The sequence below is a fragment of the Zootoca vivipara genome, chromosome 3 (genome assembly GCF_963506605.1).
Source record: "Zootoca vivipara chromosome 3, rZooViv1.1, whole genome shotgun sequence".
Lineage (NCBI taxonomy): Eukaryota > Metazoa > Chordata > Lepidosauria > Squamata > Lacertidae > Zootoca > Zootoca vivipara.
In genome coordinates this window covers 72,097,583-72,169,671 of record NC_083278.1, presented here as the reverse complement: position 1 = coordinate 72,169,671, position 72,089 = coordinate 72,097,583, and the positions used below count along the sequence as shown (strand labels likewise).

The 72,089-nt window shown below is 43.2% G+C and overlaps 1 protein-coding gene across 8 annotated transcripts; it reads right to left on the bottom strand.

Moving 5' to 3' along the window:
- Nucleotides 1-25,860: 25,860 nt before the first annotated feature.
- Nucleotides 25,861-68,334, bottom strand: FAM120B (family with sequence similarity 120 member B). Of its 8 annotated transcripts, XM_060272836.1 has the most exons (11): nucleotides 68,103-68,334; nucleotides 63,926-64,982; nucleotides 63,473-63,653; nucleotides 61,201-61,296; nucleotides 56,532-56,704; nucleotides 54,475-54,567; nucleotides 37,924-38,130; nucleotides 36,996-37,104; nucleotides 36,313-36,453; nucleotides 28,985-29,034; nucleotides 25,861-28,297 (listed from the first exon to the last, which is right to left on the bottom strand). In XM_060272836.1, the coding sequence occupies exons 2-10, from the start codon at nucleotides 64,943-64,945 to the stop codon at nucleotides 28,985-28,987; spliced, it is 2,070 nt and encodes a 689-aa protein (XP_060128819.1). In that variant the 5' UTR covers nucleotides 64,946-64,982; nucleotides 68,103-68,334; the 3' UTR covers nucleotides 25,861-28,297. The 8 variants fall into 8 exon arrangements, 1 of the variants encoding a protein (XP_060128819.1); XR_009557361.1 differs by lacking the exon at nucleotides 25,861-28,297 and having other exon boundaries at nucleotides 28,768-29,034; nucleotides 36,996-37,057; XR_009557362.1 differs by lacking the exons at nucleotides 25,861-28,297; nucleotides 28,985-29,034 and adding an exon at nucleotides 34,612-34,729 and having other exon boundaries at nucleotides 36,996-37,057.
- Between the last annotated feature and the right edge of the window lie 3,755 nt (nucleotides 68,335-72,089).

Sequence of the window (72,089 nt, the reverse complement as noted above, 5' to 3'; positions counted from 1 at the left end):
GTCATGGATGCTTTAGTTGAGATTCCTCCACTGCAGGGCTTGGACTGGGTGACCCTCAGAACTCTCCAATTCTATGATTCTATGATCATAATTCCAAATTCTTCTTCTGGATTGTAAGGAGATTGGCTAACCATTTTCATGTGGAGAGCTACCAATCCAAATGTAATGATGATTTTCACAACCCCATTTTTCCCTCCTTATAGTGCTTATAATTCTTGTAGTATGTCTACTCAGAAGTAAGTCCCACTATGTTCACCGGGGCTTAATTGCAGGTAGGTGTTGGCAGGATTGCAACCTTCATTACCTGTTGAGAAGGCAAGGCCTCAGACGTTCAACAGAGATCTCAGTAGAGTAGATCCGAGGGAAGGTGGCCTTTAAGGTGTTCAAACTTCATTTAGGGCTTTAAAACAAGACGTAGTACTTTGAACTGAGACCAGAGATGGACAGCATGTGGGCAGCCAGTTCAAATCATGAAAAATACAAATGACATGCTCTACTCATCCTGTGCCAAGCAGGAACCTGCAACCAGCATTTTATAACTGCTGGTGTTTCCAAGAGTAGTTCTAATTCCTCATGGTAAGAGTTGTTCTCACTTTATGCTCTGCTGGCTTGCTTCCCACTCATTTTTTTCTGTTCCACTTGCCATGTTTTAGGCCTAGGCTGTGACAAGTCTTGTTACTACTACCGGTATTAGATTATTTGGAAGTGTGACATCCAGAACTCTGCCCTCAATTTTGCATTTGCTCTTTCCACTCCTAATAATCTACTTGCCATGTGTGTGACAGGAGGAGAGGAGAAGCATTTCAAAGCCCTGGAAGTTCCCCACTCCATTGAAGGGATTCTCGAGGAGAGAGAAAAGCCATCAGCACAAGAATGTTACCCTAACACCTTCAACAATGGTGGTCAGATTTTAGTTGGGGACTGAGGACTTGCCTGCCTTTTTGTGCGTTTTATTTTAACTCCTCCAAGTGTGAAAGGAGGGCAGCAGACAGCATTTACAACCTAAGCATCTCCTGATTTGAACCCAGAAAGATGTACCCAAAGTAGCGGAAGAAGGCAATGAAGCTATTTATGTTGGCTGTGAGCAAGTGGCAGGAACATATTTTAACAGTGCTGGAGTCATATATTTCAAATCCTTGTGTTGATTACATTTGGCTGGGGGAACCCGGCCAGATGGGCGGGGTATAAATAATAAATTATTATTATTATTATTGCACCCTATGATTCCCTAAAGGAGCTCAAAATGGCATTTTAGACTTGTCTAATCCTACCGTTAGAACTTTATAACTTAGCACCATGGTGATTTGTATATGAGCTTCCCACATCTAGCTATCGTACCATCCTGGGTTTCTGCACCCTAGTTATGCTTCAACTCATGATGGAAGTGCACTCAAATTATTTTCTAGTTGCATTCTGAAGTGCTACAGTCCCATGGTTTTTCTAAACATAGAGACTAGCCCATACTTATGGGAACAAAAACCGAAACACGTAATTTAAATCCTAAACTAGTACAGCTGGGCAGGGAGGACCAAAGGGTGATGTTTAAAGCAGAATCTCTTGCACTCAAAACAAAAAATGGATCTAAACACACACACATGTGTAGCGAAAGTATCTTAGAAGACAGGATAATAGTAAGATAGGCCTTTGCGTGTTGAGACCCAGAGACCTCCCCCCTAAATAAATAAATTTTGGTTTTGTTTTTGGCAGAATCTAGGCCACAACTTTATTGATTACATCAGGTAAGGGTTGCATAGGCTCTGGTTCAACTAGCTCCTGCACCGTTGCAGGTAGCACTGACCCAGGGCACCAGCATAGGTCAGCCAAGGGTGAACACCTGGAACGGTGGAAAGCTGGGAACAGGCTATGTCAGCCACCAAGATGTCTCCCTGGACTCGGGCACAGGCTCAACCGCCTCTCAGGGGTTGACCAAACCATTTGAGTCCCTGGATCCCTTTAACGGACTACCCTTCACATAGGGATGGTGAGAGCATTCCCCCATCCCTATCACCTGAACCAGTGCCTAACCGCAACCTTACAATCTGTGACGATTTGCTACACGGCATGCGAAACCCAAATGGCACCAGCCAATCAGCCAAGTGGGGAAAATTCCTGCTGTGTCCCTGTCCCACCGCCAGATGACACACAATGGCATAGCAAGCTCAACAAGTCCTAAAAGTAGGGAGAGGTGGGCGGGTGTTCTGAATGCACGCACCGAAAGAGGAAGCTGTGGGTCACGTGCATGCGAATATATAGGTCCCTCGATCCATTTGGACTGCGTCCCATTGGCCAGATTGAACCCCCAAATCGAGGAACCTACCAATCAGGTGTTTTGGCTGACCAATCTTACCCACCCACAACACAGGTGGTTGGTCTCCAGGTCTCACCGCAACCCGTGCCCTCTTTGAGGGAGGACCCAATTTCCCAGCCTTGGTGAGCAATACAGAAGTGCTTGAACTGTGGTGTGTTGAAACTCCTGGGTTATGTACTCTTTGCTTAGTTCAGATGATATAAACTTCAAAAGTACAGAATACAGCTGCCTGATTATTGGCAGGAGGAAGCCACCACCACCTTTTTCCAGTTTTCAAATAACTTAATAGGTTAGTAATTATATAAGAGGCTGATTTTCCTCCATGTTAACCCCATAGCTGTCAAGTTTTCCCTTTTCTCGCGAGGAAGCCTATTCAGCATAAGGGAATTTCCCTTAAACAAAGGGGAGAACTTGACAGCTATGCTTAACCCCCCTATCTATGTATACATAAATGTAAACTGGGTATATTCCTTCGTCTCCAATGTTCAACACAACCGCTTGACCGATTGAGGTGAAATTTTGACACAACATCACATGCGAATGTCCGAAGGCTATAGGAAAGTCTGCTAAGATAGATGTCAAAACTGTGCCAGGTAAAAAAACCCAAACCCCGTGTTTCAAAACACACCACTCAGACGAAAATGCATGCTGGGAAAAGAACCAGGTTGCAAACCAGCACCCTCTAGCGGCGGCTACACTGGTACTACACCTATAAAACCTTCCCTGTTTACATACTAGGCCGAAGCCTTTACAGACTGGGTGGGGGTTGGGGGGAGGAGGGGACGTGATACATCATGGGTCGGGACAGGGTGGGGGGAATCACACAGATGAGCCACAGGAACGTGTGGCAGGGCCAGCTAGTCCCCAATAAAAATCAGTCCAGCCTGTGCCAAGCATAATTCTGCATGGATGTTCAAGTGTAATTTCTCAGGAGCATGGTCTTCACCAGGGGTCCCCAGACTTACCTGGCTTTGGGCCGGAGGGCAGGGGAGTGTGCGCACGGCTGGCCGGAGGGCGGGGGAGTGTGCACCCGTGCGCATGCACACACACACTTACTGGTGCGGTGGCACGCTTCTAGGTCGGAAAAATCGCCGAAAATTGTTAGTGCGCATGCGTATGGGCCTCCCCCGACCCTGAAGTGCACCGGAAATGACCTCTTCTGGGTCGGGAGAGGCCCATACGCATGCGCACAAACGATTTTTGGTGCTTTTTTCCGATCTGGAAGCGCGCCACCACGCTGCGCACTGTAAGAGAGGGCGGCAGCAGCAGGCGCCGGGGGTCGTCGCGGGCCGGATTGGGAGGCCAATTGGGCCGCGTCTGGCCCACAGGCCGTAGTCTGGGGATCCTGGTCTTCACTGAGGTGGCTCTCAAAATGCTCTCCTTGGGGGTGGAGCTTTTCCTTTCCTTTCCCTTATTTCATTTTGGAAACAACATTAAACATCATAATTGTCAAGATTTGGGAGCTGGTTGTGGGTTTTTTTAGTTGTGTGCGCGCGTATTCGTGTTTGAAGCTGCTTTTAGGTTTTCAGTTATGTTTTTTGTTGTTTTATTCTACAAACAGCATTGATAACTCTCGTTGAAAGATGATACGCAAACGTTGCTAATAAATATAATAAAATAAATGACCCTTCCATATACCTTTTCTAGGAGTCTCCACAGTTGTCCTCAGAAAGGACATTACCTATTCATGAAGAGGCCCGAGATTTCCATTTAAAACACGACTTCCCCATTGCACATGCTATTAAAAATAACAGTATGGGGCGAAGTTGAAAGAATGGCACATTTGATGATTTCACAAAAATGACCCTCCAAAGCCAACATGGTAGACGGTTCACTCAGCTGGCTGCTTGTCAGTGTGAAGAACTCTGCAATTACATTTTCTAATGCCATGTAAATTAGGCCGTCGTGTTGTGATACATCAATTAAGCTCTTTGAATAAATTAATCAGGAAAATTCTATGAGGATGTTTCTTTGCTTTGGGATTAGGGGAAAAAAAACCCAAAACAAAGCAAAACAAACCACAACCCAGCCTCTTTTTGGGGGTCTATTTTCTCTGGAGCTAATTCGTGGGTTGAAAATCTTCCATGCATATACATTGTCACATGTAAATAAGGAATCAAAAGCTTCACCATTTTGTTTGAAAGGCCTCAAAACACTTCTCATAATTTGACTTAATAGACTTCAGCCATGTGCCAGCAAAACAAAGTGCCATGTGCATATTGGGACCAGGCAGCAGTTTGCAGCTGACTGGCTATTGCTTTCATTATTTCTACTGATTACATATTCATCCCGCCTCGCGGAGCAGCTCTGCCGCCGATTCCAGTGAAAACTATTTGCACTGTGCCAAGTAGAACGGCTCTTCTGCTGCCTTCAGATCCCAGACTTAAGCATGAATGTAGGACCATACTGAGACGCAGAATAAAAATGGGCAGTGACCCCCCCTCCTTCCCCAAAGTGTATTGGAGCTGAACGTATGTCATGTTATGAGATTAACTCAATAGGAGATAGGCAAATCTAGACCTGCTACCTTTAACACTGAATATCAAATATGGAACCTAACATGACAGTGGGCCACTTGCTATTAAGTCCTTTTCTACCAAAAAACTGTTTCTCAATTATACGCTCTCCTTCCCTGCAAACATCACGTCATTTTATGAATCAGAGGAACGAGTGATAGAGCAATGTGCTCACTGGGTATCAAAGGTTATCAACATGCTCTATCTATTGTTGTAAGTAATGTTGCCTATATGGTACCTCAAAGATCAAAAGGAACACACCTCTGGATTCCAGTTACTGAGGCAGGACAGCTGTCTCTTGCTCTCATGTCCTGCTTGTTGGTCAACATGATGTTGGGCTAGACCAGGCACAGGCAACCTTGGCTCTCCAGATGTTTTGGAACTACAACTCCCATGATCCCTAGCTAACAGTGCCCAGTGGTCAGGGATCATGGGCGTTGTAATTCCAAAACATCTGGAGAGCCAAGGTTGCCTATGCCTGGGCTAGACAGACCTTTGGTCTGATCCAGGAAGGTTTCTATGTTCTTAGCAGATACACTTTGTATGCAGAAGTTCCCAAGATGGATCCCCGACTACTCCAGTTAAAAAGATCAAGTGACAACTGTGGTAGATAAGGCATTGAGCTGGATCCTTACTCATGCGGGTACCCCGTTAAAGGGGTCCAGGAGGGGGTGACTCTGTCTGGGAGTCTGATAGGCCAAAATACCTCTCCCAATGACAGGACTGTGGGGGGTCATGGCACCCGATCCATGTTGGGGGTGCCGCCCCAGCACAGGGTCGACTTGCTGGGTTCCTCTCAGCCAGCATGCGGGCTGTTTGATGCCAGATGCATGCCCAATGCCTTAGCCAAACCTACTCTTTCCTGGCTTAATTCGACCCAACAAGAGTCTCCTGTGTTCATTTCCTCAGTCTTCCCCACATCAATTGCGGACATCATGGCAGGAAAGACAATTCTACTACAAACCACAGAAAGGTGCTGTCATCTATAGACCTTGAAGTTCTGAGAGTTGCTGACAGTCAGTCAAGACAATACTGAGCTACATGGACAAATGGCCTGGCCCAGATCCAATTTTTTCGTTTGCCCTTCTGCCCACATTTGTCCACACACGGCACTCTCAGCTGAACTCGGTCTCAACATTCCCCATCTACACTGGTGGGTGGTGCTTCATGGAATGTATCTGCACAGTTTGTTGTCAATTCCTCTCGTCACTTGGCTGAGGTCCACTGTGGGCAGGAATTTATCTGTGCGTGCAACCATTAAAATTATATATACAAGTTTTCTGATATACCAGACTTGCACAAAGCATAGGTAACAACACAACCACCAGCAGCCCTTCAAGGAGTTCCTCTGCAATGGATACAGAGTGTGTGGCGATGATAGATGGCACCCAGCCAAACATCGCAACACACCTTTTTAAAACAAATGCCTATCTACAAGTAATGTGATTTTATATTGTATTTCCTCGTCACCTCCACATTGCTGCATTCTCTGTCGATTGAGAAAATCTAAATTAAGGGAGCAGGAGTGTGAGCTGCCAGTTGGGTGAAGACTACATCGAGCGGACGATGCAACAAACATGCCACATGGGGCACATCAAATCCTATTTAAACCGCTTGTGTGTACACACACAGGCAGTTTCCTACATTCCTAAGTAATCAATTTAATTTTAAAAAGTGTCCCTGTTAAAAGATAGGCGCTTTTTGTGATATTGGGCAAATGAGATCTCAAGAAACAAAAACTGCCGATCACCGTTAGCCAAACAGGCTAACTGTCTTATTCCCTGTTTATGTTGTTCCCTAATAACACAGCAGACGAAATCAAAATAGCTTCATAAACTAGACAATATTGGAGCCAAGGCTCCACTGTGTAGAGATTAAACATGGATGGCTCCAGGTGAGACTTCTTGTATTCAACCCGTGACCTTGAACATGCGCATCCTCCTCCCTCTACATCAGACCTCTCCACCAAGGTTAGTGGGAAGTGACAGAGCACTGCAGTGCGTATTTGCATCAGCTGTGTGCATGTGGATCTCAACCACAGAACCAAGGTCTTTATATATGGAGTATTGTCAGTGCATTCCGACCACAATGGAACATAGTCAATCTTTGGTGGCGAAATCACTGCAAAGATTAATTGCCAAGAAACCTCTAACACACGAGACGTTTCCCCCGGTTTTGTGCCTCTATAACCACATTCTGGCAAAATAATAAGCATGAAGATTCAGAAACAATGCATGCTTTGGAGGAAAGGGTGGTGGCAGCAAAAGGGAGCTTGGTAAATATTGCAGACCAATTATTCAAATACCTCATTCACAGTTCCTTATTAAAGCCAGACTAAATTAGCAGGTCACCTCCCCACTCAAGTCATGTCTGTTTACTCTCAGTAATGACAAAACGCAGACAACTGTCTGCTAGGGCCGTAGCAACGTTGGCACACGCATCCCAGACAAGCAGAATGTTGTGGGAAACAGAGATAGAAGCATCTTGATATACGAGAAACTATTGTCATGGGAATTGTTGTTTCTCAATGCAACAGCTATAATAAATAGTTGCCATATGCTAAGCACAGATGCCTCTTTGAAAAGCATCTCGGTGACAGCACAGCCCATGTTCTCTGGAGTCTGGGGCCTTTTATCAACGGGTTGGCTCATTGCAATATGAGCTAGCACACCCCGAGGAAAGGTATCTTGCGCTCTTTAAAAAGGCTTCCGCTGCAGAAGAGTCCGCAACAGCTTTGTGCTATAACATTCTGTGGGTTTTGTGAGGGAATTTGAAACCCAAACCCTTTGGCGTGGTAAGGGAGTTGAGAAAATTGTTCTCGGATTTCCAACTGTTTCTTAGGATATTATGAGAGACTGGGGGGGGGCAACAGCTCTCACCTGCACACTTAAAAAAGGGGGGGGGAGCAAACTACCTGCTGGTGCCAACACATTTCTGGAAACTTGCAGTCACCTTGAGAACATGGAGGATAGACTATGGTAGGGGAAGCGGGGAGAGGTGGTGGTGGAGAAATAAAGTTTATCTGGTGAACACCCAATGCCATGGCATTTTTGAAGCTAAGAGGATGCAGAGGTTTGTAGCAGAGAACATGCTTTCCACACAGAAGGGTCCAATCCCCAGCATCTCAGGTTAAATGCAAAGCTAGGACAGGCTTTGCTGGAGACCTTGGTGAGCATCTGTCAATCAGCACAGACAATACTGAGCTAGCCCAATAATCTGTCTCAGCATATCTATGTCCATTTGATCAGTGAGCACATGCATAGGATATGGCAGTGAGCCCCTGAATAATACATTCTGAGTTTCCCTAAAGGAAGTGTGGGGCAGAAGCATAGTAAATAATAGTATCATATGGAGTGATGAAGGAAATGTAGAGATGGAAAAAAAATGTAGCCCAGTCCTATGGGCTGTAAGAGATACAGAAGCTAATGCAGTTGTACCTTGGAAGTCGAACGGAATTTCCGGAAGTTCGTTCAACTTCCAAAGTGTTTGAAAACCAAAGCGCGACTTCTGATCAGAACATTCAAAAACCAGAACAGTCACTTCTGGGTTTCGACCGTTTGGAAGCCAAAATGTTTGAGAACTAGGCTGTTCGAAAACCAAGGTATGACTGTACAGGGCTATGGGTTGTGGTGAAGGTGCAAGAGGCCAACTCATCCTCTCTTACCCTGATCTTCAGGTGAAAGCACTGGGCCTAAGGTTTTCAAACTTGTCTGTCTTCAGCAAACCATCTTCACCAGAAGTTGTCTGCTGTAGGGTTCATTTGTCTGTGAGAAAGCTCTGTGGCATGCTGCATTCATGAGCCATGAAACTAGCTCCAAAACACAACACTATCCCATGGCTGTGTAGTGTGAGGGAAGATCAGCTGAAAAGGGCACACTCTTGCTTGCCCACCATTACTGACCTTTGGGTTGAGGCAGCCCCTGAAAGCCTTCCAATGAATCACACCGGAACAGTTTTTAAATGCCAAGTGACAGGCTTACCTTTATTTGGAGAAGGCCTGAAGCTAAACCTCAGCAACAATTCCTTAACCATGAAGACAGAGCACCATGGGGCAACTCTGTGCACTGCTGCTCCCATGTAATCAAAGGCATTTTTGGCAAATAGGGTAAGGAGCTAAATCTAAATCTACAGGACTCGCCAGCCGTTGGGCATAACCACTACCCATTAGAGAAATGACAAGGACGCTCTCAAGATCCCTCTAGACAAAGGCTGGCAAGGCAATGCCACGTACATTTAAGAAGATGCTATCAGTGCTTCATCCAGCAGCGTCATAAATAAACCAATCGTCACACACTTAGCTTGTTGTCCCTTGCTTGTTTTAGGGTTGGAGACAGGTAGAAGGAGAGGTAGACACCGCCCCCACAATTCTGGAAGATGCAGGGGGAAGGAAGAACTTCAACACTGGCCCCTCAAGCTACATGACAACCTGCTTTTGAAGCTGAAGAGTGGCTGGGGTATATATAATAAAATTAATAAAAATAAAAATAATGTAGCTTGTGATATGGCAAGATGGCCAATCCAGCAGGCTTGTCTTACATTCTTTGGAAGAGTTCTGGAGAACTCAGAAGCTTGTCACACTGTTGTGCCATTTTGGCAGGCCTGGTCCCAACAATAAAGGAATTTGAAGGTGTTTTTTCTTGTGGGTCAACACACTACCTTTGCTTTTTAGGAGAGAGTTATTAGAGGAAGCTTGCCCGCCCTTCTGTTACGTGCTGCAGCTAAAACATCAAAATGAAAGTGCAGAAGTTCAACATGTGCCTGGATGTGATGAAAGAAGTAAAGGAATGCAAAATGCATGGGAATGTAAATAGCTAAGAGCCCAAATTGGCAGTTAGGCCAAACAGTTAGAGCTCACCTAACACTTCCACTGCTGTGAAAAGTACCATAAAGGTCCTTAATAACAAATGGCCAAGAACTTTGCTTCACACTTCTCTTTCCAAGGCTGCGTTAGAGGTATAGCCCACACTAGAATAACAAAGATCCTGAAGCTTAAATCAAGTCAGGACCACTAAGGGAGAAATTAATTAGATTTCTGCCAGAAGTCTTTTTTTTCCAGTGTAGAAAATGACTGTACATTGTGTGCACCAATGTATGTATGTGTAATATCAAGCACACAGCCATATAAATTTGCAGCCGGGGGCTCTCAGTCACGCAGCTAAACACTTTGTGTGCATTGTTCCAGGTAAGTCTGGAATAATTTACTGCTGATAGAGTTCACATCAGGATAATGGCAAAGCATCTGTGCAGGAGATGAGTTATGAATAGAGCCCCCCCCCCTTTCCCCCTGCTTCTCTTTGGAATTGACCAGATGGCACTGAATGCAGATAGGGAATTTTTTTTAAGTCTCTCATAGAGGCTCCATCTATTCTTATTCTCACCCTAATCAAGTTTAAAATCTAAAATCTAAAGATCACCCAACCCTCCGGATGTTTTATCAGAAGCTATTTTGCCTCATTTGTTAGTTGTTGTGCAGCTATATGCAATTAAAAAACTGATAAGCTGACTTGCAAATACTTCCACTAATACAGGCTTCCCAAACTAAGGCCCGGGGGCCGGATGCGGCCCAATCGCCTTCTAAATCCAGCCCGCAGACGGTCCGGGAACCAGCATGTTTTTACATGAGTAGAATGTGTCCTTTTATTTAAAATGCATCTCTGGGTTATTTGTGGGGGCTGCCGGGTGTTTTTACACGAGTAGAATGTGTCCTTTTATTTAAAATGCATCTCTGGGTTATTTGTGGGGCATAGGAATTCGTTCATTATTTTTTTCAAAATATAGTTTGGCCCCCACAAGGTCTGAGGGACAGTGGACCAGCCCCCTGCTGAAAAAGTTTGCTGACCCCTGCACTAATGTCTTTGGCATGCTCATGAAAAAGGAACTTCAGGATCAAAGTCGTCAGCTATGTCTATTATCAATATGGCATTTATATCAGAATTAAAATTTTAATATGCACCTTATTATTTCACATTTATGTCCAATCTGGGAGGCAGGGTGAGTCTTTAAACCTTAGGAGCCAAGTTCTCAGTTCTCAGCTTTTGTTCAGTCAGTACAGATTTACATCAGTACATCTGGAGCAATCTCTTCCAGTGATGAAAATGTGATCTTGGGGCATTGGCTACATATGAGTTAGTTGGTATAGCAACCAGAAGGGGGAAAAAGATGGTTGTGACTTAGGCTTTCCATTGGTGGCTATGGAAGACAGTGATCCACATTCATTTGAGGTCCTGCCTCCTAGTTGTTGTTGTTTATTTATATCCTGCTTAATGCCTGAACCAGCTTCTATGTTACAAAATATAAAAGTCAAATACACAAAGCCAATTAAAATCCATTATTAAAAGACGCAATAAAACAGTGTCACAAAAGTAACACAACAGTAAAAATGGGAGCTCTGGGTCAAGGGGTAAGGAAAATTACTGTGTAAACAGGTGTGTCTTCAAGATCTGCAGGAATGTCAATACAGATGAGGCTTCCTGAATTTCAACAGGGAGGGCAATGCATAGAGCTGGAGTGGGGAGAGGTCTTTCTTTGCCCAGCCCACCTCCATCTGCTGAATAGGGAAGTATTTTTAAAAACCCTAAAATGAGGTATCCTCAGGGCCGGATTTAGGTTTGATGAGGCCCTAAGCTACTGAAGTTAATGGGGCCCTTTTTATGTCCAGCTGTCCTTTGTCAACAACAAATTGTTTTTTGGGTTGGCTATATGCCATATGGTAATTTATGGACCTAATAGGTATCTAAAGCCATTTGCACATAACAAAATATGTATTTTATCTAAGTAATTGTTGAACTGAAATACAATTAAGAAGCAGTATATTAATAGTGAAATCCTTTAAAAAAAATTGGGGCCTCCAATAGAGTGGGGCCCTAAGCTATAGCTTGTTTAGCTTGTACATAAATCCGGCACTTGGCATCCTGCAATTTTGGGGAGGATCTGCTAGATCTTGACCTGGCCCTATTGCTGTTGTGATAGAATCAGGTCCAATCCAAGCTCAATCACTGTGCCAGCAATTTGCCTGCCCTCCTCACCATCCGCCCCAGCCAGTGTGGGTGTCATAGCCCCATCCAAGTCCCGTTGGGCAAGCAGGAGTTAGGAATCTCCAAGGAACACTTGCCTGATAGCAGAATCCACATACAAAGTCAGACAGTCCAGAGGTTAGGGAATCTAGATGATCACAGAGCCACAAGATGGAGAGCGGGAAGCAGCAAGGTATGGCCAAGAACCACAGGCGTTGTTTCCAGCATCTGACTGCTGCCAAGAGCTTGGCTTAAGAAGACTGAAGCCAGCTGGATCTCATCAGCACCTTCTTCTCTGTGTCCTTGAAGGCTGAGCAGCTGCAGGTGAAGTAATTCTGCCTTCTCCCCCTTCAGGCTGTTCAGCAGGCGAAGTTGACTCCAGGCCCACGACACTGAGTCTTTCAGGTAACCTGACATAGAGTTCTCCAATAAAACCAAAACTCCATGTGCCATAGTCACCAAGAGGATAGGGCCAACTAAGCCCTTCTCCACCCTTAAAATGCTTTTTCAGGGCTGACCACTCACCCATTCAGCAGGCAGAGACTGTCAAGGCTCGGCAGAGGCTTACATCTGCCTCATCCAACCCCTCACCTGGCCTGGCACAGAGAGGGCTTTGATTGCAGCCCTCCCCTCCATTACAGGATGTAAAGGTATTAAGATCAGCCAGCTGAACCTGATGAGCCTTGCTGTGGTCCAGTGCTTATCAGCTTCTGGTAATGCAAAGGTGGGCTTTCTCAATAACAGTACTAGGTCTATGGAATTCTCTCCCTGCTGAAATTTGAGAGGCCCCATCTTGTTTAACTTTGGGTACTATACTAAAAAGTAACTTGTGTATGCCTAGCTATAGGTCTACATCTAAGAAGGTAGTTAGATGTAGCAAGATGTAGATCCAGCCTAACTGCACGATCCTATGCATGTTTATTATTATTTTCATCATCATCAGTTTTATACTGCATTATATTTTTAAGAAAAAAATCTCAAAGCAGTTTACTGGGCGTTCACCAGTATGCGGATGATACCCAGTTCTACCTCTCCTTTAAATCAGAAGCAGTGAAGGTCCTGTGTGAGTGTCTGGAGGCGGTTGGAGAATGGATGGCGGCTAACAAATTGAAGTTGAATCCTGACAAGACAGAAGTACTGTTATTGGGGGTCAAGGGGGTGGATGGGGGTGGGGGTCTCCCTGATCTTGAAATGGGGTAACTGTGCCCCTGGACCAGGTGCACAGCCTGGGAGTCATTTTGGTTTCACAGCTGTCCGTGTAGGTGCAGGTTAATTCTGTGTCCAGGGCATCTTGTCTATCAGCTCCATCTGGAATGCCAGCTGAGACCCTATGTGCCCGCAGATTGTCTAGCCAGAGTGGTGCATGCTCTGGTTATCTCCCGCTTGGACTACTGCAATGCGCTCTACATGGGGCTACCTTTGAAGGTGTCTCAGAAACCACAACTAATCCAGAATGTGGCTGCTGGACTGGTGATTGGGAGCAGCTGCCAGGACCACATAACACTGGTCTTAAAGGATCTACGTTGGCTCCCAGTACGTTTCCGAGCACAATTCAAAGTGTTGGTGCTCACCTTTAATGCCCTAAATGGCTTTGGCCCTGTATACCTGAAGGAGCGTCTCCACCCCATTGTTCAGCCCAGATACTGAGATTGAGCATTGAGGGCCTTCTCGTGGTTCCCTCATTGCGAGAAGTGAGGTTACAGAGAACCAGGCACCCGCCCTGTGGAACAACCTCCCATCAGATGTCAAGGAAATAAACAACTATCTGACTTTTAGAAGACATCTGAAGGCAGCCCTGTTTAGGGGAATTTTTAATGTTTGATGTTTTATTATGTTTTTAATATTCTGTTGGGAGCCACCCAGAGTGGCTGGGGCAACCCAGTCAAATGGGTGACATAGAAATAATAAAATGATAATAATTATTATTCACTATTATTATCGCTCAGAAGTAAGATCCATTTGGTTTAATGGGACTTGCTTCCTGGTAAGGCTGTTCAGAATTGCTTAAGGATGCAATGCTGACTCCAAGTCCCACTCAATTTAACTAGGTTTATGCCCAGGTAGGTTTAGGATTACCTGAGACTGCAGCCTAGCGGTATGTTCACCAACATGAAAATGTTACACAAACCTTGTTAATTACAGGGACCAGACTAAACAATTTAGTTGTAACTTACCAGTTCACAATGCATTTATGATGCAGTCATTGGAGCTGAACAATTTGTCTGTCACTCCTACATCAGGCAATACTGAGAAAATCTTTGTATTTGTTGTAATGAATGCTAATGGACTCAATGATGTCAACAAATCCAAGATTTGCTCCCAAATGTATGCTTTTTAATGTATTCATTTTGACATTCATTAAGCATCCATAAATAACACCCTATGGGTCATGTTCAATAATAAAAATAAAAATAAAAACAACAACAACTAATATCCACATAAAAACATATGTATTATAAACACTAACAAACATTCATTGATCTTTAGAAAGGCCTTTCAAGTAGTATATTTATTGCATTTAAACACATTGCCCAGAAACAATGAACAAAAATGTGAATAAATAAAACTTCTGTTATATTTTTAATCAACTTCATGACAGCTCTCCAAATGTACACTTGGTTTATAGTCAAATAAGGTGATCTCTCTGATCAGTGAACTGGGACCTTTGCCCTTATATCTAAGCTAGTGAGAAAGCATAGCTGCTACTAAATTAGAAATAAATAGGAGATAGCAGGCAGGGTTGATTTCCAGATGATATGTGCTGCCTTCTAAATATGACCTGCAGTTGTAGTAACCATTTTCTAAATACAGGCATGGCTTTCAGGCTTACTTGGGGTGCCTCCAGACTGTCACTATTTTACAAAAGGAATTCAAACTCATGCTGGAAATGTACCGGTAGGTTTGTGCAATTAAAGTGGATTAAAGTGATCTGTTGCCCTAGTACGATAGATCCACTTAAAACAAAGCAAACACAGACTTCTTTGCAGTCAGGAAAGTGATGGGGGAAATGAAAGTATGGGATGGATGAATGATTAACAGGAAGACATATTAACACCCTGCAAGCAGATCACAATGAATGCCCATTGTCAGAGCTAAAAGGAGAAGGCTGGGGAGGGGGGCACATTGCTCCTCTAGGGGGTTCTGTTGAAGACAAACCATTGGTTGGGACAGGGTTTCCCAAGCTTGGACTCCAGCTCTTTTAGGACTACAATTCCCATCATCCCTGACCAGTGGTCCTGAAAGCTAGGGACGATGAGAGTTGTAGTTCAAAAACAGCTGGAGATCCAAGTTTGGGAAACCCTGGATTAGGAAATGAACCACTTACAGTGGTACCTCGGTTTATGAACACAATTGGTTCCGGAAGTCTGTTCATAAACTGAAGTGTTCATAAACTGAAGCGAACTTTCCCATTGAAAGTAATGGAAAGTGGATTAATCTGTTCCAGACGGGTCCGCGGAGTACTCAACCTGAAGCGTACTTAACCCGAAGCATGGGTGTAATTGGTTCTGGAAGTCTGTTCATAAACTGAAGCGTTCATAAACTGAAGCGAACTTTCCCATTGAAAGTAATAGACAGTGAATTAATCCTTTCCAGATGGGTCTGCGGCGTTTGTAAACCAAAAATTCATAGACCGAGGTGTTCGTAAACCGAGGTTCCACTGTACTTCACAGCGGCCAGATATAACACAGTGCCCAATTCCTTACCTTCACTCCAGTGGTAAGACTGCTATAACCTGATATAAATGATCATTTGTTTGAATCTACATTGTGATTTCTGATCCTTAGGTAGAAACGCCAATGCAATTGCCAACTTACATACTGCTTTAGCTGACCTGCCACAGGTGCCCAATCTTGCTCGGTTCCATAAAAGATGAGTATTGGGAGGGATTAGCCTAGTGGCAAATGGTTTCTCCTGAATGGGATGGGGTAGGGAGGAGGACTAGGAATAAAATGGAGCACCTTGTGTGTGAACGCAGCAGGAGAAAGGAGCAAGCCATTCAAGAAGTGATTGCCGGGAGGGGGAAGCAAGGAGGAGAGCGAGGAGTATCAAGTGGTGGTGGCAGGAAAGATCATCGGAGCAGATGAGGTCATGCAAAGGGCAGGAGTGCAGAAGGGAAAGGGGAAGAACTGTGAACCGAGCAGTGAGGAGCACCAGCAGAGAGTAAATGGAAAGTTATCGTCTAGCACAATCACCTGGGTCAATAAGCAAGGTTCATTAATCAGGACGTGCCCCTCTCCTCTTTTTCATGTTGTCGTAGTGAAACAACGGCGGACTTGCATTCTATCTAATATTTGTTTGAAGCACCCAATTTTGGTGCCAATGAGAGCACTAAAGGTAAAGAAAGGGATACTGTCTGTTCTTTAGTCCACCCCAGTACAATGTGCATAATGGGGGATTGGTGTGATACGCTTGCAAAATAACAACAGCAATAACAGAATTTAGGCTTCACTTCTAAACACATTTAACTAAGAGCTAATCCCTCCAAACACAGGGATGGGGAGATTTGGGGGTGCATCCAATGTTTATGGAACAGGACTTCTTTTTCCTCTCCTCCCTGCATATTATTATTATTATTATTATTATTATTATTATTATTATTATTATTATTATTATTCCCAGCCACTCTGGGTGGCTTCCAACACACACCAAAATAGTTCTAAAGTAGTTTAGAGCAGGCATGGCCAAACTTGGCCCTCCAGCTGTTTTGGGACTACAACTCCCATCATCCCTAGCTAACAGGACCAGTGGTCAGAAATGGTGGGAATTGTAGTCCCCAAACAGCTGGGAGGCCAAGTTTGGCCATGCCTGGCTTAGAGCATAGCTCTAAAATCTGCTCCAGTGTTCCCCTAACCCTCCAGAACTGATTTTGAGGGTGCTTGAGTGGAGGAGGCTGGCAAGAGAGGCGCACTGTTGGATACAGCTGTTACCCTTGATCTTAAGTAACCTCTTGGCCCTAGTGGTACCTTTCTTGATCTCTGGCATACATTCTAGCTGAACTTTTAATATTCTGCTTTTAAACAGCTCCTGAGCATTTTTGAGAGATTTGCCCCTCTTTACTTTGCCTTTCAACTTCCCTTTTTATCAATCCCTTTATTTTGGAGAAGTTTCCTCTTTGGAAGTCAAATGCACCTTGTGTTGGATTTCCTTGGCAACTGCCTACTTAAAGATATGCCAAATCTGACCAGCACTGTGGTCACTGTTCCCAGTCAGTTCAACAACACATCTTGTTCCAGGTCCAGGGTGTGTACCCATCCAGCCAGTTCCATTCTAGGGCACAGTCCTTTAGGGTATTTGGAAATTTTGCCTCTTTGTCATACTGGAACATGGCCTTGGGTAGCCATGAGCAAGCTGTAAATAGCTACTGTAGGTCTTGGTTTACCTAGGGTTACTGTGAGAAAAATGAGAGAAGGCCTTTGTACATTAGGAAGTGTCAGAGTAGTGAAGCCAAAACATGGGACCTAATTACAGTGGAACCTCGGTTTATGAACACCTCGGTTTATGAATTTTCGGTTTACGAACGCCGCGGACCCATCTGGAACAGATTAATTCACTTTCCATTACTTTCAATGGGAAAGTTCGCTTCAGTTTATGAACGCTTCAGTTTATGAACAGACTTCTGGAACCAATTACACCCATGCTTCGGGTTAAGTACGCTTCAGGTTGAGTACTCTGTGGACATCTGGAACGGATTAATCCACTTTCCATTACTTTCTATGGGAAAGTTCGCTCCAGTTTATGAACGCTCCAGTTTAAGTACTCCACGGACCGTCTGGAACAGATTAATCCACTTTCCATTACTTTCAATGGGAAAGTTCGCTCCAGTTTATGAACGCTTCAGTTTATGAACAGACTTCCGGAACCAATTGTGTTCATAAACCGAGGTACCACTGTACTTTCTCAAAAGTCTGGTGAACAAAACAGATCTCACAAAGACTGTTTCCTCCATATGTTAAACATGAAAAATATTGGGCAGGAACCAAAAAGACAACAACTGTACATTCAGGGTTCTCACCAATGAACCAGTGATTGGCGTTGTCAGCAACGATCACCTGTTGGGAGAGGGCGAAGAAAACAGGTGCCATCTGTTTTGTGATATATGTGGGGAATTGGAGGATCATGTGCATCCCCCAAGGAAATATATATTTCGCACAGCACCCTTTTATATGAGTAGTCTTGAATCCGAAAGGAGCATCACTCTGTGCCTAGAAACCACTTTCCATAGATGGAAAGGCCTCTGATGAACTGGAGGCCAGCGGTTTATCTTTCCATTACAATTACAGTGATGCTTCTTAGGTGATAACTGCAGCTAGGAAAGCAAGGAATATGAACACCTTGCTTTTCAAAACCAGCTTAATGGATCCAAGGTTTGCCATGTACCTTACAAACATGTGCCTTGAATTCCTACCCTAATAACTATTTTAACCTGGGATCTGGAAGAGGTGGCAGTGGACAGGCAGGGGCAGTTGTAACGCACACCCTTCCCTTTCCTGCCATTCCTGAGCAGGGATAAAAGTGAAACCCGAGCAGAAAATGTTTGTGGTGCCACTAGCAATCAAGGGTTCCGTTGCCACAGTAACTGGAACACTTCATCAGCTCAGCTAACAGATGGCCAGTGAGCAACAGGCAGCATATGTTCCAATAAGTACTGACATCAGCACAGATGGAGGGTGGGCAGGAGGCTGGCCCTGTAACATAACCTGACATTTCCTTCTCACTTGGTGCTGCATTGTTATAGCTCACACAGGAAGATTAGCAGGGAAAAGTGAATAGCATTAGGGAATCTGCTCAAGAACCAATTATTAACACTTCAGTGCAGTTTTAGATTTTTACTTAACCAGAATGCAACATTGTTAACAACATTCAGCTACACAAAAGGGAATGCAGTGGGTTTTAACGACAGGGGCTTTATTTTCATCACAGGCAGGTTTTCCCAAGAACACTAATTAACAGGGATTGCCAAGTCCTTAGGTGTCCTGATCTTTCCAGTTTTATTGATTACGCTTTTTAAAAAAAATAAAAATAAACACAACCACAGCAACATTCTTTGTATAAATATTTCGGTTTCCTGGAAAAATGCTAAAAACCAGCCGCACTTTTGAAAACTAAGAGATGGGAAGATTTGTTTTGTGTTGTTTGCTGTGACTTCCAGTTTCATCATGGCATGTATTAAATTTTTTTAATATAAAACTATCAAAATCATCATTTTAAGATGAGTGCAACCAGAAATAACCTCAGGATTTCACCACCCCAACACCCACCTCCCACACATAAATATTTCTATAAATTTTACGTTATGATTCTGCGTGGTGGGTTGTTGTTTTTTAAAAAAGACTTTTTTGTATGGGAGAAGAGGTGAACAATAAATTGTAAATAAAATTATAAAACCCCAAACTCACAACTACAGGGAAACTACGGGGGGGGGGGTACAAAGACCACATATTCCTTGATACTGAAGGTCAGAGGAATCAGAATTCAAGTGGCACAGACATTTTGGAAATGGATATAACTTATAAGCTCAACACTTTTCTAATACCAAAACATCATTGAATGTCAAAGCAGGTTGCTACCTAGACCAGCACTTCCCCTCCTCCTAAAAACAACAACAACTGCAGTAAGCTAAGAAATGTTTGTAAAAAAGAATAACTGAAATATTCACACATAGCTTGCCCCTGATATGCTATAATAGGTATGTGGTGCCTTTCTCCCAATGATGCGTGAGAGATTCTCACAGGCGCTTCTCTCTCATGCTAATGAGACTTGGATCTCCATCCATCTTCTGCATGTCAGCAGGAGAACAGACCTAAGGCACTTTCACACAGTCTAGTAATGGGCCAATGTGGGGCCGCCTTGGGGTGAATTCATCAATCCCTTGAGGACTAACATGGTAAGGCAGTTGACAGATATGGGCAGACACTCTGCAATCCAGGAGTGACCGCCCATACCTGCGTCCACCACACCATTCCTATCTTACTCTGCAATTACCAAATGGACACCAAACAGAATCAACAGCACTGGGCTGATGTTGACAACCTGAAAGGGGGCTTGTGAAGTGGTGGCTGTTTTAAGTGGAAATGTCTTCCTAAAATGAAAAAAATAAAATGTCTTCCAAGGGCACAGAGAGGGACCAGGTAAAACAGGCAAAATGCTCCGCCATAATCACCTGCCCATTTAAAGAAAATGCACCCAGAGGAGGAGGAGGAGGATAGCAGAAGCTCACCATTGTCAGAAAGGGTTACAGTATGTGGCATTGGAGAAGCAAGTCAACATGGGCAGGAAAGATGGGCACTTAAGCATTGCCAGAAAAGAGGATATGCATTGTCCAAAAAGGGATAAAAGACACAGGGTTGCATGCAGACTTCAGCTTGCGCAACAGGACTTTCCCCTTCCTTTCCCCATGCATCCTCCAGGCAAATTTAGAAATAATGCCTATCATCTGAACTGAAATACAATGCATCTTCTCAACACAGTGGGGGAAGACTGTGACCAGGGGGGCTGGATGTTTTCTCAGTCTGCTGTCCTGGTGGTAACTGTGGACGGTCAACTTCAAGGTCCCTGCACTCATTGGTGGTTTTTTTTTTTTTAAAGGTGTAAATTAGGTTTGAACTGGGCAAACAGAGGACTCCATCAAATGCAGTTCAATCCTCGGACAGCCCTTCATGTAGACGACTGTTCTCTGTAAGGCTAGGGATGTGGATAAGAGGCGAGAAATGACAGGATAAATACAGGGTAGATATGGCTTGTGGCTAATGTCGGGTGGGTGCTGCTAGCCAACATTATGTGCATACTGGATACAGACTGGATGGGAGCATGTACACAGCAATCGTTTCCAGGGATTTCTTAAAAATCCTATGGAGCATTCAAATGCTATAGAAAACGACACATCCCAGCTGGCTGGCTCATGGTCAGAAGAACCGTGAACACCCCAAACTGGAGAACAACTTCTTGGGGAAATGTTGCTTCATTTGTGATACAACTGAGCATTACCAGCTGGATAAGTTTATATTCTGAACAATAAGGTAAAGGTAAAGGACCCCTGGACGGTTAAGTCCAGTCAAAGGCGACTGGAGTGTGGTGCTCATCTCGCTTTCAGGCCGAGGGAGCCGGCGTTTGTCCACAGACAGCTTTCCAGGTCATGTGGCCAGCATGACTAAACCGCTTCTAAGTAAGCCATGATGACATTAAGTCACTGCAAGCTAGCCATTGCCATATTTGTCGTCCGCAATGAATATATACAATTATCCTGCTTTTCTGCTCAAAAGCACTTGACAATCATATCTAAAGTACAAATGACACAATGCACATTGTACAAAGTGTATATCAAAATACAACCTGCCCTAGGCATAGTATTCTTAGGTATTCTTAGGTATATATTTAATTAAGGCACTATAACCACTTTGATGTGGTTCTGATTTATTTTTTGTTTTGTGTATGTACATGTGTGTGCACGGATATTTGTGATTTGATCTCAATGCAAATATATTTTAATTATTTTGTTATCTGACTGTGCATTTCCGAATATATTTTCTCCTTCGTGATACAGCTCCACATCCTTTTTATGTACCTGCCGTATCAGCTGACATTGCTGTGATAACCTTTCTATTTTGATGGACTTCTTTTGAACGGTTTTCCCCAAAGGAAAGAATAACACTGAATGCCAGAAACTATTTGTCTTCTACTAGACGAGGTCCAGGTTTTTTTTTTTTAGATACCACTGGAGAACCGCTGGTGTAAAACAGAGTGCTTTACGTCTAGGCATTGTAAATAGCCGTTCTTAGATACTGCAAACATAACAGAACCAACTCTGGCCTTGCAGTGCAAAGTGCACATTTTCCTTTGCCTTGAAGCCTTTTATAAGCATTGCAGGTGCCTGAAAATAACAGGGGGAAACAGAGTCTCTCCACCCTCACTCCCCCTTTACTGTAGTTGTAGGGCTAAGAGACTGAATGCTTTGTAATGAAGGTATATTGTAACATTTCTCACCAGGTGGCACTTTGTTAGCAACAATTAGATCCTGATTGATCTTTGAAGGGCTAATTCTTACATGTTTTGCAAGGGTCCTAGAAGGAGCAAGTGTTGAGTGGGAGCACTTTAAGAGTATTAGTGGGGTGGGGGGTGGGGAGAATAGAGCCTCAATACATTTGCAATACAATGACCGTGTCTCCTTTGCACCCCCTTAGTAAGCATTAGTTAGCACAGTAATTTGCTCTTACTCCTGTTATTATCCCCTCAGGAACTAATGGTCACTTTATTAATTAGTTGAAAATTGTATTCTAGGTCAAATGGCATCTTTGTTCCTCTATTGTTGCAAATTGCTACTGGTAGGCCCCCAATAAGTGGAAGCCTTGCTGCAAAATGGGAAAGATCCTTTGCTTTTCAAGATAAAGACCCTGGGCCAGCTGCACTTTCTAGGACCACAGAAGGGGTTTCAAAATGTCTAAGCACAGCGTTTCCCAAGACTGGCTTTTAAGCAATCACAGTCCCGCTGTACGATTTCTAATCATGGTCTGATCGTGTTATTGTATGTGTTGATTTTTCACAAAGCAAGTTGTCTCCAAATGCATTGCTTCGCTCAGCTCCTAGGTAACTGGGCCTAGGTTTTGAACGACGACAAAAAAAAATCACACGCTGCCCCAAGGCACTGACTTAAGTTCATGACTGCCGTTTTAACTTTTAAGTGTTCCTTCGTATCAACAATGAAACTAGCACACCTTATTTGACATCCGAGCTTGTTCTTAATGAATCCTCAAGGTTGGGTAAACTGTGCTATTACAGCTGTTTGGCTTTGTTTGAAAGTGGGCACATAGCAGTTATGCTTTAAGTTGCCCTGTGCTCCTAAGGGAGGGTGAGGTAAAAATGAATAAATTCCACTTGCAAATGGTGGCGGAACCATAATACCAATTAAAATATTCAGGCCCACAGTAATGCCCTCTCAAGTAAAAGTAAAGGTAAAGGACCCCTGGACGGTTAAGTCCAGTCAAAGGTGACTATGGGGTTGCGGCGCTCATCTCGCTTTCAGGCCGAGAGAGCCGGTGTTTGTCCATAGACAGCTTTCCGGGTCATGTGGCAAGCATGACTAAATCGCTTCTGGCGCAACAAAACACCGTGGCAGAAACCAGAACGCACGGAAACGCCGTTTACCTTCCCCGCCAGAGCGGTACCTAATATTATCTACTTGCACTGGTGTGCTTTCGAACTGCTAGGTTGGCAAGAGCTGGGGCAGAGCAATGGGAGCTCACTCTGTCGCGGGGATTTGAACCGCCAACCTTCTGATCAGCAAGCCCAAGAGGCTCAGTGGTTTAGACCACAGCGCCGCCACCATCCTCTCAAGTGCAGGTGAACCAGGACCACACTGTTGTTTTGTGTGAACCAGGCAGTTGAACATACAGATCTGCATGGATTTTCCCAAATCTTGGGGTATGCTCACATATAATTAGGGAAATCATATCACTATCAGTGCATTTGTATGCTGTTTTCCTGCAAGATTATGTCCAAAGCAATAAACAGAACATTTTTCTTCAAAAATAAAACAATGGCAAAGAGCCACAATGTCAATATGTAAAAACCTAAATTTGGATTCACCAAATACACTTGGTTGAATGACGTGGGTGGCGCTGTGGGTTAAACCACAGAGCCTAGGGCTTGCCGATCAGAAGGTCGGCGGTTCGAATCCCCGCGACGGGGTGAGCTCCCGTTGCTTGGTCCCGTTGCTCCTGCCAACCTAGCAGTCTGAAAGCACGTCGAAGTGCAAGTAGATAAATAGGTACCGCTCTGGTGGGAAGGTAAACGGCATTTCCGCATGCTGCTCTGGTTCGCCAGAAGCGGCTTTGTCATGCTGGCCACATGACCTGGAAGCTGTACACCGGCTCCCTCAGCCAATAACGCGAGAAAAGCACTGCAACTCCAGAGCCTGGAACTAATGGTCAGGGGTCCCTTTACCTTTACCTTTACCATACCTGGTTAGTAGAAGCAAGGACTTCTGCTTGTGCAAAGGAGCTTTCCCTCTCCTTCCCCTTTAACTGGATCTGTAGGGTTGGAAGAACAGTGCACAGAGGAAGGAGAGAGAGGATTGTTCTATCTGCAAGCTGAAATGCTTGTGCAGGCTGTGTGGGATATTTAGTTGTAGTCAAACCAACAATTTCTGTTTTTCCAGATAGGCACATGAAGGGACCGGGGCTCAAAGAGCTTTCCTGTAAACTTGTTAGAGAGAACTCTGTAAGATCCCTCCTCTCTGTGCCCAGACGGCAAGAAGGCGTAGCCATATATGCTCCTCTCTGCCAGGACACCCTCTCTCTGCTCATCTCCACCATGCCTACAATATAAGATCCTTGCAAGTCTGAGCTCCAGCTCAGGCTCCAGTTTTAACGTAGACTTAAGTATGTCTTAGTAACTCAATTACCATGTTAAGCCTGCCTGAATGAAGCAGCTGTATCTGTTACTCTTCAAGATGTGTTCTGAGTAACTGTTATTCTTACCTTTTACAAGACTGTGTGTGATCACGGTGTATTGATGATACAAAGTTCTATGGTATCTTGGGAACCACTATTAAGTATATCACCCTATAATAAGGTAGCCGTGTTGGTCTGAGTCGAAGCAAAATAAAAAAAATTCCTTCAGTAGCACCTTAAAGACCAACTAAGTTTATATTTTGGTATGAGCTTTCGTGTGCATGCACACTTCTTCAGATACACTAGAAACAGAAGTGTCAGACCCTATATATATACAGAGGGTGGTGGGGGTGGGTGGGAATGGGTGGTGGGCTGATGGGAGTGGTAAACCTGTAGATGGCTGTTAATGGCTGCTGATGGCTGCAATTAGTCCTGGGCTGAGGATCAGTCTGGCTCTGTTGATCTGTTGTTTAACTTCATCAGGTGGATATTCATCAGGTGGATGGTAGCTACCATCCCAAACATACCAAACAATCCATCGTATACAGCCAGGCCCTATGTTACAACCGTATCTGTTCCAACTCTACAGACAGAGAATCTCACCTAAGAGATCTACAGCAAACCTTTTTAGAACTAAAATATCCACCTGATGAAGTTAAACAACAGATCAACAGAGCCAGACTGATACCTAGGGAGAACCTGCTGCAAGACAGACCCAAAAAAGAAAGTAACAGAACACCACTAGTCATCACATACAGCTCCCAATATAAAACAGTACAACGCATCATCAGAGATCTACAGCCTCTCCTGGACAATGACAGCTCCCTTTCTCAAGCTCTGGGAGGAAGACCTTTCATTGCCTACAGACAGCCACCCAATCTTAAACAACTCCTCACCCACAATAATACAACCACCAGACTTAACATGGACACTGGTACCAGAGCCTGCAATAAACCCAGATGCCAACTTTGCTGCCACATACACCCGGACAACATCATTACTGGCCCCAACAACATCCAACATACCATCTCAGGACTATTTAATTGCTCATCTTCTAACATTGTGTATGCCATCAAATGCCAACGGTGCCCTTCAGCTCTCTATATTGGACAAACAGGCCAAACCCTACGCCAAAGGATAAATGGACATAAATCTGACATCAGGAACCATAAGACTGAAAAACCAGTAGGAGAACACTTCAATCTCCCAGGACATTCCATACAAGATCTCCAAGCAGCTGTTTTATTACAGAGAAATTTCAGGAACAGACTGGAAAGAGAAGTTGCTGAATTGGAAATCATTACCAAGCTTAAAACCATGGAAGCACCTGGGATGAATAGAGACATCGGATTCTTATCTCATTATGCATGATCAAGCTTTCTTTAGCACCTCAGCCCAGGACTAATTGCAGCCATCAGCAGCCATTAACAGCCATCTACAGGTTTACCACTCCCATCAGCCCATCACCCATTCCCACCCACCCCCACCACCCTCTGTATATATATAGGGTCTGACACTTCTGTTTCTAGTGTATCTGAAGAAGTGTGCATGCACACAAAAGCTCATACCAAAATATAAACTTAGTTGGTCTTTAAGGTGCTACTGAAGGAATTTTTTTACCCTATAATAATAATAAAGTGATTTTGGAGGATAACATAAATTACAATTATGGAAAGAACAACAAGCCTTCAACAGTTATCATTTATTTGCATGCCACCTTCCCATAGTTAAAACATCCTCGAAGCAGCTTACAACATGAAATGAATTACAAAATTACAAAAAACTAAAACTAAATTTAAGTCATAAACAATAAATGAAAACATTTCAATAAGGATACAATAAAATTGAAAAATCCCCACATAATTCATAATACGGTGTAAGAATAAAGATACAAAAACATAATACCAGTAACAGCAAAAATTAAGCCTCTCCAAAATTAAACTTGTGATCCCCAAGAAAGTTCCCCACCTCCTGGTCCCTCCTGAGCAGCAGGTCTTGTAAGATGGCCTCTGGCATCTTCTGCAGTAGCAGCAGCTTTTGAAGCAAGAGTCAGTCTGGTCCCCACCCTCCCAGGCCAGGTGGAAATAGGCCAGCAAAGCAGGGAGTGGATATTGTGGGCCTCACAGCAAAGATGGCCCATACATATATGAAGATGTATGGATTCTTTTTTTGGGGGGAGGAGGGATTCCCTTGTCCCATTGCAGCCCATCCCCTACATCATATGCTTTTCTGAGGTTCCTAACTCTCAGCAGGAAGCTGTGTAGAGGATGAAAGGATGGGAGGTGGGGAGTTCTATTTACAGAGCAGAAATTAGGATCCAAGCCATGGTACATTTTGTCAAAAGCAACCTTAAACCCAAAATTGAAAGAAAATTAAGAGGGAGAGAAACAAAAGCCTCAATGATCAACAAAGAAATAGTATATAGATTCTAAAAATTGTGAAGGTTACTGAAAAATAAGAACAACCGGGAAGCCTAAGAATAATAGGATGTCATTGATACACACAGCAAATAACACAAATTAAACATCATGTACCTGGAAGGCATATGCCATGGAAATGCAGGATTAATGCAAGAATGCCACAAATAATAAAACTATAGGTGAAACAGAGAGACGATAAGAAAGGGAATTAGTGAACAATAAAGCCTTCGGATAAGGTAATGGTGAGTATCGAATGATATTCAAATCCTCATTTAAATCCATCCTAGATGAGCAAAATTTTAAGACATAAATGAACATGAAATCTACTTAGAATATAAATACAGCCAGCAGCGACTCTAATCATAAACTTCTTGAGCAAAATGAATTTTTATCAGATAAGCCAGTGTGCTCCATAATTACCTTGTTTTCAGCCTACAACTTGGCTCAAAAGAAGTTTGATTTTTTGTGTGCACTTTTTTTTAAAAAGAGCCTGCTTTTGCATGAAGATTGAGTGACAGGGACCACATATCAAGCTTAAATTCAGGAGAGAGGGTACAATCCACAAGGAAGTGCTATCTGAATTGGAATTTTGCAAAACGTATAGCCATGATTATGCCGGAAGAAAACTAACAATAGTCACACACTGCATCATTTTGACCACTGGACATGCATTCAAGATGCTTTCTGTATATTTGAAAGTATGTATATATTGTGTGCCTATTTACAAAAGGCTGAGCTATTCCTGAAAGTCCTAGTGGAAAGAAATGGAGATATTACTACTAGAAGATCAATTGTGTATGACTGTTTGTTGGAAGGAAGCACTGATTAGGAAATAGAAGCAGAAGAAAATACCTATTTCAGTTCCCCTAGGGTATGAAAGGACTTATCTTAAACCTTTATATGAGTCACCAGGTACCATGCAAATTTTACGGTGTCTTCTACAGTTGGGAAGATGAACCAGAGATTAAAAAAATTATCTCGCTTTGTATGAACCTTTTATGAGAGCTATTTGAAGCGCCACATTTAGAATATATATTTTAAAAAACAGATCCCTAGTGATGTGATAAACTCTGCTTCATTCATACATTTTCTGCTGGCGAGATATGCTCCTGTAATGTTAGCTATCACCTTTGTCCTACAGGGATTGAATTAGGCTCTCTGTGCTGAAATAACTTCCTGGATACTCGCTGCTGATCTCAGAGGTTTAAAACTGAGATGGCAATCTCTCTGCCTGCTGTAGCAGCGGAGCTGGCCAAAGAGAATGGATCTAAGCAATGAGTATCATCCAAAACTGGTTGGAGTTGAGAGGCCAGCCACTCTCTCACCTTCTTAGCCTATTAGCTGAATAGTATTCTGTATTATTTTCTCTGCTTTTCACACCCATATATATAAGCACAATACTATGATGATATGTTGTTGTTGTTGTTGTTTAGTCGTTTAGTTGTGTCTGACTCTTTGTGACCCCATGGACCAGAGCACGCCAGGCACTCCTGTCTTCCATTGCCTCCCGCAATTTGGTCAAACTCATGTTGGTAGCTTCAAGAACACTGTCCAACCATCTCGTCCTCTGCCGTCCTCTTCTCCTTGTGCCCTCCATCTTTCCCAGCATCAGGGTCTTTTCCAGGGATAGTTACAGGTAGGTAGCCGTGTTGGTCTGAGTCGAAGCAAAATAAAAAATTCCTTCAGTAGCACCTTAAAGACCAACTAAGTTTATATTTTGGTATGAGCTTTCGTGTGCAAGCACACTTCTTCAGATACACAGTTACAGGTAGGTAGCCGTGTTGGTCTGAGTCGAAGCAAAATAAAAAAATTCCTTCAGTAGCACCTTAAAGACCAACTAAGTTTATATTTTGGTATGAGCTTTCGTGTGCAAGCACACTTCTTCAAATACACAGTTACAGGTAGGTAGCCGTGTTGGTCTGAGTCGAAGCAAAATAAAAAAATTCCTTCAGTAGCACCTTAAAGACCAACTAAGTTTATATTTTGGTATGAGCTTTCGTGTGCAAGCACACTTCTTCAGATACACATATCTGAAGAAGTGTGCTTGCACACGAAAGCTCATACCAAAATATAAACTTAGTTGGTCTTTAAGGTGCTACTGAAGGAATTTTTTTTATTTTCCAGGGATAATTATTTTTAATTCTATCTATGCAACTCTCATGTGGTACTTGTTTTATACTAGGTACAAAATCAAATGTTAAAAAAGTAAATGGGGGCCAAAAAGAATTTTATTTCATTTTATTTTACAAATGCATCTAAAAAATCTTTAAAAACAGCTTTAAAAACTTTTAATTAACTCACTTTCTATCTCTTTCCATTAATTACTATTGCAGCTATTTACCTAGAGCCTTTGTCCCCTAGGAGGTTGGTGTCTTGGTCCATATCCTCGACCTGATGGAGAGAAAAAGATTATTTTTAATGTTCAAAGAGCATCCTTAGTAACATACCGGTAACAGTTGACAAATTATTTTATTCAGTTTAGGATTTATTTGTTCAGTACACTTTTATCCCACCATTCAACTTGCAATCTACAATTCAGTTGAAAGCTAAACCATCAGACAGACTAACAACGCAGATAAAAAAAATACCTAGACTAAACATTAATGCCAAGCATAAAATATCCCTTTAAACTAGCACAACTCATAACAACCTAGCGATATACCAGTAAATCAGTAAGAAAACCCTGAGAAGGACCAGGCAAATGGGGGAAATATCAACATAGCTGGCGCCAGTCACACTTCTGGAGAGGGCATTTCATGCAGAGAACACCCTTTTTGTAGTACAGCGGAACCTCAGTTTTTGAACATAATCCTTTCCGGAAGACCGTTCGACTTCCGAAACGTGCAAAAACTAAAGCATGCCTTTCCAGAAGAATTTATATCCTGAAAACTCAATACAGAAGCAGTGTGGCACATTTGCTTCCGAAAAGCATTCGAAAACCGAAGCAGTTACTTCTGGGTTTTCGGCGCTCGAAAGCTGAAACGTTTGACTTCCGAGATTCTCGAAAACCGAGGTTTCACTGTATTACCGCCCAATAGACCTCTTCTAATGGTAGGACCATGAAAAGGGATGCACCCTCCGATTTAAGAGACCAGACAGGCTTATTTTATATCCCACCCAGGGTGACACAATGTTTTTGAACCTATATTTCTCATGTTCACACATAATTATATGCCAAGATGAGTGGTTTGTTCACACATCTTGAGCATTCCCCTTTTTGTTCCTACTTTTATGCAGCTTGTGAACCACAAGCGCCTTGACCCTATATTCCACTCAGTGGTTTCATGTAGATTTGTAAAGTCACAGGGGATCATGACTGAACGCTGCAGGACCACGTAGGATACAGAATTCAGATTGACAGGGAGAAGAGGTAGAATAAAACGCTGTAAGAACTTGGCTCTTTATTTACACCCTAATGGGGTTATTAACTATCTATCAACAATGGCTGTTTCAGGTAACTTTTATAGACATCTGAGACCAACTTGAATGGAAGGATGTTTCAGTTCACAGTCCATACTTAGCTTATTGCATGAAGCACTTACTGCCTGCCACGTTATACTAACATAAATTTGAACTCAAATGTGCATTGCTTCAAAACTACCAGTGTATTAATGGAAAGCATTAAGAGCTATGGAAACTGGATGTGTTCTCTTACTGAGTGTGAGATTAAACATTAGAAAATAGACCCTGCTAAGCCCTTAGGGACGCAGGTGGTGCTGTGGGTTAAACCACTGAGCCTAGGGCTTGCCGATCAGAAGGTCGGCGGTTTGAATCCCCGTGACGGGGTTGCTCCTGCCAACTTAGCAGTTCGAAAGCACGTCAAAGTGCAAGTAGATAAATAGGTACCACTCAAGTGGGAAGGTAAATGGTGTTTCCGTGTGCTGCTCTGGTTCGCCAGAAGCAGCTGTGTTATGCTGGCCACATGACCTGGAAGCTATACGCCGGCTCCCTCGGCCAATAACACGAGATGAGCGCCGCAACCCCAGAGTCGGTCACAACTGGACCTAATGGTCAGGGGTCCCTTTACCCTTTTAATGCAGCCCTTGAAGGTGTTTGCTTTGAATGGAAGAACTCACACTCCCCTCTCCTTGTGCTTGCCTTTCTATGAAGAAAGAGGTACGGCTTCTACTTTCTCAGAGGAGGAAGTCCTATCTCTTTTAATTGAATGCCATGAAGGATTAAAGTCAAGAGAGACAATTCATGGTCCTATTATTGTTGTTGTTTAGTTGTTTAGTCATGTCCGACTCTTCGTGACCCCATGGACCATAGCACGCCAGGCACTCCTGTCTTCCACTGCCTCCCACAGTTTGGTCAGACTCATGTTGGTAGCTTCGAGAACACTGTCCAACCATCTCATCCTCTGTTGTCCCCTTCTCCTTGTGCCCTCAATCTTTCCCAACACCAGGGTCTTTTCCAGAGAGTCTTCTCTTCTCATGAGGTGGCCAAAGTATTGGAGCCTCAGCTTCATGATCTGTCCTTCTAGTGAGCACTCAGAGCTGATTTCCTTCAGAATGGATAGGTTTGATCTTCTTGCAGTCCATGGGACTCTCAAGAGTCTCCTCCAGCACCATAATTTAAAAGCATCAATTCTTTGGCAATCAGCCTTCCTTATGGTCCATCTCTCACTTCCATAGATCACTACTGGGAAAACCATAGCTTTAACTATACGGACCTTTGTCGGCAAGGTGATTTCTCTGCTTTTTAAGATGCTGTCTAGGTTTGTCATTGCTTATCTCCCAAGAAGCAGGCGTCTTTTAATATCGTGACTGCTGTCACCATCTGCAGTGATCATGGAGCCCAAGAAAGTAAAATCTCTCACTGCCTCCATTTCTTCCCCTTCTATTTGTCAGGAGGTGATGGGACCAGTGGCCATGATCTTGGTTTTTTTTATGTTGAGCTTCAGACCATATTTTGTGTTCTCCTCTTTCACCCTCATTAAAAAGTTCTTTAATTCCTCCTCACTTTCTGCCATCAAGGTTGTGTCATCAGCATATCTGAGGTTGTTGATATTTCTTCTGGCAATCTTTCCTATTAGGAAATCCAAATCCTGTTGCTTCCTTCCTCTCTGGCCAGTGGATGCTGTGGGAAGGGCACCACCTCTGAATTCTCAACTAGTTGTTTTTTTCTGTAATTTCTTCTGGGGGTGGGAGAAGAACGAAATACCCACCACAGAACCAGGTCATGGCTGGTGCCCGTTGTGACTGCAGGGAGATCACCAGTAGGAGGAGCCAGATCCAACTACAGACAAAGCCAACTAATTCTAGTTTTGTTCCCATCCTCCTCCCTGCTGAGTTCTGCAAGAGCAACATTGACACTAGGGAGGAGGACGCTGATGGTCCATGGATTGGTTGTAGGCTGGGTGATGTTGGTGGAACAGTGGCCATTTGCCGCAATGGACCAACCTCCAATGTACAGAACTCTGGAGAAAGTGCTCAGCCTCCTCTCTGCTCAGGCAACCTCAGATGATGCAAGAGGATTGGCTATGCAGGCCTTTTTCACCCCAAGCTTTGAGAAGGCTTGGCCTGGTTCCATACTCTGTGCTGTCATAATCCTTCCAAATTACCCCCAAATCAGTCACATACAGATATAGAAGACTTTGTTAGAGAGGCAGTTGTTTAAAGTGGCAAATTAAACTTGCATTGTTTCAGCTGATAAATTAACAGGTGCTCTAAGCTTGATGTTTACAAGAGGACTAATATAGGGCTGCCAAATTGTGGTGGTGAGATGGAGGAAAATTACAGACAATTAAGTGTGATGTTTTAATCACACTGAATACATCTCAGGCTTGAAAGAGGAAAACCCTTTATTGCAATTGTAAGCTCACTTTCAAGTATGTCCAAGACCCATTAAATAGAGATTCTGCACAAAAGCTCAATCATACTGAATTGGGTAACAAATTAAAATCTGAAACTGCAAGTGATCGACACAACACGCCACTGAAATTCCTTAAGAAACTGGAATAAAACAAACTACATGAAGCTTCCGCTTGAACAGGAAAATTTTGCATGTATATGTGGGGCAGATTTAGAATAGATGGAGGGAGATGCTTACTTTTGTGGCGATTATTGATGCAATAATCTATTTGTGACATTATTATAAAATGTCACTGATGCATAATTAAGATGAGCTGGCTCCTCGTCTATTCCTACATTTCACTGTATGAAGTCAGCTAACATCTTAGAATCATAAAATCATAGAGTTGGAAGAGACCACAAGGGCCATCCAGTCCAACCCCCTGCCGAGCAGGAAACACCATCAAAGCATTCTTGACATATGCCTGTCAAGCCTCTGCTTAAAAACCTCCAAAGAAGGAGACTCCACCACACTCCTTGGCAGCAAATTCCACTGCCGAACAGCTCTTACTGTCAGGAAGTTCTTCCTAATGTTTAGGTGGAATCTTCTTTCTTGTAGTTTGAATCCATTGCTCCGTGTCCGCTTCTCTGGAGCAGCAGAAAACAACCTTTCTCCCTCCTCTATATGACATCCTTTCATATATTTGAACATGGCTATCATATCACCCCTTAACCTTCTCTTCTCCAGGCTAAACATACCCAGCTCCCTAAGCCGTTCCTCATAAGGCATCGTTTCCACACCTTTGACCATTTCAGTTGCCCTCTTCTGGACACGTTCCAGCTTGTCAGTGTCCTTCTTGAACTGCGATGCCCAGAACTGGACACAGTACTCCAGGTGAGGTCTGACCAGAGCAGAATACAGTGGTACTATTACTTCCCTTGATCTAGATGCTATACTCCTATTGATGCAGCCCAGAATTGCATTGGCTTTTTTAGCTGCTGCATCACACTGCTGACTCATGTCAAGCTTGTGGTCTACCAAGACTCCTAGATCCTTTTCACATGTACTGCTCTCAAGCCAGGTGTCTCCCATCCTGTATTTGTGCCTTTCATTATTTTTTTTGCCCAAAGTGTAGTACTTTACATTTCTCCTTGTTAAAATTCATCTTGTTTGCTTTGGCCCAGTTGTCTAATCTGTTCAGGTCATTTTGAAGTGTGATCCTGTCCTCTGGGGTATTAGCCACCCCTCCCAATTTGGTGTCATCTGCAAACTTGCTCAGGATGCCCTCAAGCCCACCATCCAAGTCATTGATAAAGATGTTGAATAAGACTGGGCCCAAGACAGAACCCTGTGGCACCCCACTAGTCACTACTCTCCAGGATGAGAAGGAGCCATTGATGAGCACCCTTTGGGTTCGGTCAGTCTGTTGTTGTTGTTGTTGTTTAGTCGTTTAGTCGTGTCCGACTCTTCGTGACCCCATGGACCATAGCAGGCCAGGCACTCCTGTCTTGCACTGCCTCCCGTAGTTTGGTCAAACTCATGTTCGTAGCTTCGAGAACACTGTCCAACCATCTCGTCCTCTGTCGTCCCCTTCTCCTAGTGCCCTCAATCTTTCCCAACATCAGAGTCTTTTCCAAGGATTCTTCTCTTCTCATGAGGTGGCCAAAGTATTGGAGCCTCAGCTTCACGATCTGTCCTTCCAGGGAGCACTCAGGGCTGATTTCCTTAAGAATTGATAGGTTTGATCTTCTAGCAGTCCATGGGACTCTCAAGAGTCTCCTCCAGCACCATAATTCAAAAGCATCAATTCTTCGGCGATCAGCCTTCTTTATGGTCCAGCTCTCACTTCCATACATCACTACTGGGAAAACCATAGCTTTAACTATACGGACCTTTGTCGGCAAGGTGATGTCTCTGCTTTTTAAGATGCTGTCTAGGTTTGTCATTGCTTTTCTCCCAAGAAGCAGGCGTCTTTTAATTTCGTGACTGCTGTCACCATCTGCAGTGATCAAGGAGCCCAAGAAAGTAAAATCTCTCACTGCCTCCATTTCTTCCCCTTCTATTTGCCATGAGGTGATGGGACCAGTGGCCATGATCTTGGTTTTTTTGATGTTGAGCTTCAGACCATATTTTGCGCTCTCCTCTTTCACCCTCATTAAAAGGTTCTTTAATTCCTCCTCACTTTCTGCCATCAAGGTTGTGTCATCTGCATATCTGAGGTTGTTGATATTTCTTCCGGCAATCTTAATTCCTGCTTGGGATTCATCTAGTCCAGCCTTTCGCATGATGAATTCTGCATATAAGTTAAATAAGCAGGGAGACAATATACAACCTTGTCGTACTCCTTTCCCAATTTTGAACCAATCAGTTGTTCCATATCCAGTTCTAACTGTAACCCTTTGGGTTCGGTCAGTCAGCCAGTTACAAATCCACTGAATGGTAGCATTGTCTAGCCTGCATTTTTCCAGCTTCTTTACAAGAATATCATGGGGCACCTTGTCAAAGGCCTTGCTGAAATCATGATAGGCTACATCCACAGCATTCCCTTCATCTACTAGGCTTGTAATTCTATCAAAAAATGAGATCAGATTAGCATAGCTGCCAAGTTTTCCCTTTTCTCGCGAGGAAGCCTATTCAGCATAAGGGAAAAAGGGATAACTTGGCAGCTATGGATTAGTCTGACATGACTTATTTTTCAGAAACCCATCCTGACTTTTAGTGATCACAGAGTTTCTTTCTAGGTGCTCACAGACCGTTTGCTTAATGATCTGCTCTAGAATCTTTCCTGGTATTGATGTCAGGCTGACTGGGCGGTAATTGTTTGGGTCCTCTCTTTTCCCCTTTTTGAAAATAGGGACAACATTTGCCCTCCTCCAGTCTGCTGGAACTTCGCCTGTTCTCCAGGAATTTTCAAAGATTATTGCCAGTGGTTCTGAAATCACCTCTGCCAGTTCTTTTAATACTCTTGGATGTAGTTCATCTGGCCCTGGAGACTTGAATACATCTAAACTATCCAAGTATTCTTGTACTACCTCCTTACTTATTCTGGGCTGTGTTTCCCCGGCTGAATCATCTGCTCCATATTCTTCAGGTCTGGCATTGTTTTCTTTTTGGGAGAAGACTGAGGCAAAGAAGGCATTGAGGAGTTCTGCCCTTTCTCTATCCCCTGTTCGCATTTCACCATCTTCTCCTCTAAGTGACCCCACTGTTTCCTTGTTCTTTCTTTTGCTATGGACATACCCATAAAAGCCCTTTTTGTTGCTTTTAACCTCTCTAGCAAGCCTGAGTTCATTCTGTGCTTTAGCTTTTCTGACTTTGTCTCTACACGTGCTGGCTATTTGTTTGAATTCCTCTCTGGTGATTTCCCCCTTTTCCCCCATGTTTTGTACATATCCCTTTTAAATCTTAACTCAGTTAAAAGTTCTTTAGATAGCCACCCTGGTTTCTTTAGGCACCTTCCATGTTTCCGTCTCATTGGTATTGCCTGAAGTCGTGCTTTTAATATCTCCCTTTTAACAAACTCCCAACCATCATGAACTCCCTTCCCTTTTAGTATTTCTGTCCAAGGGCTCTCAACCAGCATTTCCCTAAGTTTTCTGAAGTCGGCTTTCTTAAAGTCTAGGATTTGAGTCTTAGTATGCTTGGTTGCTCCTTTCCGCTGAATAATAAACTCCAGAAGAGCATGGTCACTCCCACCTAATGATCCTGCCACTTCTACCCCACTAACCAGGTCATCACTATTGGTTAGGATCAGATCTTGTCACTGGTTAAGTTAAAGTCTTTTAATACATGCATTTATATATCAAAATATTGATGCAGTAAAAGATTTTCAAAGTATGTAGTTGAATGCTAATCTATAAGCTGCATTCTATTTACCTGGGGGCTGGGATTCAGATGAATGGCCAGGTGGCTGAGGGTTTCTCCACCACAGACAGTCACTGCCCTGATCACGATAAGGACGAGATGGAATTCTGTTTGGATTCCGAAAGTGAGTACCTCTTCCCCTTCCTCGTCTCTCTGGAAAGGAATTTATGACACTTGAAACTGCTAGCGCACTAACAAAATAAAATCCAGAGTTCTCAAGTTGAAAGCTAACTAACTGAAAATTATAGCATATAAATTGATTTAAAGTTTCAGCTGACAAATTATTGATATTCTGCTTTAAGCAAAACTTGAAAATTACTAACTACTGCAATTTAAAAGCACAGAAGCAATGAACATGGTCTTTATTGTGGGCATGCGTAGGACAGGTTCATATTCGGGGAGTTTTCTGTACAGATATGTATAGGAAACTACGGTATGCACACCTTGCTATATATGCAGAACAGACATAATAACTCAGTCAGTCGAGCACAAGACTCTTAACCTCAGGGTCAAGGGTTCGAGCCCCATATTGGCCAAAATATTCCTCCACTGCAGGGAGTTGGACTTGATGACTATTGTGGTCGCTTCCAACACTACAGTTCTGTGGTTCTCTCTTTTGCCACACGAACCGCCCGTTAATGCAAACACACACACACCTCAAAGTGGTTTGCAAAAAGAACTCACAGGGCACCTACCTGTCACGAAGCTGTCCAGTCGCTTTCTGCTCTGAATTATCCTGCCTCTTGCTGAGCAAGTTCTGCAAATAAGGGACATCAGATCCTGAAACTTGGCAAGCCAAGATTCCTGCAGACAAGGAAATAATGAAAGCAATGGCAAGCTCTCCCTCTCGTTTTCAGAGAAGTCACACTGAAATCTGCAGAACATTTATGTAGCCTTCAGGGACTCAGAGCCAATACATCCTTTCACTTCTAGCTCAGCACTGTGTGCTTCCAGTCAGCCCAGTTATGTTGCAGAGCTGCTAGAGATGGTTTCAATGAGCACCTCCAGGTTCACCAAATAGTCTATGTATGACTTAAGGCCCTAATGGATGGGGAATCTCCTCCAGTCTCTGGATAATTGTCATCTGCCTGCAGAAGGATAGGTTTATCTTTCTCCCCAACCAGCACAGAAATGCCGTGAACTGCTGGCACAGGGCCCTGATCTGGGTTAGAATCCTGACACTGGGTGTAAGGGACTTTGCTCTACTCTTCGGATGAAGAGCAGTATACAAATTTAATGAATTAATAATAATTAACATTACCCACCCTGCCTGGGAATGTGGCTCTCAGGGTGGCGAAAGGCAAAGGAACTTGAAACAAGTTTTAGATTTTCATCTCAAGACCAAAATAAAAAATGAAGAAGATGGTTGCATTTATATTTTCATTTCTTACATCAGCAACAGAAACAATTAGCAAGTGGGATCTCTTTTCAATTTGACAAGGTGGTTTTTCACTGCTGGAAAAGCACAAAAGATTGCAAAGGTTAAGTACTACCACTGAAAACCTTCTTTTATTTTCCAAAGAAAGCAGGGTAAGCTTTCCTAAAATAAAAATAACCCCCCCCCACTAAGCTTGTTTTTCTTTTTAAAAACAACAACCCCCACCCCAAGCTTATGTTACTTACATTGTCTTCCAAAAGATCATGTAAAGAGCATCCTCTGTGGGCTTGCAGGTATTTCGTGTGAAAGAGTTTCCCATCAAACACACTCCACGGCATTATGTCATCTGCTTTAAAGGGGAGGCCACAGGTATTATTGGCTTTAATCATCACACCTAGGCCTCGGATGAAGAGAGAGCCAAGCTGGACACCTCTTGAATCAACCTGAGCAAGCTGTTAAAGCATTTAAAAGGGAAGAGAGAGGAGTTGTTGCCTGTGCTTACCATGATCCCATTACAATAATATATCAGTTAGCTATCGGGCTAAGCTCAAGGTGCTTGTTTCAATGTAGCCCTACACAACTTATACCGGGCATAGGCAAACTCAGCCCTCCAGATGTCTTGGGACTACAACTCCCATCATCCCTAGCTAACAGGACCAGTGGTCAGGGATGATGGGAATTGAAGTCCCAAAACACCTGGAGGGCTGAGTTTGCCTATGTCTGACTTATACCATCTTATCAGGAGGTCTGTTCCATGCAATGTAGGAATTGGGCCTTTAGTGTTGTGGCACATACCCTTTGGAATATCTTCCCCTTTGACAGGTGCCATCCTTGCAGTCTGTTTTATGCCTACTGAAGGCCTCCCTGTTCCAACAAGCCTTTTGAGCCTCGTCTGTATCTTTATTGGAATTGTTTTTTAAATGCTTTAAATAAATATTTTTGCTTTTTTGCTTCCTATTTGCTACCTTCGTCTCCTTTAGGAGGAAGGGCAGTAAATACATACATACAGCAGAAGTACATTCCAGAATTTTTCATTTGTATAAACCCTTCGCTTGTACCAGGGCCATTTTTGTGAGGCGAGGGGGACAAATAAACCAGGAAGCTGCAATTACACTTGACTTCCCACGGCATCTGAACCCAGGATCGTTGTTTGCTTCTCCCTAACAAGGTAGAATTCAGAAGCCAACAACAAACTATAGTTTAGGAATGTCTTGCAATTCTGGTTTGTTAGTGGGAAACAAACCATGATCCCAGGTTCAGATGCCATGAGAAACCAAGCTTTCCTGGTTTCTGCCAGGGGATGAATGAAGCATGCCACTCATTCCCATTGAAAGATGAAAAGCCCCCAGCCTTGGCTTATTGTGACATGCAAACATGGCCGGTATCTCTAATTTTGACAGCAATGCTTAGTGGATGAGATGGGGATAAATGAATTACTGACTGCATATGCCTCAACAGGAGCTGGAAGGAAGAATGGCTCCAAATTGTACTCATGTGTCTTGTTGCCTTCCTCCATCATACAGAAGATGCTGTGGCTACAACCACCCCCCAATACTGGGGGAAAATAAGAGAAAAACCTATCTAATTCTTAGAAAAGTGAGAGAACGTATTGTTGGAGTACATCACATAAAGTTAGAAGGCCAATGGACACCCCCCCCCCAAAAAAAAACCCCGTGACTGGATTTGGAGAGGCGACAAGTAGTCAGACCTGCTTGTAGCTGGATATATTGTAGCTAGACATTTTGTGCTGGATATACAGTGGTGCCTCGCAAGACGAATTTAATTTGTTCCACGAGTCAATTTGTTTTGCGAAAAATTCGTCTTGCGAATCGCTGTTTCCCATAGGAATGCATTGAAATTTCTTTTTTTGCCCATAGGAACGCATTAATTAAATTTCAATGCATTCCTATGGGAAAGCACGATTCGCAAGGCGAATTCATCTTGCGAGTCACCATCAGATCGCAAGATGCATTCGTCTTGCGAAAAATTCGTCTTGCAGGGCATTCGTCTTGCGAGGTACCACTGTATTGGAAGGCATAGAGAGGATAAGCAAAACATTCAAATAACAAAATGCCAGATATAACCCTTTTGATGTTTTAAAGACAGGCAACTGGTTAAATCAACTTACTAGTTAATTTTAACAACTGCTTTCACACCAAGAACCCAGGAACAGAAGGAGCCCATACTGAGCAACTGGGTGGAATAGCGCCTGGGTATTTTCTTTATATCTCCACAAGCAAAGGCTAGGGGGGTGGGAAGCCTAGAATATCATGGGGGACTCACAGCTGCCTCCACCCCCATGGCTACAGGCCTGCTGTTAGTTTACCATCCCAGCCGTACCAAACATGTGCAACCCTGAGAATGCGCTCAGTGTGGGGCTGCCTGAATGGCAAGGAGGCTGTGCCAGCTGCAGCAGCCTCCCAGGAACACATAATGAGAAATCAAAGGACCGGGGAAGGATGGTGGGGACGGTGGAGCAGGAGGGATCCTACTGCTACCTAGACACAAGCTGCTTTTGCCTGAATGCTTTCCAGCAATGCCTAGCTGAGTCAAAACCCTTTGCCCATGGCAGGAGGAGAGCCAGGACACAGCCCCACCTGGCAGCTCTTGCTGTGAGGTGTGTGCATTTTGTCTTTGATGGGTGACTTAATTACTGGTGATAGGCAGTCCCATTCATTTTAGGTGCCACTCCAGCAGCATAGATCCTACTGAAGGGACGTTTCTGGTCCCCTTTCTTTTTACAACCAAGAGAGGGCAACTTGCTCCCTCCACATACTCATAGCCTATTTGAGCTTACCATATTGTATACTATCCATGCCTAGGCAAGCTTTCCATAATCGGTTTTTTAAAAATGTAATAGCACCTTCTTTTCTTCATACACATATGATTGCATAGACCAATGTGCTAACAGAACCCTAGCTTTAAAAGCAAACAATCAACCTCTGGGAAAAGACGCCAGCTTCTGTTTCTACTACAGTGGTACCTCTACTTACGAATTTAATGCGTTCTGAACGCACATTTGTAAGTCGAAAAAAATTGTAAGTCGAATCCCATAGGAATGCATTGGGAGAAGAAATTCGTAAGTCAAAGCAACCCTATCTAAAAATTCGTAAGTAGAAAAAATCCTATCTAAACAGCATCCAAGATGGCGGACGGAGCTACATTCGTAAGTAGAAACATTTAGAGTTATTCGTAAGTAGAGGTACCACTGTATACTTCTTGTGCCCTTCACAGCCACATGGGATTTTCCTACCTGGGGGGGGGGACATGTTATGGGCCCCATCATTGTCATGCAGCCCCAAGTGCATGGAATGGCTTCACAGCTCCCATGCAGAAGTGGCTGGAGGGTCCTTTTTTTGGAAGAGTAAAAAAGATCCATTGACTCCATGGTCCTGGGAAAAGGAAAACAATGGAGGAGGAGGAGGGAGGAGCACTCATCCTCAAACATAGCTGCGTATCTACAGAGCAGTTTGGTGGATATTGTGGAAGGTGTTTAAGACTGTTATGCATGAGCTATGTGTAGATTAGGTTATTTTCAATGACTTCAAATGGTAATCTTAAACCTGTTAAAGATGTCTTTAGAAGAAAGTGCAGTAGATGCTTTAATTAAATGACTGACAGCTACAGCCAGATGGTTGTATGGGTGTTAGAGTTTGTTAAGTAAAAAACTGAAGGGCAACTTGGCTTATTCCCAAATCAAGGATGAACCTCATTGGTGCGAACAGTGGCACGTATCCACCTACCGGTACCTTTGCCTGCAATGAGGGAAATGTTGACAAGGATTATGCCAATAAAGGTTGAATGAATGTTGACAAGGATAAATATAAGAGTCAGTAAATATAAGATGTCAGTCAGATAAATCAATCCATGCAAATGAGCAGATCACATGATGGTAGAATGAACATTATAAAAGTGACCCTCCAGCTTGAGTATCTAAGATTTTAGAACTATGGACATTACTAATGTCCGGCTGGTATGGTTGACAGAGTGACAGAGTTCACCGTCTCTCAGCTTAATCTATTTTGTACAATTCTGGGGGGGGGGGGGGGGGACGGGGACATGCCATCTTGTGCACCTTGGAACAAGGGTAGGATATACCCAAAAGACTAAAGCTTAAGTTAAGTCCTTCCTGCTTAGTCAAGGTAGCAGCAAACACAATGCAGTTGAAAAGGAGGGTCTTACCAACTAAGGCATCCGTTGAAAGGACAAAACAAGAATAACCAGTTCTTAAATATCCCTAATGCTTCACACAGTAAATATTTAACAGTAAACAGAACAGCAGTTTGGGGTTTATATATGCTCGGAAAAGTTTGTTTACTGTGCTTCATTGGCAGATTTGTGTAAAGTGATACTTTGGCTGAACAAAACTGATATTTACTGTAAGCCAAGGTTCTGGAGTGAACCTAAACAAAGATTTCAATATCGCTTTACATTTTTGTGTCCCATGAAAAGACCCTGAAAATCAAAAACACAGCAAGAGACTCACTACAAACAGAGCCTTGTTTATTAATCAAAACCCAAATCAGTTAAATTCACTTCTTAAGCTCAAAGGGATTCATTCTGGGGCACCCCCCACAGAGCGGTTTCCTGCACTCCCGTTTTGACACTGAGTAGGGATAGATGGATTGTGCCACCTGCCGTGTGGACCAGTTGATGACCAGCACAAGCGGAAAACATCCTTCTCACGTACACTGTGAGAATTAGATATGCAAAACCACAATGGCTGTGCTCGGCTGCCACAGATGGAGGGAGCAATGCTTCCAATGACCAGTTTCTGGAAACTATGGGGGGGGAGTGCTCTTCTGCTCATTATCTGCTCTCTGGTTTCCCACAAACATCTGGTTGGCCACTGTGAAAGCAGGATGCTGGAGTAGATGGGCGATTGGCCTGATCTAGCAGGCTCTTTTCATGCTGATATGGGCCATTCCCTTGTACACACATATCCCACAAGCTAAGAGAGGGTGGGGTTAAGAGACTGGGCTGTGTGGACAAGAAATCCTCAGTTGAGATCTCACCTCTGCTATGAGCTTTCACTAAGTGGCCTCAAGAAAGCCACACACCCCTATCTGAAATATGGGACTGAAAATGCTGATCTGGCTTTCTGCAGCGCATACTGAAACAAAATGCTCTGAAAATGTCTAGAGTACTAGGCAACTGCTATTATTGCTGTTGCAAAGTCCTGCAAAGTCTGTTTTTTGAAACTCAAAAGCAGCCATCCCATCTGTTATCAAATTCCACTTCTGAGAAGACACACCTCTCCTACCAAACATGCATGCTGTTTACACTTACTGGATAAGTACATAATTTGTATTTGAGTATGGACACCCAAGTACAAACAGGTAGCATGAAAAGTGGTTTTCAGACTATGTGGCCTACATACATATCTGTCTATACCTATATCTAACATTACAGTTTTCATAATGTCACAATGAATATACATTGTAACATGTTTTTATTATAAACTGAAGGAGGCAGGCAGGTGTTTGCTGGTACAAAGGTAAAGGTAAAGGGACCCATGACCATTAGGTCCAGTCGCGGACAACTCTGGGGTTGTGGTGCTCATCTCGCTTTATTGGTCAAGGGAGCCGGCATACAGCTTCCGGGTCATGTGGCCAGCATGACTAAGCCGCTTCTGGCGAACCAGAGCAGTGCATGGAAACACTGTTTACCTTCCCGCCGGAGTGGTACCTATTTATCTACTTGCACTTTTACATGCTTTCGAACTGCTAGGTTGGCAGGAGCAGGGACTGAGCAACGGGAGCTCACCCATTCATGGGGATTCGAACCGCGGACCTTCTGATCAGCAAGCCCTAGGCTCTGTGGTTTAACCCACAGCGCCACCCGCTATGGTACAGAGTATGATTGTACAGAGTATGATTGGTTAAAGTTAACCTATTAGTTACAAAATGAATAAAATGATCAGCCCTGCAAGGAAAAGTACAAGCAAAATCTTTTCCATGTAAAACCTCTCTAGGTCTAAAATGAAAGAGAATACCTGTCTACATCTCTTTAGATATCTATAAAACACTAATGCAAACTCTCAAAAATACCTTGAGCAAGCTGACAATCTGCTCAGGTGCAACACACCTAGAAGGGTTACCCAATAAAGGAAATAATATTTTACACTTAACAATACCTTGCTCTTGACGGATGTGGTACTGTGTTTCCTGACAAATAAAGCATTAAATAAAGGCATATATAGTGCAGCAAAAATCAAATTAAACAAGATAAGAACTAGGGATAACAAGAAATCAAATAATTACAATGTTGCAGATCTTGTTCCAAATACACCTTGATCTTTAGCTTTATTTTAGTGGCAGTACCTTTGCAAGGCCCTTTATTTCATACATGTGATTAGTTCCTAATAGCTATCACAATAAAGTTCTTCAGAGTGTCACAGTTTTCTTTTACTTTGTATAGAGTCTATGAATGTACTACAGATGCTTTCTGTGTAAATGTTTTCAAATCAGGCTAGAAGGTATGGGCTATGCAGGAAATCCTTATAACAGGCATAGGCAAACTCGGCCCTTCAGATATTTTGGGACTACAACTCCCATCATCCCTAGCCAACAGGACCAGTGGTTTGGCATGATGGGAGATGTAGTCCCAAAACATCTGGAGGGCCGAGTTTGCCTATGCCTGCCTTATATATACAGTGGTCTCGCCATTAATCGATTCACATGCAGCCATTCACGGCATGACTGCAATATGCTTATGGATAGATTCAGGGCCAGGCAACCACCTGGGATGTAGGGTGACAGGAAGGCCAGACTCAACAAGTCATTCAGCAGCTGAAACAACTAATACAGAAAGTTTATATGGCATGAACAAATACAGTTTTACAGATCCTAGCTTGCATTTTCATTGACTTATACGATGTAGATAATGGATCAGAGTTGTGAAATGGGCTAGAAACACAGCAAGAAATAAGGTATTTAAATGCTGAACAAATGGAGGGGGAAACGTGGGGATGCTCCTTGCCTGGGGCACCATTTGTTTTGAGGCCAGCCTTGCCCGTGGCACCTTAATTGAATGTCTGTTTGGGCCTGCTTTCTGTTGTGGGCAAGTTTGCACGGCGCGATAGCAACCTGAACCATAACTTTCAAAGTGTCCACACAGGTCGCTCCTTCACTTTTGTTAATTTCACAAAGCTAAAATTAGAACTAAAAAGATACAATCTGCAAGTATGTGAGAAGGGGGAGTTTGTGAGCGATATCTTATCTTCACTGCAATATACTCTGCATTGGTGACCCTTTAAGTCACCGCACTCTAGTAAGTGAATCATGCTATACTGGGGGGCACTAAAATGTATTGCCATTTGCTGGGGGTTGAGAAGCCACAGTTAAATAATTTTCTCAAATTAACTGTAGCACGTAAAGAGACAGAAACAAGCCACAAAATACGTGGCTTCCCATTGCTCTTCTCTTCAGCACTAAAAATAATAGCTGCTGCTGGTAATATACAGTCAATGCAGATGAGTGGAGAATGACAGGGTAAAGTCACCACAGAGATTCCTAAAGCCAAACTTGGCTTACTGGGACGACATGACTGTGTGGTCTTCTAAGGAAGAGCTTTTGGCTGTTCTTCTCTTCTCTGGTCCTTTTTGCTGCCAGGCTGAACCAGGCCAAGGTGACTGTCCAAACTGGGACTTGTGGCTACGCTCCCTTGTCCCTAATCATGACCTTGCACAGTCTCCCTAAGCCAAGGTTTGGCTTAACGTGTCATGCAAAGCAGGCCTGTGTGACATTTTTGTAGTGCTGCAAGCTTTAATTGGTTTAACCAATAGATCAATGAACTGAATCTGGAACTGAACAATATTAATCAGTGGTGGGAAATTTTAATCGCTTGTGGTGGGAGTTAAGTGCACACTTCCGTTTATTTTTGTGAAACAGTTCGGTTCTGGGATGTTACAGCAACAGGGAATAAAGGTTAATATTTTAAAGATGGGGTTTCTTTTTAAAAGAGGGCTAGCTTTTGTTTATGAAACTGTAATATGCTATTTTCTGTAATATGCTATTTTAAAAGCAGAAAGAACTCAAAATTCTTGAATCGGTTCTCAACACTGCTTTTTCTTCTTTTCGTATAGGGACTAGCTATCTGAATTCTCTGACACATCACAGACAAGTGTCTAGCTCAAGCTAAGCATGTCCTGGAAAAAGTATGGCGCACCTCTGCAGTGCATCTCAGATCACTACAACTTTGTGGGTTCTTAATGTTAGTCAATACTGTATCTCAGCGAGTCACTGGGAGCATGAAACATAGCTTTCATATGGAGGCTTTTGTAGAGCGAGATGAGCGCTGCAACCCCAGAGTCGGTCACGACTGGACCTAATGGTCAGGGGTCCCTTTACCTTTTATTCATAATGGAAAGGCTTATTGTCCCCACTCATATATGTCTCATCCTAGAATAGTGCTGAAGATCCAGATTGCATCCTTTAACTACTTGCACACAACAAAAACTAAGCATGGAACTTCATAGATGCAGGGATCAATTCCATTTTCGTCCCCAAACACAGAAATAGAGTCTACAGTGCCCCTTTTGTCAAAGTTAGGCAGAATGCTTTGAAGACCCAATCACTAAAGGGCTATGGGATAGTTTTACAGCTTTCAGTGCCATCAGGGATTATGTCACCATACACTTCAGTACGGAAACTGTAGCACACATAGTGCGTCCACTCTTAAAGAAAACATCTCTAGATCCTTTAGATCTATCCAATTATCGCCCGGTTTCGAATCTTCCGTACCTGGGTAAGATAATTGAGAGAGTGGTTGCCGAACAGCTTGGTAGGTTTCTGGATGAAACATAGGCTCTAGATCCATTTCAGTCCGGCTTTCGCCCTGGTCATGGGACCGAGACAGCTCTGGTAGCCTTAACAGATGATCTCCGTAGACAGCTGGATCGAGGTGGGTCGGGACTGCTGATTCTTTTAGACCTGCCAGCAGCCTTCGATATGGTCGATCATGACCTTTTAGACCACCGCCTTGCTGACGTGGGGATTCAGGGCACAGTCCAACAATGGCTGCGTTCCTTCATCTCAGGTCGGGGACAGAGAGTGGCGCTAGGGAGGGAGTTGTCGCCGCGGCACCCCTTGGTGTGTGGAGTCCCGCAAGGCGCAATCCTTTCCCCAATGCTTTTTAATATCTTTATGCGCCCCCTTGCCCAGATTGTCCGGAGTTTTGGGCTGGGTTGTCATCAATATGCTGATGACACCCAGATCTATCTGTTGATGGACGGCTGCCCTGCCTCGGCCCCGGACACACTCACCAGGTGCTTGGAAGCTGTGGCTGGATGGCTACGTGGGAGCCGACTGAAGTTAAATCCTTCGAAGACAGAGGTCCTCTGGCTAGGTCGGGGCGACATGGGGTTGGGGGGCCAACTCCCATCTTTTGCAGGGGCTCAATTGGTACCAGCGCCTTCTGTCAAGAGTTTGGGTGTAACCTTTGACGCCTCCCTTTCCATGGAGGCGCAGGTTGCATCCACAGCAAAGGTGGCATTTTTCCATCTCCGCCGCATCAAGCAGTTGGTCCCTTACCTCTCTCGCCCCGATCTGGCCACAGTGATCCATGCGACGATCACCTCCAGGCTTGACTATTGTAACTCGCTCTACGCAGGGTTGCCCTTAAAGCTGACCCAGAAACTCCAGCGGGTGCAGAATGCCGCGGCGAGGCTCCTTACAGGGTCCCGGCCACGGGATCACATTCATCCAGTGCTTTACCAGCTGCACTGGCTCCCGGTGGAGTACAGGATCAGGTTTAAGATGCTGGTTTTGACCTTTAAAGCCCTATGCGACTTGGGACCCTCGTACCTACGGGACCGCCTCTCCTGGTATGCCCCGCGGAGGACCTTAAGGTCCACAAACAATAATATTCTGGAGATCCCGAGTCATAAGATGGCTAGATTGGCCTCTACTAGAGCCAGGGCCTTTTCAGTACTGGCCCCAACCTGGTGGAACGCTCTTTCCCAGGAGACCAGGGCCCTGCGGGATTTGTCATCTTTCCGCAGGGCCTGCAAGACAGAGCTGTTCCGCCTGGCCTTTGGGTTAGACTCAGCCTGACCCCTGTGTTTTCCTCCCTCATGGCTTGGATTTATGGCCTACTTGAAATGAGGCTGCACTTTAAATTTTAATACTGTATTTTAATCTGTATTTTAACTAATTGTTTTTATGTTTTATTGTGGTTCTGTTGGTGTCAGCCACTTATGGCCTACTTGAAATGAGGCTGCACTTTAAATTTTAATACTGTATTTTAATCTGTATTTTAATTAATTGTTTTTATGTTTTATTGTGGTTCTGTTGGTGTCAGCCGCCCTGAGCCCGGTTTTTGACTGGGGAGGGCGGGGTATAAATAAAAATTTATTATTATTATTATTATTATTATTATTATTATTATTATTATAAAGGCTGACTTGATAGTATGGATGTGGTGCACAAATAGTTTCTGCACTGCTTTCTTGTAAATAATATTTGAGTGAGCATGCTCTGTGTTCATATTGTGGCCCTTAGCAGTACTAGCAGTACTGACCTTTCTACAGCTTAGCCATGAGTTTAAATTCAGCTCTTTCCACAAAACATAGCAGCCTCTGGCTTCAAGCCTTCAGCGCCTTTGCCTTACCCTCACCCTCAGATGCCTGCCTGTCCAATGAGATCATCATCCAAGGCCTTCTTCCAGGTATCTCATCATCAGAAGCAAGGTGGGTGACAACTGAGGAGAGGGCCTTCCCATTGATGGCACCCCATTGATGAAATCCTCTCCCCAGGGAGGGTCCTACGCCATCCACTTGGCTGCCTTTACCGCGCCAGCCAAAAGACTTTTTATTTTCCCAGACCTTTGTTACGGCAATGATTCTATTGTGTTTTTCAATTTCCTTGTTTTATTTGTTGGGTTTTATGGTGAAAGCCACCCAGAGAGTATGTACACTCAGTGCTGAAGGAGGGGAAAAAGCAAATGGACTGTGCCCCATATATTGTTCATTCTTTTCAAATTTACTACTGGCCTTCCTCCTGAACCCCTAGGCAGGTGAACATGCATTCCATCAGTAACGAAGTATGGACAAGCAGGTGCAGACTTGGGAGTGGGGGAGCAACAAGAGCAGTTGACAAGCAGGTGCCAGTGCCTTGGCATCCTTACTGCAGGCTCCTTCTCTCTCCCCCCCGCCCCCCCCATTGCCATCGTACACCCAAGTCTAGGCAGCACCTGCCACTTAAGAGTGCAGGTCACCTCTTAAACAGGACATGGCTTGGCTATAAGTTAACCAGGTAAACACATCTTACCTCTTCATATGATCTTTTTAAGATTAGCCTAAAGAAAGAATGCTTTTCAGAATTTCTTCAACCTAGCCATCACATACCAATCACACCAGAAGTCAGGGTAATATTTAACAGGGAATGTTAACTCTCCTGCAGTTGCTAGTTTCCTCCATCGGGGCTTTGTAGTGCAGCCTTCTGAAGCTCTCGTTCCCCCTATTTTCGCCATTGGATTTGGCAAGCAGTCAACCTGAAATGGGCTCCACTCATTTGGTTCACTGTTTGTGCAATCCAACAGGTAATTGTTCCAAGTCCCACTGAGCTAAATGGGACTCATTCTCGGGGTTTACACTCACTGATCTGGAAGTGAGCCACGCTGAACTCAATGGGACTTGTTTATCAATGGAAATGCAGAGGGCTGTGCAGTAAATTGCCTACAGTTACACACCCAACTCACCTTCCTAATCATAATGACTACAGTTGCAATTTGCTAACAATTTGTTCAGAATGATCCCTTCTCTCTTTTAAAGGCAAAATAAAGAAAACATAGGCTAGGGCCTGAATGGGATTCTTTCAGTGTGCTCGGGTTGAATACATAATCATATAGTCTGGTTTATTTAAATCAGCAATTCTTGCGTCATACCTGCTTCTGAAGCTTCTCTGCATTTTTGAAAGCAAGGAACGGCAAGGCTAACCAGATGCTATGGGAAGCCCATAAACAGACAAGAAGGCAATAGGCATCTTTCACAGTTGTTCCCAGTGACAGGTGAGGTTGCCTCTGATTCTGGATGTAGCATTCAAGGCATCGTGACTAGTAGCCACTGATAACCTGATCCTCTCTGAATTTGTCTAATTTCCTTTTGAAGCCATCTAAGTTGGTGATGATTATATCTTATGGAAGCAAATGTCAGTTAGTTAGGCACTGTGTGAAGAACTGCTTCTTTTTGTCTATCCTGAATCTCCCACTGTTCAATTTCATTGGATGATTTCAGAATCATGAGGAAGAAAATATTATCTCCATGCACTTGTTACACCACTCTTTAGATCAAGAGCATAATATTTAAAAATACTGCTACTGTATTTGATTCTGTATTCACAGGATTATTTTTTGACAACTATGACCATTCTGAATAGTGCCTTATTAAAGCATGCCTAACTCTTAATAATATCAAGGAGGAATTGTGCACAGGGAACTGCTTCAGTCTCATAAATTTTCATGGGATTTAAGAGTGTCAACCATTTTTTATGGTTTAGGTTCACACTGCAAAATTTATTTAAAACCTTGAAGAGTTCCATTTGAAGCTAGTGATCATTTTATGAGATACATTTATGAGTTTACTGCTTTGCTTTTCCTGAACCTGTTTCAACTTCCTTCCCCCCCTCCTGTTTTAACAAATGAGATAAAGCTTGTATTTTCATGGGGAGAACAACCATTTTGACATTTACTATCAATAATGCGGCAGATTCAACAGCTTGGAATTGTTCAGATCGAAAGCATTACATTGACCAGTGGCGATAGGTGTCATTAGACTCATTTGCAGCAACAATTCTGTACATGCCTGTTCAGTCAAGGAACAATTGATTAGATTTATGTGTTCCATGGCAAGTTTGTGGCATGATATGGGGACACATTTCTTCTTGGGGATATTTATGCCTCCTTTTTAATGTTTGCACTTACAATCATAAGAACAGACAGTGCTTTTTTTTCAGGGGGTACTCAAGGGCAAACAGCACTAGCACCTCTTTTTGTTGGTGTTAAAAAGTGAGGCACTTACTGTTAGAACTTCATGGTGAGTACCAGCACCTATTTTTCTAAGGGGGGAAGCACTGACAACAGATCATATCCATCAAAACCCATTGTAAAGTTACAAAGCACGGCATTAAGGCTGAGTCATGAATGGTTCTGTACAATCCAGTAGCACATGAGGAAGATATTGCCAATTTTCCGAGTGAGATGGTGACCCTTTTGAAATAGCCCACCATCACCAACCCACAGCTTTTGTGGGTGTGTTAACATGTCGATTCTGAACCACAGGAGGACCATCTTCAAGAAGAACCATACCCCAACACTGTACCACAAATTTCTCACCAAAAAATGCTCCCCTACTATCAGAGGTAAGTCCTATTGATTGCAACCTAAGACAGAACAAAAAACTTACTGAGTTCTGGTACATATAGACCTGGCTATTCTCTTTCTTTCTCCCTCTAGCTTACTAGCAAGGCAAAAGCAGAGTAGAGCTAAAATAAATCCTATGGTCTGCAATACAGTACATTTTGACTTTTCTTTTTAATTGTAATAAAAACATGAAAAGAGAGAAGGGGAGAACAAATAAAGTGATCATAAATAAAAAAGATTGTGAATACTTTTATCTGTTATTTTAATACAAGTTAGTAATTTTATATGGAATTTATTGAGCTACTTGCCACATAAATATTATTTTCTCTTCTATTATTATTATTTATTAAATTTGAATACTTATCCATAAAATACATTATGCAATAAAAATAGACAATATCTTGTGTAGTTCTTTGCACTGAAAATAAAATTTTGAAATCATATTTCCAGCAGGGATATGGACATCTTTGGGGGCCATCAGGACACTGAGACAAACATATCCTAAAATTGGTATTTTTTGGCCTAGAAGTGCCCACAGAAACATGTGCGTGCACACACACACAAACAAAAAAACAGTAAGCACTAAAGTGAGATTGTTCACATAATATTCTGCTCTAAGTGAGACAAGGCATCAAACACTCCTACAGCTAGGGAAAGTCATTCAGATAAACGTTGCTTCAGATCCGTCCACAAATCTATTTAAAAGTGCTCATTAACCCATCTATAAAATATGCCAGCATTTCATGTTCATGCATTGCTCCATTTGCTTTATGTCTTTTATGGCAATAAGGCCATGAAGCCAGGCCCTTCGAGATTCTGAAACAGAAAATCCTGTGCTCATGTGCGATACTTTTTCCACAAAGAGAAATATTTTCCTATAGCTAGCAGCTAGACTGGTTTAATTATGGTGTTCGTTTTCTCTCCTGCATTATGCAGATGTAATGCAAATTCTGCAGGGCATAAAAATACTTGATGAATGCAGACAACGTAAATGCCAAAAAACCAAAAAAGATGTTTCTGTGGCTGGGGGGGAACAAGGCAGGTACCAACAAGACACTGGAATTCCAGTGTAAATACGCCAGCCAACAATGGGAAATGGCACAGACACACGACCTGCATGTGGCTCATTTACCTTTTTATCAAGAGAGGGAGCATTTAAAATAGCCCTGTGTGTCTCTTCAAAGCAACCTTAAATTCCACTGTTAAGTAGAGAACCCCACCCATGTTTAAAACTTCCTTCCCCTGTAAGCAGCATATGCCTGCAGCTGCTAAAGAGGCAGGGATAAAAAGCACAGATTGTATACCATAAAATAAAGCCACGTGCCCTGGGTAAAATTTTAAATAACTATGGCACAGACTGCATGAATTTCAAGCAACATCACATTCTATGCACATTCCTTGCAAATGAGTTTGTTTGTTTTTTGTTTTTTCACAGGACGCTAATTTTCCATTTAAGTTTATACAACCAATATATTAAGTATCGCAATGCTGATTCAGGAGAAGTCTATGGTCACTTGACTAGAAGTCTCTTGCTGCTTCCTTTATACACCAAGCTGCTTATTGAAAAAAGGAAGATCCTGTCGTCATTTACAGAGAGGGCAGTGGCAGGGGGCTTTGCACCCGACTAGTGGAACAGAGAACAGTGTGTAACACTCTGTAGTTGCTAAACAGAATTGCTATTCCTAAACTGAGGAGGGCAAGGGAAGAGCTAGTGACTCTCCTTAAAACTATGTCAATTCACTGAGAACTATAGAGATACATTCCAAAATCCATATTATCTATAACTTTTATTGGGCTAATCAAAGTATCACGAAATAGTGTGCAAGCTCCTGGAATCTTTCTTATGGGTCAACATGGGAAACTTTTCTTTTTATGGAGACATAGGCTTCGTGGCTAAATTAAGAACTGAGTGTTCAAATCCAAGCCTGTACTCTCTCTACAGGGTTGTCCTTCTTTTCCTCCTTTGAGAACTAAAGGCAAAGGCTTCGACGTAATTTCATTATTTATTCTTAATATTTTTATACCCGCTTTCTGTAAACCACCAGGGCAGTGTGCAACAGGTCAAAAAACAATAAAAAATAGCCTAAGAACATGGAACCAACAATAAAGCTGCCTTTAAAACATTGCAAGTAGTTACACTATTAAAAAGAAAATTAAAGAGAAAATTTAAAAAGTTGTGCCATTTGAAATTGAGGAGTAGGGAAAGATTCTTTCCCCCGAGGGGAATGAAGCCTGAAAAACAATCAGTAACCACTAACCAGTGCTGAACTTTCAGTATCAGAGTACTATGTTCCTGATACTGTTTAGCCTAACCATCTGGAGCTTCTGGGCAACCTCCAAGGGCAGACCTGTATAGAACACACTAAAGTAGTCTAAATGTGATATGTCTAAGAGATGAATGTAACTGTGCAAATACAACCCAGGAATCCAGGGATAGCACCCCATAAGCTAGGAAGCTGATCTTTCAAGGCGAGTGCAATCGTTCCCAGAACAAGCTGAATCCCAATTCCAAAGTCAGACTTTCTACTGACAAACAGTATGCCCAGCTTTTCTGGATTAAATCTCAGCTTGTTCATTCTCTTCCAGTTCACTAAGATCTAGGCAGGGCTCAAGGATATCAGCTACTTTTTTGGCCATAGTTTGGCAAGGAGCTATAAAGTGGAATATCATCAGCGTACTGATGACAAGTTAATCCAAAACTCCCAAGTACTTTTGTATAAATAACACTGGAAGCAAGGCAGAACCCTGAGAGAAACCGCATGCCAAGGACTGTAGCCCCACAACAGAACCATTTTAATACAAGCCCCAAGGCCCAATCCAGCTAGGCGGCCCAGAAATTTACCATGGTGGATGGCATCAAAAGCCACCAAGAGGTCCAGGAGAACTAAGAGGGATGCAATCCTCCTCCCATCCAATTCCTATTTTAGGTTATCAGCCAAGGTGAACAAAGCAGGCCCAATCCTGTGTCCCAGTGATATGGTCTAGATAATCAGCATCATTTAGATCACTATGCCTCATAAGCTAAGAGGCTTATGAGGAGCTAGGCAAGCCAGGAAAATGAAGGGATCTGAATATTCCACGGCATCTCTAATTTGAAAGCAGAAGGAGGCAGTGTCAAGTTAATGGGGGGGAAGAGCTTGAATGAGATCCTGGCTGAGCAGACGAAGGGCAATTATTTTGGGGTGGCAGTAAATAAGAAAGCTGAAGGTTTAAATGTGGCAGGTCACATTGAATCTTTGGTATAGGGGCTTAGGCTTGGATCCTTGTCTATGTAACGAAAGAGTGCAAATAAACGAAGATAACTGAATGGCATCCTGTCCCTTAAATCTAATCTCCTCAATACCACTGAGTGAGAGTAAAGGTCAAAGAGAAAGCCCTGTGCTGTTCATCTAGGGGTTACCACTGGTATTGCATTAGTAAATGAGTCAAGTCTGTACCTGCAAGCGTGCAAGCTGGGCAGCTGACTTCCCCTCGAGGCACAGAGTTTGAGCTAGAAATGCATTCAAGTCTTCCAAGGAGAGGCTGTCAACCTAGGGGGGAAAATCTTAGCTCAGAGCTATGTAAAAAGTTCATACTTTCCCCCTTGATCTAAATTCCTTGCTACAGGAATGCCAGTCTTGCACCATGGCCTTATTCATCTGTAGTTCTTTGAAACACAATTTTCGAGGGAGGCTTTCGCAACTTTAGTTCCTCTGCCCTACTTCCACTAACTTCACCACCCTGCGCTCAAGGATCAGTTTAAAGGTTCCCTCTCTCCCATCTTCTTTGATGATTTCATAATGAACCACAGAGACATTCACACTTCCCATTGGCCTTCCATAATGCTGCGCTTTTTCTCCTATTCCTACATTTGAGAAAACACAGGATTTGCACTTGTTGGGAAAACTTACTTGGCTGCAATTAACAAACCACTTGCTGTGTCTTAGCCAATTATTAAGCATGGAATCATAGAAACAATGAACTGCAGAGTTGGAAAGGGTCCAGAGGGACATCTAGTCCAACCCCCTAAAACGCAGGAATTACAGCTAAATCACCCCTTACAGGCTTTAAGGGGGTTTCTCAGTTTGACTTGAAGCTTTTTAGTGGTTTCTGGGAATTCGCAGACAGATGGCATGCTTATGGTATAATAATTTGCTTCAAGCATTTTAGGTGCAATCCATCAAATATTACTTTTGAACAACTGTACAACTACTATACAAAGGATTGCTTCTTTGCTCTGTTAATCAGTAGTTATTTCATGCAATGCAGGACTGAAGCTTGAGGGGAAAGGGGTTTACCTTTTTTTTAAATAACTTCCTTGATGTTTTGATTAAATTAATAGAAACATGGATAGAAAGGCGAAGAAATTTAAGCAATCGGATCTGAATGAGAGGGACAAAGGAAGGAACAAAAGCTCACGTGACAGCAATTTCCTTTAGTTGCCTCTTCGCTGCAGGCTACAGGGATTTATACCGTTGGGAAACTGCTTTGATGGATATCTGTGTCTATTTCGAAAGTTTTAAATTGTTACTATGACTTCTACAGTAATGGCGAGTCAGGCCTTGTACGTAAGGACCCACCCTGAAAGATGGGAAGAATCAAGTGCCTCTGAGCATGTAAAGGGTACATTCTTTCTCCATTGAGTTATTACACACACGGAGCAATCAGTGATTAAGGAAAAGGATTTCCAGATAATGAAGTGTGCCTCCCATTCGAGAGCGCCTCGCATCTCTTTTCCTATGAATTAAGTAGCGCTGTGCTGGACTTTCCCAGGAAGAAAGGCCGAGAGCTTAAGAGCTCTTTTCGCGCCACGTCCACTTGGGGTTTCAAGCTTCATCCCACCTCTGAGCCTTCCCCTCCCCAGCCCGCGTTCAACCACATATGGTTGAAATTGCATAGGTTAAATGTGTGTAAGATGTGGGTTTACTGTACATCAGAGATTTTCAAATAGCAGCCTCTGTTCACACTGCATGTCAAGCTGCTTTGGAAACCCGGGGAAGTTTAACCTTAAGTAGCTTTCTGGATTGTCATCACTATCTTCCAGAAAGACATAGATTTGCTCCTTTTTTGTTTTGAAAGCTCAATCTATTTCCATGGCAGTTTGACCATTAGAATGACTTCCTAGAGAAGAATTTCATCGTCGTCAGTTAAATCAATCTCGCAACATACTTGTCCTAATCCAGGCATTCCCAAACTTCAGCCCTCCAGATGTTTTGGACTACAATTCCCATCTTCCCTGACTACTGGTCCTGCTAGCTAGGGATCATGGGAGTTGTAGGCCAAAACATCTGGAGGGCCGCAGTTTGGGGATGCCTGTCCTAATCCATGGATAGCCGAAGCTTTGCAATGTTGTGGACTACAATTTGCATCAGCCCCTACATGAATGACCAGTGGTTAGCAATGTTGCGTATTGTGGTCCACACATCATGAGGATACCGTGTTAGCTACCCCTTTACTAATCCGTATAGATCTGCTGCAGACAGAAGGAAAGTCACAAAAGTAGGATTTTCTTTACTTGTAGGAAGAGGTACAGTAACAAGCAGCAGACAACAGCAACAGAACCTTCCAGAGCCTGGATCTCCTCTGCTATTTCTTGCAGTTGAAAGCATGCCAGAAATGTCCAATGGCGTAGCTTTTCAGTCTCGGGTCCACTGCTGAGCCACAGGGATCTCAAACTAGGAGTACCACCTAGAAAAGAAAGCCAGTATTTTAAACATTGTAGAAGCAAGCTGTAACTAAATTTTAACAGGAATTAGTCACCTCACCTTTTAGAGATTATTATTATAATTAGTTAAATTCCTTTATCCAAAGATCACAGCGTGCTTTACAATATAAAAACACAAAAATACACACCATAAATAACAAACAAAAACATTGCCCCCCTCAGCTAGAATGCAAATATACCTAGAATCAAGATTCACGACACATGAAAAAATATTGCCACTCTGACCCCAGACAGCTGCCCTGGATCTCTATAAGATTTCATAGAGGGGGAAATTGCATCTTACAGTTGTACAGGATTACAGGGCTGAAAAGGTTGTGCTATTTATACAATGGATTTGTTTGCACACGTGAAAAACTTCACTCAGCTGCACGTTTAACAAAGATGTACGTTTAGCAACGATGATATGATCCTTTCACTTCCCTTTTCTTGAAAATGTTAGGCTCCTACAATCCAAGCACCAAACAGTGCGCAAGCACTCCCCAAAGGACCCATTTCAATGTCTCCTCTCCCAGCATGTCACCTCTGTGCTTGGTGTGCTGCTATTATTCCAACCATGCTGCAACCTGGAAGGCCTGTCTCTTGAAATGAAAACTCGCTTGTGCCTCATGTTAACGGTGAAGGACAACAGGGTTCATTATTTTATTCCCTGCCAAGAATTAAAGCATGCAGTCATAATGCATCCATGAACATATAAAGATGTGTAAACTGCTTCTAGACTCCTTTTTATACCACTTGTCTTATATCTTATTGCCAGTGACCAAAATCTTGATTGCTATTGCATTACTTTCCCTCCACTATCAAAGTGAGTTATATAAAGTATGAAATACAAATACAAGGCTTAGAAAGCTGTATTTAGATAAATTCCTGCCATAAAACTATTTGCCCAGCCTTTCAGATAGACAAAGATGTCAGTTTTAACATGAGTTAAGATAGTAACACATCTGCCTTTCCTTTTTAATTACAAACAGGAGATGCATTCCTTTGGGTGAACCACCTGGCCACTATAAATGACTATAGTGTTGAGGTGTCAAACAGGGGGTGAAATAAATGTTTGTTTATTTGGCCAACAAAACTCACTAACCAAATGGTGCTTTTGCCCAGGGAGACAAAACAGAAAATAAATATTTTGTCCATCACCCTCATGTTGGTTTTCCTTCATATCTTCTCAGTGTGAAATTTCTGAAGAATGGCTTCTCAGATTTGGAGAAAATTGGTGCTTGAGCAATACCACTGAATGCAATTTTCTAGAAGAGTTTCAATTGCCCAAAAATTGAGTAGTCTGCTAGTTCAATGACCCACTTTATATATATATATATATATATATATATATATATATATATATATATATATATATATATATATTTATATATACTGCCATATTTCAAAAAGTAAAAACCAGGACACCCTGAAAATTGATGAGCTTTTTTTAAAAACAAAACTCCCAAGATTGTTGAGCTTTATTTAGGAAAACCTGTAAGTTGTTGACCTTTTTTTAGGCAAACCCCCTTAAACTTGTATGAGAAAAATAATAAAAGTTCAGTGAGTTCAATGAGTGTATTCTGCATAGCTTATCTGGATATTACTCAAACTGGGAAAAACTTAAAAGAGCACCATAAAGACTCAGTGTGATAAACTTCCATTGAAATTAGTAAAGCTGGCAATCATTTAAATGTTTTATAATACAATCCTAAGCATGTTTACTCCAAACTCTTAATAAGCTCAGTGGAGCTAACTTCCTAGTGAATATGGTAAGAACTTACTTCCAAGGAAACATAAAAAGGATTGCCCTAAATATAAATAAAAGTTGATGTAAATATGCCTGTTCCCAGTAAAGCCCTAATACATCGTTTACATTTCTGCAACAGTGATGTTCTCTAAACCTGTAATCCATTTCTCTTTATATGTGTGCAGAGAGCAGAATTCTTATGGGAGTCAAACACAGCTCTTCCCCTTCAGCCCAGTGGTTTGGACCTCTAAATGAGTGGACCGTCCTCTATTGGGAAGATCTACAAGCAGTTCTTTACCAAGGAGAGTGAATTGCCAGATATCTCAGAGCACACACATAATGTAGTGGCTTTCCCAACATGGCAACAGCATGAGGGGAGACGGTTCTCCAAAACATGTGTTTTATTCTCATGAGCAGGCAATGAGAAAGAGGTGGGGTGGGGGACAGCCTACAGACCATCACCCCAGGGGCGTAGGAAGATAGGGGCGGTGGGGGTGGGGCGCCCCGGGCAGCGCGATCCCAGGGGTGCCACTGCGGCTGTCCGCCACGCCCCCAAAACGTGCGCCTCCACAACGCCCGTTCCTGCGCACAGCGCGCCCCGCCCCCACGTCCCTGGGGACAGCGCGCCTGCTCTCCGCCCCCGGTGGTGCAGCATGAAGCTCCGCCCCTGCATCACCCTGTCAACTAATCCATTTGAAGGTAGTCTAAGCACTCCTGCATCTCTCAAAAATACTATTCTTCAATCGTCCTTGACTAGGTTTTAACCTTCAAGTATAAGTTAACAACATCTGCACAGATCCAGATGAAAACATACCCTGTACTTGAATCTTTTTGGAGAAAACTCACACATTTATAAAACATCTGAAAAGGTAAACAGAGTAAAAACGGTGACACTATTGAATTATTCATTTCAATCATGCAAGATTTCATACCTATCTTTATTTTCCTTAAAAAAGAAATGTAGATGAAATACATAGGTGCACATTTATATATGTTCCAAAAATACTCTTTAAACAAGTAAACAGAATGTGACATTTGTTTTTACTACCCTGACTTTGCGATTCAGTCAATAACCTCCTACCAACGCATTTTTAGATTTGAAAGTGACACACTGCCAACCTCCTTATTTGGTGAGCTACAGATTGATGCTGCAGATAAAACCGACATGAGAGAATTTAAGGCATACAAATATGGCCAGCTGATTTTTTTTAGAAAAATATTTGTTTTGGAACAGACCACTGAAAATAAACTTTGCAAGTTCTTTCCTTCCTTACTAGTCTGCACTGAAATAAAACAGCTTTTCATTACTGAATTGCTAGCAAATAGGGTGGTATTATAAAGCCTTGCTTCCACGACATTGCTGGCTGAAATTTCTCATGCTTATACTCAGCCCAAATAATCCTTTTTACGAGCAAGTTTAGAGAGTGATGGATTGATGTCATTGCCTCTGCCCAAGAAGGAAACTCCTCCATCTTATGAGATGCAAAATTCTTTCTCCCAAATCTACGTCTGTACTACTGGCAAGCGAGAAAAATGAGATGGAACCACTCTACACTTTCACCATGCCTGACCCCACTCAAAATTCAGTAGAGATACTTGATGACTGCACAGCTAACAGTACACACCTGCAGATCAGATGACACACAGGTTCTTCAGCATTTGTACCTATCTAACATGTAACTAACCCAACAACATACTAGTGCAGTGCAGACACCGGCACAGTTCTTCTGTCTCAGCCACATTATTCAGCTAGAGCAGAATTTGGCATTGGGGTGCATTCACATCCAGAGTATATTATTTTCCTAGTGGTTATTTTGCTTCTTTCTCATCCGCACATTGTAATCACTCCTCATGTGCACCAATATTTCCCTTCCCACCTCTCTGCAGGAATGCAATCAATGAATGAATGAAGACGTATGAAGCTCACTCACTCTTGTTAAGAATGTGCCTGCGCTGTCTTTTTCTATATTCCTTAATGTAACATAGGAGGCTGCCTTATACCAAGTCAATCATTCATTCATTCATTTTATTTCTATGCTGCTTTTCCACACACAAAAATCATGCTCAAAATGGCATGCAGCAAAGGAAAAGTGATGCATTTCAACCGAACACTACAAAAACAATAGCATATATAACATACTCCAAAACCACATTTCAATACTATAAATTTAATAATTTAAGAAGATAACTTAAACAACCTGCAGCGTCCAACAGCAAAACTAACCATTGATCCATCTAGCTCAGTATTATCAATGCTGGCTGGTACTAGTTTTCCAGGGCCTTTCCCAGCCTGGAGATGTCAGGGATTGAACTTTCTGCAGACATTAAACTACAATCCTTTCCCAATGACTTGGGGTGGTATTAAACAAATATTTACTCACAGTGGATTCTGTCTGGGTCTTTTTTCAAATTTTCTCTGGAAATTGTGTTGGCTGCCATTTTTTAAATTTTATTTCAGTGCTGTATTTCTGTATTTTAACCCACTGAATTCTCATGGTTGATGTTTGTTGTTTTTAGATGTCGAAAGCCTCCCTGAGGGCCTATAAAGCCATTCTGGCAAGCTGCATATATCAGAAATAAATGCATTTATGTAGGCTGGCTTTATCAAAACTGTTTGGCTCTCTGAAACAAAATCACCTTAAATATCATTTAAATCCACACTGCATATATCTGAAAGCAAAGTATTGTGTATTTAGTTATCGATTTTCAATATAAAACGAAATTTCATTCTACCTGGGAGTTCCTTGGGTTGTACCAAGTCCGGTTGTTTCAGAGAATTCCCTGCGTACACAAACCACTCCTTTACTACAGGGTAGGTTCCATTGACATCTAAGGAATAGAGAATTGGGTCAATGAACCAATAAGAGAATTGACATTTTCCAGTTGGAAGTACCGTATTTACTCTTCAAACACACCAAAATATAGATAAAGGCTGCAGTCCCATATCCAACCAACATGGGAGTAAGTCTGGCTAGATACAGTGGGACTTTCTTCTGCGTCAACATGCATAGGATTATACTGCCAAATGATCTGAACTGTTAAAATTCAAGAGCGTTTAGGCGTGAAAAGGGAAATACAGTGGTACTTTGCTACTCGAACGGCTTGGCTCCCGAACAAATTGGCTCCCGAATGCCACAAACCCGAAAGCAAGCAGGTGTTCCCGTTTGCAAACGTTTTTTGAAAGCCAAACATCCAACGCAGCTTCCGCTTGAGTGCAGGAAGCTCCTGCAGCCAATCAGAAGCCGCACCTTGGTTTTCAAATGGTTTTGAGAGTCGAACAGACTCCCGGAACGGATTAAGTTCGAGAACCAAGGTACCACTGTATTTAATACAGTCCAGTCATACCTTGGGTTGCGAACGTGATCCATGCAGGAAGCGCGTTTGCAACCCGCAGCATTCACAACCTGCAGCGCTGCGCCTGCGCACGTGCGTGACGCAATTTGGCGCTTCTGCACATGACATCATCTTGTGGTTCTGCGCAAGTGCAAGCGTTGAAACCCGCAAGTAACCCGTTCTGGTACTTCCAGGTTCGGCACAGAGCGCAACCTGAAAACATGTAGCCCGCAGCTTTCGCAACCCAAGGTATGACTGTACCCTAATTCTAGATGTCACATAGCTGTGATACGACAAGACAGACAGCAGTAGGCACTGACTTATCTACCTCGGCATGCCATGTAAGCTATTGTGACAGTGTTGAATAGAAGTTGCAATACCATGCCAGTTTACTACCATGTTTTGGATGTGGATGTTTGAACCAAGTTTCATAGTAGCTTTGAAGCCTTTAGGTTAGCGTTAGCATATCGTTAAGTTGCCCCAGTTCATCTTACCCCGCTTGCTCCCATATTTTGTCAGTCTGTCTGCAAACAAACTAGGTCTTCAAGACTCTCTCTTGTATTTCTGCACGAGACAATTCTTTGCAGGGAAGTTCCCTCTGATATAGCAAAGGTGGAGAACCACTGGCCCACAGACCAAACGTGGCCCTCCAGGCCTCCCCATTTGGCCCACAAGCCCATTTTCAGGAAACCACAACCACTTGTCCCACACCCGGCATCACTATGATGTCAAGTGATTGACAGGTGGGTGGCCTTGCTCACCTGCCAACTTTGGATTGGCGGGGTGGGAGAGATAAACATCTGGCTCTCTGGCGATGAAAGGTTCCTCACCCTGAGATACAGAACAAATGTCTAGCCTAGCAGGATCAGGCCAACCACAGTGGCCAGGCAGGGGCAACTATATACTATTGTACAGTCTGTATCTGTACTGGAACTATTCTTCCCCGTTTTTATATTTGGAATTATTTTCAAATGTTTATCTTGTTTGACATATGAATTTGTTACGTTGCTCTATATACCAGTATATATTGTAAGCTTTAAGTAAGAATAAATGGTTTTAATATTCCAAATTCTGTTTCTGTGGTGACTGGCCAGTGACCATATAGTTCAGGCTTGAATAACTAACTGATTTTTTTTTTAAAGGAAGTAACACTTTGGGATCAATCCTCCAACCTAACTCACAATAGTTATTTCAACCCATGAATAAACATCACATTTTTGTTCAAACAACCCAATGTTTCTGTGGTGTGTTTTTTTAAAACCAACAAAGCTAGTCTGAACATAATTGTTTTGCTCTGCTTTCTGATCATTAACAACTTTCACGACTGTTTTATTACTGCAGTGGGGGGGGGGGAATAACCACCTTTAAAGGTTCAAAAATGCACTGACATGTAGGTGCACCCTGTTCCTATTTTTATGATTTCTAATGGCCTTCTTACTAATTTCATGTAGAATGCCTATAGCATCAAGGCCTAAATTTCATACAGATGTGAGCCTCTCAAAAATGGATTGGGAGATTTTACATTTCAACAATATATTTTGAGAAGCCTGTGAATCAAAATGTGGCCCAGCTCACAATCTGGTGCCCTTCATACGTTTTGGACTAGAACGCCTTTCAGCCCTTTCTAGTAGGACCAGTTACATTGCACTATAAATTCCAGCACAGTATTTACCTTTTGCAGACTCCAGCAGAAGGGAATAGATATGCCGACGGGCAGGGAGAAAGATAAGTGCCTGTCCAGGAAGCTCTGTATCATCTTCATCTTCCAAAGTGTTGCTGCATTCAATCTCTCCACTGCACATGACATTGTACGTCGTATGGCTTTCAGCTCTCACATGTTTTTCTTTAGCTAACTGTTCACAAGAGACCCAGATATATTATTTGCTTTCACTTCCGTGACTTTGTATTTGTGGTTCTTTTCTATTTTACAGCATTAGGATGCCAAAGAAGATTTAGCACAAGAGAAGGGCAAATGACCTCCTCTCCAAAAAACAAGTGTCTTGAGTAATAAAGCAAATGATATTAATACAATATATGCATGTATCACACACACGTGTGTGCATAAGTCCAAGTTGCAACAAGGCATTCATAACTCTACAAAAAGAAACTTCAAGAGCTTAATTACCTGCAGGATCTCCTGATCTAAACACAGGGGCACTTCTTGTTCGACTGACGCCGCTGAGCGATGTGAGAAGTCACAAGGAAGCCATGGAGACTGCTGCCCAGGCAGGAGATAAGACTCTATCCCATTGCAAAGTAGGGATTTATCTGATCCCAAAGGCAACTTTTCTGCTAAAGCTATCAAACTACCATATGAACGTGAAATAGATGAAATATAGTTTGCCACAGCTAAAATCACGCTGCTCTTTTCATTAGAGCCCTGGCTTTTTGCACAGTATGAAGCGACACATTGATTCCGAAAACGTTCCATAACCTTTGCTGGTACTATATCTGTGCCAAGGATGCAGGCAAGGAGAGGGAGATCTGTTGGATAGAGGCCCAACCTGCTGCAGAGATTCTGCCTTGAGAACATCACTGTATCTAGCCTGTGCAAGTGAAGCTCCTTAATGGAAAAATAGGGAGCAGTGTCAAAAATCAGATAGTCTGTGTCCTCTCCAAGAATCCCCATGCAGTTGTTATGCAGTGCATAAGATGCCACTTCATAGTCTCCCTCTCGCAATGAACATATTGTCTCTTGACCGAGGGTCTTCAAGCCGAAGCGTGTAAAAGTAGCCAACCCAGATGGAATAAAGAACATTTCTCTCCCAGGCTGGCGCTTATAGGTCTTGATGAACCGAAAGATCTTGGCTATTTCTTTGTTATTATTCAACCTCCGCACAACCCATTCACTTCGCTTTTTCTGCTCCACCACACCATCAAAGTAAAACACAAGTTTGATACCAGCTGCTGTAAATGTATTTATGAAACCATCCAGCTCAGAAAGATATTCACGCCACTGGCCACCACAAACCCACGATTCTGCTGTGTACCACTTTCGAATACAACCCATGGCATCTACCACAAGGACAGGAGTAGACCCAGGGTACTTGCTGCGGTGCTTTTCTGCCACTACTTTCAGGTTTACTGCTGTACATGCACCTGGACAGTCATTGGTCACAAACGAATACAAGCCTTTAACACCCATATTGCAGCGACACGTGAAGTTCAGTTTTTTCAATAACCTAAAGAAACGAAACACATAACCAGTAAGACAAATCATTCCGAGGACAATTTCAATAAGGAAGGCTACCGTAAGAGGGATGCAATGAACGCCACACAAATCCACAGAACTCTAAAAGATATTCATTGGCAAAAGGGTTGCTCTTCCATGGCACGCAGTGGATGCAACGCATCTGGATTCTTGAGAGAAGGGAACGAAACAAACTTTCATCAATAACGGCTGGGGTCCAAAGAACCATCTAACTCAGGCATCCCCAAACTGCGGCCCTCCAGATGTTTTGGCCTACAACTCCCATGATCCCTAGCTAACAGGACCAGTGGTCAGGGATGATGGGAATTGGGGATGCCTGATCTAACTTGTTCCACATATCCAAAGAAGGTTAAGACTTGTGTTTCCCTAATGGCATCCTTAACTTTTGAAAGTGGAAGCTTTTGAAAGTGATCGGACTTTTGAAAGCAATTTGGTGATGTGGCATGGAGGATTTGCATGCCAAAAGTAGGTCTTTGGATCTTGGCCCATGTCTTTATCATATCTCTATTTCGGGTTTTTTCTCCCCATTGTACCCTTGCCACCAGCTGAAGGTAGAAAACCACCCTTCAGCTATAAGACCTAGCTTCCCACCCCACCTTTTAACATTTGACATGTAAGCTAAATCTGGTGCGCACACAGCCTTTTTCGTGGGCGCAGCCAGGATTTATGTTGGGGGGCAGGCTTCATAAGAGGCGGACAGAACCTCAGTTAGTTTCATTTTTATTGATTTACTTGATTTGGGGGGGGGGTACCTGCCCATGGCCTTTTTGGGTTGTACCCCATGGTGGCATTAGGCAAAGAGAAGTGCTTCCACTCACAAAAGACTGGACAACTAATTTTCACTGACACTTCCTACACACTGCGCCCTCTAAATAGTCAGGTAGATGTTTAAACAAATTACATTACATGATTAAATTCATGGGCTCACAATGAGATGAGATAAGTAATTATGTATAAATACCAGTGGTACAGTCTCCTATCATTCAGTTAATGCAAGGAAAGAAACTGTTTCCAAAATGCTTATGAGAAATCAGACAAATGAAATTTTAAGTAGCCATGATATTAAAAGAACCTCCCTTAAAAATGAACTTTTATCTGCAATCCTACCCACACTTATAAGAAATAAGCCTAATTAAGCTCAATGAGACTTACCTCTGAGCAGTGCTTTTTTTTCCTTACAAAATGTTTAGGGGTACTCTCATTTTCCTACTCATATTGAAATACTGCCCCTCAATGAGGCCAAACTTAGATTCACAAAATGTTTAGGGGTATGCATACTCCTGCATCCCCCCCCCCAGAAAAAAAGCACTGCCTCTGAGTAGTATGCTCAGGATTACAGTTAATAATGAAAGACTTTCTCTTCCTTTTTTACATTACTGAAAAGAAATTTCCCTCATTTCTAACACAAACAGTGAAGAAATACACTGCAAGTTTTAATTAGGCTGGTGTCTATCTTTCGCACAACTGATTTCTCACATTTTCAATTACAAAGCACCTACAAAGTGTTATATTCAGTACACGCTACTCAAATAAGGTGATTGCGGATTGCTAATTTTCCATTTTAAAAGCTGACAGTGGGTTTACTTTCTAACTTCATGGTTCAAAAATCCCATCCCTTCATGTGCAATTTACAAGTTCCTTTTCATTGTAACACCCGGATATATTACTAAAACAGTGCAATGTCTGCTCAGAATTAAGTCCCACTGAGTTCAATGGGACTTTCTCCTAGGTAATGAGGTATAGGATTGCAGCCCAACACAATCTAAAACTATCATGAAAGTACTTTTTCAGAGATGCTACTGAATGCCCTTCCTCGGGTGCACAGATTTATCTAACAAGACGCTGTAGCTTCCTTCCCGGTTAAATGAACACTCCCCGACAGTTCTAAGATTTGCTATAACAGGCTTAACTGAGGCCTGAAACCTTGTGCATAAGAGATCGGAAATTAAATATGGGCATAATTAAACTCTTCACAGAACCGTGTCCAATGTTTCAGTTCATCACCACTAAAATGTCTCAAATACCTACAGAAACTATTCATACAGTATAGCTACGCCCGGTGACCTGAAACAGTGAAGATGTGAGTGTCCTCCTCACCTGCCTCCCTTCTCTCAACTCAAATTTCCTCACACCCTCTTTTTGGAGGATCCCTGGTAGGGGGAAAATGCAGATTGAGGGAGAAGGCAGTGAGAATGTCCTACCTACATGGAGAATTAATGGAGGTAACAGGAAGCTTACTATCCACATCAGTGCCCTGTTTAGGGAAGTTTTTAATGTTTGATGCTGTACTGTTTTTAATATTCGGTTAGAAGCCACCCAGAGTGGCTGGGGAAACCCAGCCAGATGGGCAGGGTATAAATAATAAATTATTATTATTATTTACGTATAAGCTAAACAAGCTATAGCTTAGGGCTCCACTCTCTTGAACCCCCCACAAATTTAAAGGGGGAAAAACTGGGTGTACATTTCCAAAATATAAGATAAAAAACAAGTAAAATAAAACCTACATAGAGCAACAGTGTTTCGTGTTGTGTAGGCTCCTATGATGTAAGTAATGGGCCCTGCCTGCTAGCCCTAAAATATCATTGGTTTGCTCATTTCTATATACAGTATAGGCATGTGCAAATGGCTATATATTGCATGTGCATATGGCTTTAGATACCTATTCGGTCCATAGATATAGCATATACTCAACACAAAAAAACAGCAACAATTTGTTGTTGACAAAGGACAGCTGGACATTTAAGGGGCCCATTACCTTCAGTAGCTTAAGGCCTCATCAAACCTAAATTCGGCCCTGATCCACAGTTATGGATGAGCTCTTGATTCTGCTACCTGTGAAAGCAGCCTATATTATGACAAACTGGCAGATACGGTAAGAAGGAGTGGCACTGCCAAAGGCCGACTATGAATATCCAGTCCCCTAAATGGAGGTGGCACAACCTCTCAACAGAATTCCTTGTCTGAGAGGCTCACTAGGCCACCTGACTGTCCCCCTATCTGGGCGCAGACAGGCAACGACCCACGTTGTGCCTTAAGCAGAGAAGCCACCCGCCCCCGCCCCCACCCTCGCGCAGACAACGCCACTAACCCGCCTCCACGGCCGCCTCTGCTTCCTTTCGTACACCGACGCCAAGGGGCTACGGGCTGCAGGCGTCTCTCGCGAAACTTCCGGATCCCGGTGGCCTTTCTCAGAAGCCATATGCGGGAAGGAAAGACGTCGGAAATTAACGCAAAGCCTCACAAGGGATTAGGCTCTCAGTGCTTTAAAATAACTGGACCCTTACGGGATGGAGGTATGATGTACGCTGTAAAATAAAAGGGCGATGGCGTTTTATTTTCAGTCTAGGCGTGAACGCTCCCCTCTTCTACGCCTCATGACCCAAACAGAAATCGCGGAGAGAGAAGTAAATTGTGAGAAAGGTTTTGCCCGCAGGATTTCAAAGTAATGTAACCTAAACGCTCCCCTTTTGTTTCCAGAGCAGGTCATACCCCGCCCCCAAAACAGAGAAACCAACAGCAAGCGATCCAGGGTTAAAATTATATGGGGTAGGACAGGAACCCCATGATGTTGGCATTCAGAAATGCGGGACAGCCAGGCATTCAACAGGTACACGCCCCCTCCGCCCCCGGCCATGCAAATAAAGGGGTGGGATAGTATTTCTGCATCTTATGCAGCCTTGCGAAGGAACACTTTGGACTACTGCAATGCGCTCTACGTGGGGCCACCTTTAGGTGACTTGGGAACCACAACTAATCCAGTATGTGGCAGCTAGACCAGTGACAGGGAGCAGACGCCGGGACCATATTACAACTGTCCTGAAAGACCTACATTTGCTCCCAGTACATTCCGAGCAAAGTTCAAAGTGTTGGTGCTGACCTTTAAAGCCCTAAATGGCCTCAGCCCAGTATACCTGAAGGAGCATCTCCACCCTCATCGTTCAGCCTGGACACCTGAGGTCCAGCTCCAAGGGCCTTCTGGCAGTTTCCCTCATTGCGAGAAGCGAAGTTACAGGGAACCGGCAGAGGGCCTTCTCGGTAGTGGCACCCACCCTGTGGAATGCCCTCCCATTAGATGTCAAAAAAATAAACAACTACAATATCTGACTTTTTGAAGACATCTGAAGACTAGGGAAGTGTTTTAATGTTTGATGTTTTATCGTGTTTTTAATATTCTGTTGGGAGCCGCCCAGAGTGGCTGGGGCATCCCAGTCAAATGGGCGGCATATAAATATTATTATTATTAATTGCAAACCTTTCCCTGATTGAACCCCAACTCTGGATCTGTAATGCCAACGCATTAGGCCAACACATTTCTGGTGATCTCTTGAACCCGCTGACAGGGCACAGCATCAAACACCTTGCTCTTGTGTATTCCTAAGTAAACAACGCCACAGGGCTTGACAGGGCTGGGTTTACTCCCAGGTAAGCGTGTGGAGGATTACAGCCATGCAGCCCGATCCTATGTATATATTTACATGCAAGGAACATCCGCCAAGTTCAATTGAGCTTGTTCCCTGGAAAAGCATGTTTAACAGTCCAGGTGAGCCGATTTGGTGTTGTGGTTAGACTTAGGACCTGGGAGACCAGGATTCAAATCCCACCTCAGTCATCAGGCTTAGCGAGTAACTTTGGACCAGGTGCTGCCTTTCGACCTAAACTACCTTACAAGGATGCTGTGAGGATGAAATGGGGAGGAGAGAAGAAGCATGCATGACTCCTTGTAGGGAATATAAATATCACCATAAATCAATAGATGTATACCCAGAAGACTGCTGTGAGCAGACACAGGGCTGCAGCCTTTCGCAGCAAAGTGAGGGCCACTCTGTTGGATGGGGCTTACTCCCGAAGCAACTGCAGCAACAGGAACTTGCACTTTTTAAGAACATCTCTGCAGGGTTAGACCAAAGGCTCCTCTATTCTCACAAGGATCAATAAGATGCCCACAGGAAGCCCCCCCCCAAAAAAAGCAGGATCTGAGTGCAGCAAGGACCTTCCTTTCCCCACTTGGGAGTCTCATCAACCAGCATACAGCCTCCTCCGACAGTGGACGTGGAAAATAGCCGCTGTGGCTAGTGGCCACTGATTTGAACAGCATTAATAGAATCCTAGAACTGTGGAATTGGAAGGGACCCTACGGGTCATCTAGTCCAACCCCTTGCAATGGAGGAATCCTGCCCAAAAGCTGAGAAGAGGAAGGAGCTTAAATCACGATTTATGCTTCAACTCTCGTTGATGAAAACAACTCTTAATTTCTCTGCTGCCTGCCTGCCCAGCTTCCTCCTCTCACCACTAGGCAGGCTGCCTTTTTTCCTACTTAAAACACCTCGAGTTCTATTCTGACAGGCACAGAGGGAAGCAATTTCACCAAGGGAAATTCAGAATCACGTCCCCCCACCTTCCTTCCCGAGTAGAGTATAATTCTGCCAAAGCACTGGAACGGAAAAGCATCACTCTCTGCTCCAGTTTTACTACAATCCCCGTTTACTTCCTTTGCTCGGAATGCAACGGCTTCGAATGGCAACCTGAAGTGAGCGCTGCATGGAGCGCTTTCATTAATGAGCTATCTCTATGCGGAAACGCCGGAGCCGCTTAGGAGAAACGTTGGGGGGGGGGGGAGAGCGCCGTGCACACCATCCCGCCCGCGAGCCCGTTAGGATTTCCGCCGCGTCCTTTTTTTCTTATCTCTATGGTTCTTCCCGGACCGAGAAAGTGCGGGAGTCGACCACGTGACCGCCCGCGGCCGGAGTCTCTTCCTCGAAGTCGGCACCGCCCTCGCAGTAGAATAGAGGCGGAGCCGAGGAAGCCTCGAATTGTAGAATGAATGGCAGAGCTGGAAGGGAGGGATGCCGAGGGTCATCTAGTCCAACCCCCTGCAATGCAGGAATCTCAGCTAGATCATAGGATCGTAGACGCAGACGAGGAGGAGAATGGCAAAGAGAACTTGCGCAGGACAAGCTAGTAATGCACACAACTTGCGCAACTTTGAAGCCTCCTCCTCTTGCAGTTGCAGTACCGCTTATTTATCATTGGCTGCCGTAGTAAGAGCACAAGGCCATCTCACGTGAAGCTTTCCGCGTGCGTATTGTTTGTTTCTTGTTTATTTCATACAATTGACACTGAGGGGTCCTTGCAATATGCTCTGCTACAACTTATACCGCCCCATAAATCTTCTTCATCTTCTATATGTTTCCTACCCCTCTTAATTTCTCCCTGCGGGTTTTCTCTCCCGTTGAAATGTTTATATTTCTTCCATCCTTGATTAATCCTTGATTAAAAGCAATATTGTCTACTGTTGTCATTCCTCAATACCAAGTGTACCCTAGAGTTAATGTTCACAAATAATCAAGCTTCATGCTAATTTGCTTCTTTTTCTGTTGAAAGGCAAACTTTTTTATGTCTTTCCGTCTGCTAATTGCTAATGCAGGGGACATGGGGCAATACTATTAAAACTATAGGTGTCTCCTTAAATGTTCAATGAAATTGTTTTTAAAGATTTGTTTAAATGTCCCTCCCCTTTTCATCATCATCATCAACAACAACAATACTACCCTATTTTTGCTTTTGCTGCTTCTCTTTTTTATTGGGAATCTTTTCTCTGTGTCTCTTTCTTGGAGTTGGGCTTTAAAAAGATGGTTTCCTAGCAGCAGAATGCAGAAGGCCCATTCATATTACAATGGGCAGAGAGGAAAGAAAGAGGCTGGTTTGTTTAAACTGCTTCTGTCTTCATTCACAGCCTGATATCCATGGGCATTGTGGCGGCTACAATAGAACTAAAGGACGTATTGTCGCCGAAAACAAATCAAAACAGAAGAAGCAATGATCAGAGAAAAGAGTCATGCAACAAAATTGTCCCCAAAATCGAAGTCTTACATCTGAGATTTATGTTACCTTTTTGCTGCTTGGCCTATTGACCAGTGTTTCGAATAACCACTAGAGTTTAATAAACAAAGCCTCACATGGGAACTTTCATGATCATTTGCAAAAGGCGGAAAAGATGCAGCCAGGGCAGAGGGTTTTTTGTTTTGTTTTGTTCCTTTACTATTGTCCTCCTGGCTTTGCAGGAGTTTTGCATGGA

Coding starts and splice junctions, on each gene's coding strand:
- FAM120B (XM_060272836.1), bottom strand. CDS start 64,945: ATGGGTGTTAAAGGCTTGTATTCGTTTGTGACCAATGACTGTCCAGGT. Junction 54,568..56,531: donor TACTGTACCTCTTCCTACAA/GTAAAGAAAATC, acceptor TTTCCCCCCTAG/GTTGACAGCCTCTCCTTGGA. Junction 29,035..36,312: donor ATCTGAATCCCAGCCCCCAG/GTAAATAGAATG, acceptor TCTCTCCATCAG/GTCGAGGATATGGACCAAGA.